This window comes from Haliotis asinina, chromosome 6 (genome assembly GCF_037392515.1).
Source record: "Haliotis asinina isolate JCU_RB_2024 chromosome 6, JCU_Hal_asi_v2, whole genome shotgun sequence".
NCBI lineage: Eukaryota > Metazoa > Mollusca > Gastropoda > Lepetellida > Haliotidae > Haliotis > Haliotis asinina.
In genome coordinates this window covers 28,617,999-28,690,087 of record NC_090285.1, presented here as the reverse complement: position 1 = coordinate 28,690,087, position 72,089 = coordinate 28,617,999, and the positions used below count along the sequence as shown (strand labels likewise).

General features: G+C 38.8%; 1 protein-coding gene across 1 annotated transcript; it reads left to right on the top strand.

Annotated features, from left to right (window-relative positions):
* Positions 1 to 20,032: 20,032 nt before the first annotated feature.
* Positions 20,033 to 63,428, top strand: LOC137287784 (nuclear receptor subfamily 2 group E member 1-like). Its single transcript, XM_067820172.1, has 4 exons — positions 20,033 to 20,105; positions 62,339 to 62,419; positions 62,649 to 62,810; positions 63,004 to 63,428. The coding sequence occupies exons 1-4, from the start codon at positions 20,078 to 20,080 to the stop codon at positions 63,426 to 63,428; spliced, it is 696 nt and encodes a 231-aa protein (XP_067676273.1). The 5' UTR covers positions 20,033 to 20,077.
* The last annotated feature ends 8,661 nt before the right edge of the window (positions 63,429 to 72,089 follow it).

Genomic DNA, 72,089 nt, shown 5'->3' with positions numbered 1-72,089 from the left:
AGTCAAGAGCGGTATAGAGCTCACGAATAGAAAATAGTTCATTATAGTCTTCCCCATTATCAGAACTCAAGTTAATAGTTTTCTTTTCTTGTTCTTGATATTGCTGGAATTTAGGCACATAACTAGAGTGTTTAGAGAGGGTTTCACCCAGTTTATTCGCAATATCTGATTTATCTGTAAGCAATTGATCTCCATGTTTCAGATGATGGACACCAGATTTAGTACCTTTACTTTTAGTTTTCTGGACCATGTTCCATACCTTGGACATGGGTGTTCGAGAATGTATTTTGGATACATAATTGGCGTTTGTTACCAGAAATGCCTACGTGGCTTGGTAACCACCAAAAGACGATGTCGTATTGGCCAGTAGCAAGATCATTATGCAATTCAATTATTTCTATTAAAAGTGGATGTTTACAAGAAATATTTTTATCGTCTGAAGGCAGGAAAGAGAGTATGAATAGATTATATATTGTTTACGTATAGGGTGTCTTTGAATGTATTTGAGAGATGTTAATATGGCGTTTGCTTCTGCAGTAAAAATAGAGCTGTTATCTGGAATTCTAGAAGATATTGTTCTGGATCCAATGACAGTGGCACAAGCTAATGCACCACCGTCCTTGGATCCATCTGTAAATATGGGTTTGTAATTGCTATATTTATGTTTTAATTGGTGATATTCTTGTTTATATTCTAAGTCATTTGTTTCTGATTTTTTAAATGATGTTAATGTTAGATCAACTTGTGGCCTTGTGCCAAGGAGGAGAAGAAAGATGACGGAAAGGGGCTATATTGTCCAGCTTAATGCTGGCAGCAGAAATAAGTGGTTTTACTCTTAACCCAAGAGGCATAACAAGACAAGATTTCTAATTGTATAAATACTGACACAGTTATATGCAGGGTGCGACTCATTGGAATATAGTATTGTTACATGCTGTAAAGCTAATTTTATATGTCGCTGCTCAAGAGATGGTTCATCAGCCTCGACATACAGGCTGTCAACAGGTGAAGTTCTAAAGGACCCAAGACAAAGTCTTAACCCTTGATGATGGACAGAATCTAATAATTATAAGTTACTTTTGCAGGCTCCACCATAAACGATGGAGCCATAATCAAGTTTAGAACGCACGAGTGATCGATATAGATGGAGAAGGGTAGCTTGATCCCCTCCCCATTTAGAATCTGAAACCACTTTCAACAAGTCAAGTGCTTTCAGGCATTTAGTTTTAACGGATTTAATATGCGGTAAAAATGTTAAGTGTGAATCAAAGATTAAACCAAGGAGCTAAGCTTCCTTCACAACTTTAATTGGCGTGCCATCTAGAGATAGTTCATGGTCTTTATGTGGTTTGTATTTACGACAAAAATGTGTGCAGTTAGTTTTCGATTTAGAAAATTTAAACCCGTTATCAAGACACCATTTCTTTATTCTATTTAAACACAACTATTGAACGGCAATTACAGTTGCATATCCTGCTTGACTGTGTTGAATTCTCCATCACAAGGGATAAATATATCAATGTCAAAACTGTCAAGGATCTTTTTAACACTGTTAATTCTCATTTAATCATTGTTTTTTTTAAAAGGAAATTGATTTCTTGCTTTGAATTATGAGTAGTATGTGCTGTAAATAGATGTATTTTAATGATTGCTAATTTATATTAGTAACTAGAATTGTTAGTGGCTGTTCCCTCGAAGGGGGTTGAAGTACAATTATTGTCCTCCTGAGAGGGTACGTAAGTCCAAAAACATTCACAGTAAATTTAAGTCTATCAGATTTTTAATCGTAGTATTCTTGCTGTTTTAATTTTGGCTAGCATTTTGTACATTCGCCAGCGGCAAAATTGCTAACAGCTGAAGGGATGATGTAAATCCAACTAAGGTCCATGCAGGTAGCAAAGGTACTGTAAGTCCCCATGGTCCCTAGTATGGTGATCTATCTTCAGTTGCTGGTGATCTATAGCCTGTTTTTAAAGGTCACATATACTCTAATAGGGTACAAATACAAAATCACTTGCTGACATCGTTATAAATGAAACCCCGTCAATAAAACTGCTCATTTACATCTTTAATTACCTTAAATCGACCTTTTTGTCAACAGTGCACAATTCTCAGCCGCAAACGAAATTTCAAACAATCAGAGCGGCGCGTCTCCGTGACGTAATAGTCTGTGCAGTATTCATCTACATTTCAGGGGTTAAACTATTTCGTTTACAGGTTTGTACAAACCTGAAATCGCGAAACCTGTTGAGAAAAATGAAAGCTATATGTTCTCACTATCTACTATCATTTAGTTTTGTCACCTGCTTTGCCTAGTTTTCGAGTTACAACCCTTGTTTTCATAGACGATTCTGTCAAAATCACTTGGTGTCGCTAGGTTGTAATCCGTGTTAGGTGGTATAAACCTACACGTTATTTGTCATCATTCACTTGATGCTCAGTTAATGAATTTAGAACAGGTATAATTATTGGTAACGCCACTTAGATTACCCGACAAAGGCCCCCATTTGGCATTTCTTTTGTCTGGATCGATCAAAGGATTAACCGATAACACGCTGATTGATTAATTAGTTTTATGGGGATTTAAATGGGGGATTTTGTCAAAAGGTAGTGTTTATGTATGTACATTTCCTAATCTATACTGAATACACTCTGTCATGTCTGTGTCTGTGTAAAACAAGACCCTTCTTTCAAAGGATTAACCGCCAATACATTGATTGATTGCTCATTATTGGCTACCTAAATAACCTTTTAAAAAGAATGACGCACATTATCCAATTAGTTGCCAGGTGTGCTATCTTGGGTAACCAATGAAACTATACAGCAATGTGAAAAACCTGAAACGATACATCGCGTTTTCTTATATTAGACTATTAAAAGACACATCACTTGGGATATCTGCAGATGGATTATATATCACTCGTTTTTGTGGATATTGGTGGATACATTCATCGAAGAAGGTAATAGCATGAAATTGCTCCTATAACTTTAATTTTATTATTTGCATTTTTGTTTCTAATAAGTCGTCGTAGCTTTCAACAGAATCATTATTTTCGTCGTTAAGTGTAATGATGCAGACGACATACACTAGGGCGTGCGTGCGAATTATGATTCATACAGGAAAACTATGAAATATCTACATATTACATTCCTGTTATACATTCGCAGATCGCTTCTTTATATTAAGTTTCAAAATGCATACAAGTATGATTATAAAGTAATTAGGATTATGAGACAAAGTATAAAGACGTATATTGGCAAGTGTCTACATACTGGTGAGTGAAGTAACAAACCAAATAAATATAGCAAGTGAAGAAATTTATCGCGCAGTATATTCATTTCGACCCCGACCTCGCTTCGTTTATGTTACAGGTTGTGTCATGCAAACTCCTTTTGGTAATGATTCAAATAAATATTTATGTAGTTTTTGATTTTCTAACGTGATGAGAACAAACCATACATAATCTCATTAATTCAAATGGATTTGACACGAGTTTCAAAAATGGCGGCGCCCCGTCTTGGGATGAATGCTATTTGAGTTTGTCTTCACCGACTTACAAAAGGATGATTACTTTCTACTGGTAGTAGAATATGTATTTTATTGATGGACAATAGGAATTTGCATGACATTGCTTATAACATAACAATTTCACTCTTGGAAGTGAGGTGGAGGTCAATATAACATTGCTTGCATTATAAATATCACTTCGACCCCCACCTTGCTTCCTTGGAAGAAGTTCTTATGTTAAAAGTTGTGTCATGCAAAATCCTTTTGGCCATGATTCAAATGCATATTTAACTACCAGTAAAAAGTAGTTTTGATTTTCTAACTTGATGAGAACAAATCATAATCTCAATAATTCTAACGGACTTTAGCCCGTGACTTCATGATTTTCAAAAATGGCGGCGCCCTGTCTGAGGATGAATGCTATTTAAGTTTGTTTTCACCGACTTACAAAATCAAAATTACTTTCTACTGGTAGTAAAATATGTATTTTATTGATGGACGTTAGGATTTTACATGACATTGCTTATAACATAACAATTTCACTCTTGGAATCGGTCAATATAAGGGGTCAATATAAGATTACTTACGATAATATTGTCACTTCGGCCACAACCTCGTTTCCGAGGAAGAAAGTGTTATATCCATGCAAAATCTTTTTGGTCAGCAATGTGTAGTAAGCAGTCTTAATTTTATAAACTCGATGAAACTTAAATTCCATTTTCTATCCTGGAAGCGTGGTAGGGGGCGAACCATCCGAATTAATATACACCACAGGCTTCCACAAAGCTCACTTCGCGCACACTAACAATCAATTTAAGCACAAACTACGGAGTATGGTGGGAATCTGTGCATAGTGACACCATCACCCGACCCCAAGGAACAATTGACGGGAAGACAACAATTCGGCATGTCTTTGGTGACGTCGAGAAATCAGCAAAATGACGAGCTTCCTACACACTCTCTATACATTTAACTGGAAAAAGTTCCTTCTATGACGTTACTGCAGGGCTCTGGCGACAGAGTTACATAACCTGTCTGCAGTTTCGTTTGCGGGCGAGAGAGGAGCAAACGGCTTTTTAGCAACTTTTAAGCGCTTGGTATTAATTAACCACAAGTTTTTTTTATAAAAAAATGGTGTTTCATTTATGACTAACCAAAAGTCTTTCATATGCAGTGATAAAAAGAGTACCAAAATTTGAGTTTCACGAACGATACCCTTGCTGGTATTTAATGTCCACACACACACAAGGGACACCTTCACAGCAACATTTGCTAACGACTTTGTTTTCAGCAGAATTTTGGGCCATATTGCTTTCCTGCATTCAATTAGCAGGGAACCAGATCTAAACTTTTTAATGCCTTTCACCTCTCCAACCAAACCTTCATTGCCTTTTGACACAGCAAAGGGATTTAACTTGTGAGGGCCCCTTTCAGGGGCACACATCACGATGAAACGAGGCCAATTATCACGGTTATTGGAAGTCGAATGCGACTCATCATCTGAAGACAACGAATCATCAGATTCGTGTGATCGATTTTAAAGTAGGGGTGCCATGGTAGAAAAATATATGATTCACCCTCCTAGCTCCCCACCCACCGTTGAGTGTCCACAAGGACGATGCCTCATGCCTGTGGATCTCCAGCAGACGGCACCAATCATACTAGGAGGGTATACTCAAGCAGAAAATATCTTGAAAAGATATATACCGCCAGATTGGCCCATGGGCTACCGCCTTCTGGGCATAAGTCTCCAGGCAAAGTTCACAGCTTCACATTTCAAAATCAATAAACGTTTAAGATGAGCAATTATGCCAAAGCCGACAGTAAAACAATTTCAAATCAAATTTATGCAATGACACATATATAAAATCCATGAACAGTGCTTGGCATGACCATCCGATTAGTTGAACCGGGCCCATTCAACCACCCGTCTAGGTGAAGTCAGGGCCGAAGTGGTGTATTATTCAACAGGAACACGGCTGCAAGCCCCTATTGCCCTCAACCACCAGGATCCCTTCCTCCACACAGGGCCGCAACCCACAGCAAACGGGTTGGTGGACCAAATATCCCCCCGGGTCCACAACAGGGGTGAACGACTCTTAGCGTTACCCAGCACCAACCACGAGGAGGTGGCCGTTCAAGGGTGCCAGGGATGTTAAGAACATTAGACGCTTACGTTCGGGTGCGGAAAAAAACAGCAAGCAAACTATCTGATGAATATTGAATCTTTCGTGGGCATTCCGGCCACGGTCTCTGCTCACAAAACCCTGAACAAGTAAAGATATCGTCAGAGATCGTGATCGACTGTTTGCTGATATGTCAGAACTTGACATAGCATCCGAAATGAAAAATGAAGGTGTGCTTTATGTAAAGCGTTTTTCAACCCGGAAAAATAATGAAATTATCCAAACAAATACCTATCTGTTTTCCTTCTCTTCTCCACATGCTCGTAAGTCAGTGAAGGCAGGTTACTGTAACATCCTAGTTGAGACATATATCCCCGACCCGCTCAGTTCTTTTAAATGCCAGAAATATGGACACGGTGTATTTACATGTACATCACTGTGCTGAGAACACACAACAGAAGATTGTGAAAACGATTTTTTAAAATATACCAACTGATCAGGCGACCATTCATCTTCTCCGTAACAGTGTCCAATTTGGAAAGAGCAAATGGCAAAAAAATGGTAAAGAGATCTGACCTTACAGAAAGTTATGCTACAGTAGCAAACGCATCATCTGTGTACACCTCTAAAATAAAAAAAATCATCCACAAGCTACCAAACAACCTTGACTTGAGTCAATTGCGACTCTCCACAGACGTTATACCCTGCTATATCATCTTAGACTGAGGAATGACTTCCTAGTACATCCAAGTCTTCTTCTGATCATAAATCATCTTCTCAGTCACGCTCAGAATGTCAACTGACAGCCGATAGACCACAAAGTGCTAAAACTAAATCCAAACCTAAGCCTGATGCTTCAAAACAACAAAGTGGCAGAGCCCGAAAAGGGTCATAAAATAGAATTCAGTTATTCAACAAATATGGATCTCTTGAATATGTGGACGTATCTGAAAACATCCATACTAGGGCACATAGTTTGTTACCCTCCAAAAAAGTGCGGGGTAGATCCCCAATAAATCACCCCAAAAGATAGTTTATTCCAATAATATTGTACAGTGGACCTGCAGAGGATTGAGGACTAATTTACATGAATTACAGCTATTAGTCCGAGATTTTACACCTTCAGCGTTATGTCTCCAAGAGACACAAGAGACACCTCCAGGTGATAGGGCCACTGGGGGATCATCCATTCTAGTCAGACAAAACGTTACCCATTGCCCTGTTTCACTTATTGCTAAAATGCAGGCTGTTGCAGTCAGAGTTACTTTACATGTAGCGTTTACACTATGCTCTCTTTCTAGCTTTCTGTCTTCGACGTTTGCCAAAACTGATCTTCAAGCTCAATATGACCAACTCCCGCAGGACTGTATTATAATGGGAGATTTAAATGGGCACAACCCACTCTGGGGTAGTGTAACTACAAACACTAAAGGTAAATTGTTGGAGGACTTTTGTTCTGACAATGATTTATGCATTTATAATGACGGTTCCAACACATATTTACACCCTGGTACAAGGACCTATTCTGCTCTCGACTTGTCACTCACAAATTCAGAACTACTAAATGAATTCGAATGGTCAGTACATGATAACCTCTGTGGAAGTGACCATTTTCCTACTATACTAAAACCTGGGACTCCATCAGATGCCCCTCCACCATCAAGGCGGTATTTTAAAATGGCTAACTGGGCTTTGTTTACAACATTGTGTGCTGCAAAACTTAAACCTGAATGTTTTATTGACGCTCATGATGCTATTTTAAATGTTTTTTCGGATGAACTGAATTCCATAGCTGATGAGTGTATACCAAATTCCTCTGTAGTTCCACATATTCGAAAACCATGGTTCAACGATGACTGCAAACAAGCTAGGAAGACAAGGGAAAAAGCAGAACATTATTTCCGTCGCCATCCTTTGGGGCATAATTTAAATAAATTCAAAATTTTAAATACTAAAGCACGGCGTACTTTTAAACAGAATAAACGCCAACCTTGGCAAAATTATGTACCCAAAATACATTCTCGAACACCCATGTCCAAGGTATGGAACATGGTCCAGAAAATTAAAGGTAAAGGTACTAAATCTGATATCCATCATCTGAAACATGAAGATCAATTGCTTACAGATAAATCAGATATTGCAAATAAACTGGGCGAAATTCTTGCCAAACACTCTTCCTCTTCTAATTATGTGCCTAAATTATGTGCCTAAGTTCTCACTGATTGGTGGAACTTTTGAACAGAACTCTGAGTGAAAACTTTTGCACTCATGAAGACGCCATTTATTCTCGTGCATCACGTGTATCTCACCTGTCAGTGTCACGACTCATGGTATGTCGCAAGTTTGGTCTACAGTCTACACCATCTGAACAGTATGTCAATGCGAATATTTGTCATCATGAACTGGGTTTCTTACATTGCCTGGTCAAAAGGACACTTATGATACTGCTAAAACTGTTTTAAGTGCTTACTTCAATCCAAAAAGAAATGTAGAGGCAGAACGTTATATATTTCGTTCTTGAGCACAAGGGTCAGATGAGAGTATTGATAATTATGTTACTGACTTGAAAGAACTTGCCAAAACTTGTAATTTTGGTGTGTTGTATGATGAAATGATGAGAGATCAGATTGTTGAGAAATGTGCATCGAAACACCTTCGAGAGAAACTTTTGCTGAAGGATGATTTAACTTTGGATTCTGCTATTAGGTTGCGAGACTTTATGAGATGGCTATGGAGAATTCTAAAGCTGTTTCTGTTCACAAAGTTGATTTTAGCTTTACTCAGTCTGGTAATCAGTCTTATAGCCGGTGTTACAGATGTGGTTTTTCAGATCACAGGGCTTCTGAATGTGGTGCTATTAATGCCAACTGACTGTTCTGTAAAAAGAAGGGTCATCTGGCTAGGGTATGTAAAGTTAGATAGTCAGCCGTTAGTTCAACCCCAGGTAGTAAGTCTAGTAATACATCAAGGTTTCAGTAAGGTAAGTCAGATATTGATAAGCAAGCTCATTCAAAGCAGAAGGCTGGTAAAAAGAAAAAAGGTGGTAAGGTTAATGTCAGCAACAGAATGGTACGCAGAAACTGAATGCAGTATTGACTGATGAGACATAATCTGAGTCACATTCTTTTTCAGAAGATGCTGAGTATGTGTATTATTTTGATTCAGATCTGTGTACTTCTGTGAATGTCAATGGTAGAGATTTGGAGATGTTCTTAGATTCAGGTTCATATAGGAACATAATATCAGAGGTGACTTATGATAGATATTTCAAACATTCCCCACTTTCTCCTACAGCTAAACATTTTAAAGCTTATGGTCAGAAACAGCCAATGGAATGTCTTGGTTATTTTGTTCTTCTGAAAGTTGGTGATAATAAAGTTAAAGATAAGATTATGTCATGACTGGTGATGAAGTATCTTTGCTTCGGAGGAAGTCTAGTTTTGAGTTGTCTTCGCTTCAGATCAACATAAATAAGGTCAGTATTTCAAAAAATCTAGATCATCTTTTTGATGAATTTTCAGATGCATTTGATGGCTTGGGTCAGATCAAAGATTTTACTCATACGATCAAGGTTAATGAGTTAGTCCCACCGGTTACACAACCGCGTCGTAGGTTACCCTATTCTGTGGTGGAAGCAGTCAGTTCTGAGTTAGATAGAATGATTGATGATGATATCATAGAAGAAGTACATCATGCTACACCTTGGGTTTGAAATATGCATTGTGTTGCGATACCAAATACTTTTGAGATTAGAGTTTGTTGTGATTTACGTGAGGTCAACAAGGCTGTTGTTCGTTAGAGATTTCCTATTCCTACTGTAGATGATACACTCTATGCTATGAGGTCAGCACGCTATTTTGCCAAGCTTGAGTGTAAACGGGGATTTTGGCAGATTTTATTGGCAGAAGAATCTAGAGATCTGACAAGTTTTGTTACACACAGAGGCATCAAAAGACTCCCTTTTGGTTTGAATACAGCTTCTGAAGCATATCCAAAGGCTATGAACTACGTTTTCCGTGATATTTCAGGTTTGGAGAAATCTATTGATGACTTGATTTTGTTATGCAGATGCCCTTGAAGAACTTGAAATTTTGCTCAGAAACGTTTTCAAAAGATGTAGAGAGTACAATTTAAAGCTCAACAAGGACAAGTATAAACTTGGTATGACACAGATAGAGGTTTTAGCACATGTGGTTTCTTCTGAAGGTGTTAGACCTAATCCATAGAAGGTATCAGCTGTTGAATTAGCTAATCCTCCAGAAAATGTTTCCGAGTTACTTTCATTTTTAGGAGTGTGCAATTACTTGATGAAGTTTATTCCTAGTTTTGCAAATCTATGTGAACCATTACGTCTTCTCACGAGAACTGGAGTGAAATGGAGATGGAATGATGCCTGTCAGTCAGCATTTGTATCTTTGAAGAAGGCTATTAGTAAAGCCACATGTTTAACTTTCTGTGATGTTGATGTTCCAACTATTCTGGTTTGTGATGCTAGTACAGTTGGTTTGGGTTCAGTTTTACTTCAAGAGCAAGATGATGGTAGTTTTCAACCTATTGCATTTGCTTGTCATTCTTTGACAGAAACAGAGCGTAGGTATTCACAAATAGAACGAGAAGCATTAGGATGTATCTGGTCTGTGGAACATTTCCACAAGTATCTTTGGGGAAGGAAGTTTATTTTACAAACAGATCACCGTCCGTTGATTCACATGTTAACTCAAGAGAAAACAGTTCAGTTACCCCCTAGAATTCAAAGATTTGCATGGAAGGTAAATGGATTTCCAAATTAGACATATTGCTGGCAAATCTAATATTGCAGACTTCTTCTCAAGAAAAATTTTTATCATCCAACAATTGTGATAATGTGTCTGACTATTATATCAGATCTGTGGTTGACACATGTGTACTAGACATTGATTCAATTGCAGCAGATGAAATTAGGAATTGGTGATCCAAAGATGGAGAAATTGTGAAAGTATTAAGTGCTATAAAGACTGATGATTGGAGTGATGTGTCGCTGGAATATCTGAAGTTCAAGAACGAACTCTCAAGATATAACTCAATTCTTTTGAGAGGGAATAGAATAGTGATTCCTCGATCACTGAGGTCGGGAGTTTTGAGCATAGCTCATGAGACACATCAAGGCATAGTACGTACTAAACAATTCCTTCGTGCAAGATTCTATGGGACAAAGATGGATTTTTATGTGGAACAACTTGTTAGCAAGTGTGCTACCTGTGTTCTGAATCAACCTTTAAGAAATAACACTCCATTACAACCTGTAGATCCAGCACCAAGACATCGTTGGACCTATTGACTCAGCCTACGCGTTAACGTTGATAGATTACTTTTCTTCGTATCAATTTGCAGTGGTGATTAAAGATGTTACATTAATGAAGACATTACATTGAAGTTTTGGAAAGAATATTTTCTGAAGACGGTTACTCAGAGAGCATAGTTTCAGATAATGGTCGCCAATTTGTGAGTGTATAGTTTGTTAAATACTTGAGAATGGCAGGGATTAAACACATCCGTTCCTCGTCATACTTTCCCCAGAGCAATGAAGAGATCGAACGCTTTCATAGATTCATGAAGAAAGCATTCCGTTCTGCATCAACTGATGGGAATGACTGGAGGCGACAGTTGCCCAGAATTCTACAAATGTACACTGGCCCAAAAAAGAAACGCATAGGTGAAAATCCAATGTTATGAGAGATGATTTATTAACTTAAATTGCACAAAAAGTAATGGAACTTGAGCAATGATAATTCACACGGGTATTAACAAATGTGTGTCAAGACATATACAATCATTCACAGTGGTATTAAGCGTCTCTATTTTCCATGGCATAGTGAGAAAGTCAGTATCTGGTGTGACCACCACGGGCATCAATCACTGCTCTGCATCGCCTGGGCATTGACTGTATAAGACGTCGTATCCGCCTTTGTGGGATTCTTCTCCACTCATCTCGCAACGCATTCACCAACTGTAGACGTGTCTGTGGCTGCGGCTGTCGACGTCGTAACCGTTGACCCAATTGGTCCCATAAATGTTCAATTGGGTTCAAATCCGGCGATTTTGAGGGCCATGGAAGAACTGTAATGTTGTTGTTGGCAAGGAAATCCGTGGTAATGCGTGCTGTGTGCGGTCTTGCATTGTCGTGCTGGAAAATTTCCCTTCTAGCGTCAATTGTAGGAACTACATGACGGTTCAGAATTTCATCCCGGTAGCGTACAGCATTGAGATTCCCTTGCACATGCACTAACTGTGTCCTGCCTTTCATAGATATGCCTCCCCACATCATTACACCTCCACCACCGTGTCTGTTGACCTCACGAACGCACTGTCGAGCATATCTCTCATTTCGGCGTCTGTAAACACGCATCCTTCCATCATGTCTGTACAGCAGAAAACGTGACTCATCGCTGAACCAGATCCTCCTCCAATTCAAGAGGTTCCATGCCCGAACGTTCCTGCACCACTGAAGACGTGCACGACGGTGATGGGGATGCAGAACAGGTCCTGCATGAGGTCGCATAGGTCGAATTCCATGCTCTCTTAGGCGATTCCTGATGGTTTGTGGAGAGACTCTACGCAGCCCAGGAACGTGATCAGCGGTATACGTAGCAGTGACGACCCGATTACGCAGATGAAGCACCCGGATGTAGCGGTCTTGTGCTGGAGTTGTCACCCTTGGTCTCCCACTCCTTGGACGGTCTCTGGTCGAGTTGTGTTGCGTGTATCGTTGCCAGAGACGGGAAATCGTGCTCTGCCTCACATTCAGACGTCTGGCAACTGATGACTGACTTTCCCCAGCTTCCAGACGTCCAATGGCTCTATTTCTGTTTTCTTCATTTAACCTTGGCATTTTTCGCGTCGCATAGAAAGAAATTCGAAGAATGAATCGCAACAGGACCTGTCCCCTTTTATAGCCATCATAATCAAGATTGAGATCCTGCATTTGCACGTGCATAATGCTTTCAGATTTCCCCACGTGCAGATTATACAAAGCGTTTTCAAGGTGCTGTGGTGTGGCGAATAATCACCAGAGGTTGTGTTTGTTTGTCTGTTTTGGTTGTATTGACTATAAAAACACTTAATATTTACATTAATTGTCATTCCATTCCATATTTTCCGAAAAAATCTACTTTAAAAATGAGATTTCAGCTATGCGTTTCTTTTTTGGGTCAGTGTATAAGCTACTCCACATCGAGCTACAGGTGAAGCTCCAGCTATGTTATTGCTTCATAGGAACTAAATATCCAATCTTGTACTCCTCAAAACCTGATACATTATTATCAAGAAAGCTCTGCTTTGCAGGGAAAATGAAGACGTATGCAGATGTGAAGAATAGTGTGAAGCATCATGTGTTTAGTGTTGGTGATCTGGTGTACATTGCTAATTTTGTGCGTGGTAAGTTAACTCCAACGTACAAACCTGTAAAATATGTGATCATTAACAGAAAACAACGTGATGCATTCCAGGTTGTGAACTGTGATGCAGGTGTTATCAGTGTAAGAAATGCTAAATTTCTTAGACATGCTCCATGTGAGAATCCAGTAAACTTTGATAATGAGATTCCTGAAGATATAATTCCGAGAAACTTGGTATCAGACAGAACTGAGTCACAAGTACAAGCAACTTCAGTGCCGACAGAGAACTTTACTGTTCAACGGGATAACTTGTGTACAGATCTAGCCGTAGATCTGAGCACTAATGTGACTGATACTGAAGAAGAAAATGAACTGAGTGGATCTGCTACACTATCAGCAGATACTGCTTGTTGAAGAAGATCTCAAAGGACACGTCGTGCTCCTGCATATTTGAAAGGTTATGTAAAGGAATGAATACTTGAAAGTTTTATATTATGTCATTATAAGATTTGTGTAACTATGAACGTGGGATATATTTGATGGTTTATTTATTTGTTGTAACACATTTATCAATTTGTTACATGTTTGACTGGTGGTAGATTGAAATATTTTCAAATATTATATTTGAAAATAATGGATGTTTTCAGTACTAACTGTGGGAGGATTGTAGTATTCTGAGATGTAGTTGTATGCCTTATAGCATCTGAGGGCACGTGGGAGGTCACGTGGTGAACTGTGCGTATTACGTCAGAATAAAGCGGGTGATGGAACTACACGCGTGTCGTTGTGTGTTTGTCCCTGTGCAGACATCGATCCCATGAAGATACTACACTCACCTTTCCAAAGATATTCATGAGTACATCTCGTATGACCAATACGACATCGTCGTAGGATGACTTCTTCAAATCTGGACTGACAACCCAAATGGGCATAACCAATATAAGGTTTTATTGCATGTAATTTATTTGCACTCACTTGGGTGTCCCACTTCTTTTGCATCAGGTCATCAATTACGTTTTAATGCTAGCTTTGTAATCGGTGTATGGAATAAGAAGTGGTGTCACAGATTTGTTGAGTGCTGCCTTGGCAGTAAACCAGCTATCGCATTCCCAGAAATGCCTACGTGGCTTGGTAACCACCAAAAGACGATGTTGCATTGGCCAGTAACAAGACCATTATATAATTTAATAATTTCAATTAAAAGCGGGTGTTTACAGGAAATGAAGAGGCAAGAAAGACAGTCTGAATAGATCACATATTGTTTGTGTTTAGGGCGCCTTTGAATACATCTAAGAGCTGTTAATATGGCGTTTGCTTCAGCTGTGAAAATGGATGTGTGATCAGGTAATCTAAAAGATATTGTTCTGGATCCAATGACAGTGGCAGAAGCTACTGCGCCACCATCCTTAGAGCCTCCTGTAAGTAGAGATTTGTTTGTAATATATTTGCTTTTTAATAGATAATATCCTTGTTTATCTTGTAATTCATTTGTTTCTGACTTGCTAAATGTGGTTAATGTTAGGTCCACTTGTGGCCGAGCCAATTGCCAAGGCGGCGAAGAAAGAAAAGGGGGAGGAGCTACATTTTCAGCTCAATACCGACAGCAAAAAGGAATGGTTTAATTCTGTGTCTAAGAGTCGGACCAGTAGAAGGCTTCTTGATATAAAGATTTTCATACAATGGATTAAAGATGCAGTTATATGCAGGATTTGACTCTTTGGAGTATAGTTTTGTTGTATACTGTAAAGTTAATTTTACACAGCGCTGTTTGAGAGATGACTCATCAGCCTCGACATAAAGGCTGTCGAGAGGCGAGGTTCGAAAGGAACCAATACAGAGTCGTAGTCCTTGGTGGCGAACACAATGTAACAGTTTTAGGTTGCTTTTGCAGGCTCCACCATATACGATGGAGCCGTAATCAAGTTTCGAAAGGGACCAATGATTGATACCGTAGTAGGAGGGTAGCTTGGTCCCCTCCCCACTTACAATTAGAAATGAGTTTCAACAAGTCAAGTGCCTTCAGGCATTCAGTTTTAAGGGATTTGATAGGGGGAAGAGACGTTAAATGTGAGTGATAAATTTATCCAAAGAAGTTGGCTCTTTTACAACTTTGATGTTAGTGCCATTTAGAAACAGTTTAGGGTGTTTATGTGGTTTATATCGTCTAGAGAAATGTATACAGTTAGTTTTCGTTTTGGAAAATTTGAAACAGTTCGCAAGACACCACTTAATAACATTGTTTAAACACAACTGCCGTTGCCTCTCAACAGTATGCATTTTTTACCACGCCAAGAAATATTCAAATCATCCAGAAAAAAGTGATCTGTCAACCGAATCATTTAAAACTTTGGATAAACTGTTGATTTTAATGCTAAATAAAGTGACAGACAAAATGCTGCTTTGTGGGACACCCTGATCCAGATTATAATGATCAGACAGGGTAGAACCCACTCGGACTTGAAATTGCCTGTCACTTAAAAAGTTGGATATAAATTGAGGCAGTTGGCCTCGCAATCCAAAGTCATGTAAATGTTTTAAAATGCCGTATTTCCATGTAGTGTCATATGCTTTTTCTAAATCAAAAAAGATAGACACAGCGTGCTGTTTATTAATTAGAGCGTTTTTTGACAAAAGATTCTAAACGCACTAAGTGATGGTACTTCTGTTTTTACCAAAGCCAATCTGAATATCTGTTATCAGGTTATTGGTTTCTACGTACCAAACTGGTCTATTGTTTATCATGCGTTCCATGGTTTTGCAAACGTAGCTTGTGAGAGAAATTGGGCAATAATTTGAAGGATCCGTATGGTCACGTCCAGGTTTAGGTATTGGGACTACTATAGCATCTCGCCATGATGACGGAAATTATATCAGATTTATTAGTTAATAACTAGTCTCCGTCTTTGAGATGGTGAATGCTAGATCTAGAGCGCTTACCTTTGATTTTCTGGATCATATTCCATACTTTAGAAACTGGAGTAGGTGAATTGATTTTAGATACAGAGTTTTGCCAAGATTGACGTTTATTCAGTTTAAAAGTACGCCGTGCTTTAGCGTTTAAAATTTTACATTTGTTATGGACCATAGGATGGCGACGGAAATAATGTTCAGCCTTTTCCCGTGCCTTGCGAGCCTGTTTGCATTCAACATTAAACCATGGTTTTCGTATGTGCGGAATTACTGAGGACTTTGGGATACAGCTATCAGCTATGTCGTTCAGTTTATCAGAAAAACTTTTCATAGCATCAGGAACATTAATGAAAAGTTCAGGTTTACGTTTGTCAATTCAGAGAATCTCATATAAACTCCAGCTGGCCTTTTTAAAATTCCATCTAGATGATGGAGAGACACAGGCTTTAAGATTGTTGGGAAGTAGTCACTTACACAAAGGTCGTCGTGGACTGACCATTCAAACTCACTCAATAGGCCAGAATCAGTAACTGACAAATCAAGAGCTGAATAAGTACTTGTGCCAGGGTGTAAATATGTATTTGAACAATCATTATATATTGCATAAATCATTGTTTGTAATAAACTCCTCCAGCACTCCTCCCTTTAGCATTAATAGTTGTACCACCCCAGAGTGGGTTGTGGCCATTAAAATCACTGATAATAATACAGGGTTTCGGAAGCTGATTGTAACTGGTTTGGATATCAGTCTGCTGAAGATGGTGGGATATATATAGAGCAGACAGTAAAAGTAACATTCAAAGTAAGTCGTAAGTCGTTAGTTTTAAGCACAACAGGGCTTTGGAGTACATTATGCCTCACAAGGACGGGATTATCCTCCCGTGGCCCTATCACCCGGACGAGAAAAAGAATGATACGCTTGAACTGACGCAACCTGAAATTATCTGTCTGCTTTACATATGTTTCTTGCAGACAGAATGCTGATTTACTAATGACCTGGACAAATAGTAGTAAGTCGTTAAAGTTGGTCTTCAGTCCTCGGCAATTCCACTTTATAATATTGTTTTGAGAAGCTATCTTTTGGGAGGTATGATTGGGGATCTACCCCGTACCTTTTTAGAGGGCGTTACGCCAGGCGCCCGTGGCGGGATGTTTTCAGCCACATCCATTCTTTCAAGAGATCCAAACATATTAAAGAGGTGGATCGGATTATCTGACCCCTTTGAAATCCTATCACTTCCTTTCGAAGATTCAGTTCTTGATTTGTTTTGTTCCACATTTCTTTGAGATATTTGTGTTTTTTGTGCGTGAGACCTCTTCTGAGTGAGAGATGATGATTGGCCTTAAGAAAATTCTGTATGTCAGAGCGTGAATCAGATGTTTGAGTTGATTGTTCATTTGAATAGATTTGAGCCGCTTCAGAGTTCAACCATGTCAAGTCTGTCTGGCAGTCAACAGATAATGCTGTGACTTTGGTGGCTATTTCAGGGGTTGTCTGGAGGACAGACGCATACGTTTCTGTGCCCTCCTCTTGCTGAACAAGTTTCTTTGCTTCAGAAAAAAAACTGATGTTTCTGCACAATTTTATTTTATTTATTTTCATATGGTGTTTCCAGATAGGAGAGTATGATGGGTGACTCCCTGAACAGTTGGTACATTTTTCAGCATCATTGTCACAGTCTTCCGTTGTATGGCTTTGCTCTCCGCAGTGAGCACATGTGACAGATCATGTGCACGTATTGACGCCATGGCCAAATCTTTGACATTTGAAACACCTTAATGGGTTTGGAATAAAGGTGTCAACTTTGATATTGCTGTTACCTGCTTTGATTGATGTCGGGGCAGTCGGCGTTGAAAATGAAAAAAGGTACGTATAAGTTGGTTGTGTTTGTGAGTTCTTTCGTGTTGAGAACCGTTTAATAAACATAACGCCTTGATTTCTCATCTCAAACACTATGTCAGCCTCAGTCATCTCAGCAAACAACTGATCCCTGTCTCGTACAATTCCTTTACTAGTATTAAGCGTTCTATGTGCTGTAACTGAAACAGGAATGCCGACAAACGAAACTGTTGACATAAGGTTGGTAGACAGCTGTTTCTTGTTGCATTCTATCAGTAAAGAACCTGATCGTAATCGTCTGACGTTTTAAACCTCACCGGCTATGCCTTGAATACCCTTAGATACTGCAAAAAGATTAAGTTTAAGAGGTTTTTTGTCAACTGTCTCAAGCACAAAAAAATCGTGGCCAATGTTCTACAGATTTTAAAGGTCTTTGTTCATCTTCATTATCCAGTGGACGTTTTGGTTTTTTTTGGAAAGGGGTTTGATATTCCATGTTTGTAGGTTATATGATTCATCATCCGAGCTCCCCACCCACAACGGAGTATCACAAGGACAACGCTAAATACAAGTGGGTCTCCAGTAGCACCAAGGATACCCGGATGATATACTCCAGCAGAAGCATTAAAAGGATTAACAATGCCACCAGACTGGCCCATGAGCCACCGCTTTCTGGGCATAATACTCTAGGTAAAGTTCATGTAAACGAAATTCAAGTCAAACCATATGCCATGAACCATGGGCGCCAAAACCAAAATTTAAACATTTTCCAATCAAATTCTGTGCAATTATATGCACTCCATGCACAGGGCTTGGCTTGACCAGCCGATTGGTTGAAGCAGGCCCATTCAACCACCCGTTTAGGTGAAGTCTAGGCCAAAGTGGTGTGTTGAGCAAAAGGAACACCGGTCCTGCTCCTATGCACTCAACCACCAGGATCCCTTCCTCCACCGACACAGGCAGGGCCGGAACCCACGGCAAACAGGCTGGTGGACCATTCCCTCCCCCTCCCCCTCCCCCTGCCCACCCATCCCACCCCATCCCCGGGTCCACAACGGGGATGAACGGCCCTTAGCGTTACCCAGCACCTACCACGAGAAGATGCCCGTTCACGGGTGCCGAGCAGTAAAGTGGCTGTCGGGCTTAATGAGGAGTTGGAGCTGTCCAAATCAATATGTCTTCGTTTTGAACCGGATTGTTGGGTAGCAATGTCGTTAGGATTGTGGTTCAGCACCCCCTCTCCCCACCCATCATGGATTGTTAACAGGGACGATCTTGTACTGCAGCGGATCTCCAAGCTGCAAAGACCGATGATACGGGGGTGTTATACTCCAGCGAATTTGACATGAAATGCTGCAGCTGTCTACCAGATTAGGGGTCAGAATGGTTCGGCCCGTGACAATCAATCTGATGGTTTTATATCACAATAATGTAATGAATAGACTGTTTCTTTATTTTAAAGTGAAAGTACTTGTGGGTAACACTAAATAAAGCAATCGATATCTTAAGGTTAACATAGGACAAGCGTAACTGTTCAATGCCGTTATGCCTTCTCCCTTTTTCCAGAAACAATCCCAGGTCTATACATTTTACTGAATTTTGGTGTACTCAAGCACCTCCGTTGGCATGATCAAAGCCCTGAGAGGCCCAGTTACCCTCCACAACTCCCACTTCGACATGTGATCAATAATCAACATAATGACATTCATACACGAGAGGACATCGTCAAGAATCGATACGTTGTGTTTTCTTGCATGTTCAGATTTTTATTCTGTTTTAGCAGTTTGGGACCTCAACATTATGAACAGTTTAATAAGTGAGAAGTTAGTGTTTTTGCTGATCCTGTTGTAGTGATAGGGCTCATCGCGCTAACCTTTCTGCCAATAATTAAAAAGAGAGCAATTTGGCTAACAAGACAAAGAAACGACTCAAAACATCAATACATTAAATGCCATTTTTCGTTTTTCGGGGAGTCTTGTCCCCGATGGCAAACTGCCATCCCATTGTGCAAAAAGATGAAAATTGATAATCCGGCGACACTTGAATAACTAGGCAAAGCATTTAATGGCGTGACCTTTCTTAAAAGTTATATTTGCCTGTGCATAACACGGTATTGATCTGCGATAATCAATATATCTAGACGCACATTTCATCGGTGTTCATGGGATGCTCCCACACCTGGCTCGTTCTCAACAATTTAATGCTAGGAGGATTGAAATAAGCGATGTCTCTGTTGTCCTTTCACATTTTCCCCGTCATCACGCACGCGCAGTATCCCTGGATAGTCACGCCTCGATCTTGACTGGCATAACTTTCTAACATGTCCTCCACACGGACACCAACTAAAAGTGAGTAAAACGCTTTTGATTTATAAGTATTTTTAACTGTAAATATATTTGATCTCTTGAAGTTGTTTTGTATAAAGAAAGAAAATATACAGGAACACTTTCGGAAAGGTTAACGTCATGTGAAATATATTGTGTTTTTAATCTTTAGTTACGTTCAAATTTAGAAATGTCAGGGCCCAACCAGTATTTCCCAGTCTGTTGGGACATGTGCGGTTTGGATTCAAAAGGAATGTCCTTTTGTGGACGGGCTCGATATGCAGTCAGTCCTTAAGTCCTTGTGTTGCTCCTATTCATTGAAAAGGGTGTATATCTTGAAATGAAGACGAAACAACTTCTTTATAAAATAAACACTATGTTGATTTTTCTTTTACGTAAGTGATAAGAAATTTTGAAACGCCGACTATACCTTCAGTGTTTTATAATTATTGCTGATCTGATTTTTACAAGAAATGAGATAAAGTGAAAGGATTTTAAATTGTTTACACAATATATACAGTTTGGTAGAGTTTTCATTTTTTTACAATTTGATGACAATAACCTAAAAGCAGATGGGCCAGCATAAAAATATCTGTTATCCTCAAACGAAGAGTGATGTTTGTTTAGTTATTATATGTTCGTGGTACTTTGGCATTAAAACTCGGTGACAATCGCGAAAAGCAAAGGACAACCTAAGTATCAGGTCTAAGAGATTCCGTAGGCCCCCAGTGTGATGATCTACAACTTCTCTTGCTGGTGATTTATGACACGGTCACATATTGTATTGTTATATATAGTCATATCATTTAATGGACACAAAATACAAATCTGTGACAGTTTTAATTTATTATCACATGATTTTAAATTCCAAATGTGTTATAATTAAGCGTAAAAAATAAATATATGAATAAAATTCCACATTCACAGTTTAACTCGCTCACTCTGTATTACTTGATAGTGTACATATATGGATATATTTCATGTACGTCCGAGTTCGAGATGAATATATATAAATACACCATAAAGCGGAGAGCGCGAAAATATGAAATTGTCGGAACAATATTTAGTCACACGTGAACCCTTATTGTTTAATAATCGTAGCATATCTGTTCTATGTTGATATCCAAGCATTATTATTAGTGGTAAAAATATTCATCAAGCGAAAATCCCTTCTATTTGTAATGATGAAAACATTAATGCTTTCCTTAACGGAAATGTGACAATGACCTACCATCAAGACTTTGATTTACTGTCTTGAGAACGACAAAAGCAACAATCAACACATCAAGCATTTAAAACGATTGATGATTTCCCCGCGAGTTTCCTGAAGAATTTATGCGGTTAATAAAGGTAAATGCGTGCGTGTTTGGGGTGTTTCTCTCATGTGCCTTTAATTACTTGGTTCGTTAGACAATCGACTGTCCAGGTCAGAAAGGCAGACTTCGGTACATGCCCCACACTGCAATGAGGGCCCTACAAAGATCAGAAGACACTGTTAAGAATGCCATTACAACATCACTTTGACAATCCAAACCTAAATGCCACTAAAGGAGAAAGCTTCTGTGTATTTTGATGGACAAAGGGGACACTAACTTCTATTGTTTCGCTCGTTCAATAAGTCCTCATACTGTAGTTAAGTTGGTTTTAAAACATCCTTGCCTCTCACGGGTATTGTTCCCTCCCATTCTGGTCGATGGAACATGTTTAAACATAAAAGCGCTTTTAGAAAGATGAATACACGATGATGAAACGTCATTGGAATAATGTCTTCTGACGTAGACGCGTGATGTGTATCCCAAACCCTGTCTGAGTTGTTTTATCAAAGATGACAGGTAGTCGATTAGATGAAACGATACATAGCTGTTGATATGCGTCCAAATTACAAAACCAACCTCGCTAACTATGGATTAGGAACTGAAACTATAACTATTTCACAAAACAGTGCCTGCTGTTACAGGTGGATAACCTCATTTTCTCGTCCTTTCGACATGAACCCATCGATCCAGCCAGCCAGCCAGCCATTCTTTGATACACCTACTCTCATCTAATAAATATCTAGATTATTCTATAATTCCTATTTGTTCCTACAGATAGCTAATTGTTCACATCACATATTTTAAAGATTTTATAAACATAATAGCAGCGAAAAAATAGGTTCAGATTGTTTAATAGTTGTTGATAGGTGTAACTTAACTTTGAAAACACAATTTGCAAGGCTGTGGGACGCCGAACATCCCAAGTTCGAATCCCCGCATGACAGCAATGTATTTGACTCATTTCTGATGTTCCCCTCCCAGGTATGGCTGAAAACGGCCTAAATCCAATTTACTCACTCACTCAAAGCTAAATCAGTATACTGTTTACCTCTGGAATTATCCACATGTGCATCGCGTCTTTTACTACAATCCCTTCTCCATTTCATAGTTTCTGATTTCAAGCTGGGATAAAATATCGGCGGGCAGTCTCACTTCACACTTAGTGCGAATTCACTTATATATGTCACAAGGTTTCCATTCGCAAACAAAACAATGACCTTGTAATACTGACGTTATGTAGACTTTGCATCCACAAACATCCACACACGGTGTACCTGTGTAATTTAGACTTGGGAGAGTGATTGATTTATATTTGGTCTATTGAATTAGATACTGAGGATTCCTTGTGGTATACAATTTTTTCACGCCCTGCTACGTTTAAAAAGGCAGGTGTTGTCAAAAGAACTGTCTTCATGTGTTGGCGTTCATACTTTGCGTGTGTTTTTATACGTTTTTCTGAGAAGTCATACGTACACGTAGCTGTACGTTTGTTATACTTGTGTATTTTGACTGTTTCAGTTGTCTACACATACATGCCTGCCCTAACACAAAGCAAGTGCATTTATTCACAAAATGGATTGGAAGAGACATATTTCGATTTGTTACAGCCTCGCCATAGTCACAATTAAATAGTCGCATTTTAATAAGATACTACATAATATAGTGATCAACGAGATTTAAATTTATGCATTAATCATGGATTGGTTCTTTAAGAAAAAAACAACTAGGGCGCATGCAGGTAGCAGGTATTGTCAATCACCGTGGCCCGTAGTCTGGTGATATACCTTAAGTTGTTGGTGATCTAAATAAATTTTAACTCATTCTCTCCCTTGAAGAAATACTATTTCTCTGCTCTTTCCATAGATCGCATTTCGAAGCCTGGATGTCTTGCGAAGTAAAATTGGCTGCATTAGCACCAAAAGCATGGCAGTGAAATCACAGAACTTACAGACAAATGGCACTCTGTAAGCAAAGGAAAATCATTCATAAACTATTTCATGTACATTGTTTAGCTATCATGTCAAAACAATGAACTTTCTGTAGGGACTTCAGACCACGATTGTAGACTCAATGCCATCTGACTCAGTGCGAGTACTGTGTCGCAGTGGTGTAGTTGTGTTGCCACTCTGTTGCATTGCATGCAGTCATACAAGCTCATATATAATGGTGGAGGATCCACCTATCTACAGCCAGTTGGGCTAGTTTTTCGTGAATCCCTATATCCCATAAATATCGGAGGTGACTGAGAGAGTTTATCATCACTTTTATTGGTGTTGGGGCTTTTTCCCATACAGTGAGTGAGTGAGTGAGTTTAGTTTTACGCCGCTTTTTAGCAATATTCCAGCAATATCAAGGCGGGGGACACTAGAAAATGGGCTTCACACATTGTACCCATGTGGGGAATCGAACCCGGGTCTTCGGCGTGACGAGCGAACGCTTTAACCTTTAGGCTACCCCACCGCCCCTCCCATACAGTAAGACATTTACTCCGCGCGAGTGGGAAAAGGATGTAGTATGTCGTGAATTATCAAAGTCTGATCGTAACTGGTATATTTTGACTTGAGGTACTTTGAATGTTTACGAAATGCTACCGTGACACAATTGTATAGGCTCAAAATTATTTCCGTTGTGAGTGCGTTCATTAATATACCCATGCATGTAAATGGGCAGTGTTCAGTTACCAATTGACGAGGAATTTGTCCTGGTCAGCTGAGGTGCGCTGTCAACCCCTATCACACGGCACATTTGGCTAATTACCATACTGGAATGAAACGTGCACGTTAATTGAGAACTGGTAGACAATCTCATCCATCAAACACATATGATCATGAGTCACTATCTAATCATTAGGTTGTGAGAAACCAGGTATGGCGAGTCCCATCTTTTGTAAGTGTTTTCATAGAAGCCCGTACAAACACTAATCAATGAATGTGACTTATTAGTCGCATAGTAATTAACATCGACATCGACGCGCAAGAGGAAAGTTAACAATCCTAAAACGATCGACATTTCCTCAGGTGTGTGTATCCCAGACAAGATGCCAGCCATTAAACTACCCTCTGCAGCAGTCCAAGAGAACGCATCAATAAACAGATATTTGCTCTCAAACACCAGCATGTCTTTCGTATGCGGATTTGTGAAACAGTATATAAGGGATCTATTTCGACCTTTCTCATAATGCAGTATCCAACTTCATGGTATCTTACAGGTTTCAATGACATTAAAAATGTTGCAATGTATACGGATGACAAATCTGTTTTTCTGTGGTTTTCTATGGTCAAATTGTCTAAGGAGAACTGACACTACATTTCTGAATTGTTGTTAACTAGACACCGGTAGCAATCGCACGTGATATAATTTAGTAACGGTGACACAACAGACACACTCGTGCCCAAATGATTCAAATCGTGCAAGATCTAATGCAGAAGTGGGACACCCATGTAGTTATTGATAAATAATAAATAAAACGTTAACTCACTCACTGGCTTTCATAGTTGAGATATTTTAAATTTTCATACTGGTTTTACAATTGTATCTTTGATATTCCAGTTAATTTTACTGTCCTTCGCTGACAGGTTCCTATAAATTACCTTTACTTATTGTAAGTGAGTGACTTACAATTTTACATTGCATCGGCAATATTACAGCCGTATAGCGATGAAAACAAGTTTATCAAATTTTAATGATCTGTCTACAAAGGGCAGTAACACTAGCTAGATTATCACGGAGATATATTTAAAACTAGTAACGAAATCTGAAATAGTTTAACAAGAGTATATTTACAATATAAAAAGAGGCTTTAGATATAGCCAACAATCGTAATATTAGTTTTAAATTTCGATACAAGTTGTAGTAATTGTGAAATCCTAGTTGTTTTACTGTCTTTTGGTGACAGGTTTTTAAATTATATGTAATTCATATTATATTACACATCTTCCATTTCAATATCACATATGTTCTCGTCACGATATGGTTGAAATATTGCCAAAGTGACGTTAAATGTTAACTCACTCACTTTAAAAATGAGAACTAATATTATTAAAAAGAGTCTTCATAGTGCGTCATTTAAAACACTTATCCCTTGTGATGGAATGTTCTAAGATGCTTCGGTGAAAGATCAAAGGCGCCGACAATACTTTATCAGACGATATGTGCACTTTTTGCATTACGTCACAATGTAACCGACGTCAGTTGCCATCGCTTCGTACAGCCTCCCACAGTAAACTGCTTCGTCGCATCCCGTTTCTTGGTTTGCAGTTGCATCACACAGCTCACTGGTGGAAACATTACGTTTATGTTTTCCGAAGGATAAAATGTCTCAAAGTTCGACTCAAAATTTGACAGAGACACGGTAATGTATGCAATGTTTACATTCCCACAATGCAATCGTGGAATGTCGCATGACTAGTCAGCTTCAGCTAAATGTACCGATCTAAACTTTCATTGGTAGTAGAAATGAGACGGTCATATTACCTTGTATGGTTTAAGAGAAATAATAAAACTGATCTAGAGAAGATATTTAAACATAAACCGTCACCAAACTTCATCATTTGTTTTCCTAGTAACGTTTGTCTTAACGTAGGGGGCTGACACATCAAAAGAACGGCGCGTCAGTTAGCCCTGTGCGAGGATTCTTAATTTAGGTCACATACACCGTCGTTTGTTTTCTGCCATAGATTAATCGAAATTGAGCTTAGAAATGATCAAATGCGGCATCTTAGAAAAGAAATACAGTTCGTTCTACCACCATGTATAGTGTACTAAAGCACACTTTCGCCCTGAACTATTATATCGTTAAAGCACTCGGACGCAAGTACATTTTACTTTTCGTGAATTTAAAACTTGTTTTTGTCACGTTATGGCTGAAAAACTGTTAATGTGACTTAAAATTTTCACTCATTCGCTCAAATTGTGTAACGTTAATTTCTTTCACCCTCGCCTTCGCCTGCTTAGTCGCAAGTTTTCTTAAATGTCTCAGGTTCGTATATGTGATATTGTTCCAGTATTCTTAAAATCTACTATCTGAATTATAAAAGAATATTAACATACGGCATTTTCGCACAGTGCCAAGAACGACATCGATTGACATGCGATTGTCTTACGGATTCCTCTCACAAAGAAGGTTCCTCGCTAATCCGTACCATGTGAAGGTGTATGCCTTGTATGTGGAAACAGAAGGCGCCGTGGTATATATATCTATATATGGGTTATTATTGAGTGGTAATTTATAAGAACTGCAGGACAGGTGGCGTGGGAAAACAAGGTATAGTTGATCCCAAGGAGTTGGAACAAAGTTAGACATGATCGAATCTTTCTCTGGGGAGTGAGGCTGTTTCTGCTGCGTGTAGACTCCAGCATCGACCAACATCCCAGTATCACTCTTCAGGCAACGAGAAGTCTCACAAGAAGTCATCAGTTTTCCTTCAATAGTCCTTCAAACGAAGACAGGTTCGTTTCTCGACCTTAATTTGTGCCTTCGGACAATAGCATTCCACAACAGGGGATCCGTGATGGTCCCCACTCCCCATCTCTTTTTTCTCTCCCCCAGGCCCCCTTCCCGACCCCTAGCCGGACGATCGTTCTGTCAGTTGTGATCATCACAGTGCCATACTTGTCACTCACAGATCGATTCTCTTATAGGACGATAATGAAATGAATCTTCTCCCGAAAAAAGCTTACGAAGATGCTTTTAATTCTTCGTCTCTCGGCCTTTGAAGTCTTGGGAAACTTTGCCCGCCTCGCCGGCTGTTGTAGCCAACGAAAAATGGAAACGTATGAAAAATTGATATTTGAGTATTTGTAATAAAAGGACCATCCATTGACTTCAGTGTGCGGCCTTCTCATCGCGAAAGCGATGCATTTATCCAACCGTGCGCTCGATGATTCCATACAGTATTGGCTGCTGCTCAATATGAGAGTACGACAAGCCATAACGCTCAAGTGCTTCCCCAATAGAACGTGTTTAGCTTCCAATTAGCCAGTGCAGTTCTTTGCCGGCAGGACCAAACTTACTGATGCGAACAACTATGCAAAATGATTGACGCAACAGAAACAACCAAATCATTTCTGTAGCATGTATTACTCAGCATATTTGATTACCACAACCGTGGTAATAAAATGTTGGTTCACTCACTCTAAATGGTTAGAGCATTAATTTTTCCTCAATTAGATACGAAGACCAAATAATATAATGTAAAAACACGATAACATAGGTAGGTTTCTGATTATATTAACGAAGCTGATGCTAAAAGCTAATTTCTTTTTTCATCTGATATGTTGTGACCAAACCGTCGGTAGTAGCTGGGAATTTGACGCTAGTGTAAAGTGACGCTATTACCGGTATATACTTTAACTCATTCGATAAGGATGTTCAACCCCTTCGCGAATAAACGGACAGATATACAGACTTGATTCTTTAATCAGGTCTCTGACCGATGAAGTGCGTGCATTGTTAGATTTATGCATGCAGCCAGAATACATATCATATTAATAGGTAGAGTAATTCGCAGTTTCAAAGGAGTGGTCCCATAAAGTCTTTGAACACTCTGTTGACATAGACGATATCTATTTCTCAATGGTAGTATGAAGACAGCAAATGTCTTGATTACCCTTTTCTGTTTTATACTCACGGAAATTGAAATAATGATTTGGGGCTTATATTTCGTAGTTTTGAACAAAATGACTAACGTTTGATAGTTAAATATTCTATGACCCGTTTTTCCAAATTTTATTTGTAACACTTTTTGTTAATCATCCGAAATCATCCCCTCTAAGATCAAAATCAAAGTCAAAAGTTTCGTTTCTTATATGCAGTCTTTACTATGCAAATGAGATGAATCGCGTGCATAATATATTTTATAAAAAGCGTCATATATCACTCATCCTTTAGATTGTTTTATTCTGATTTTCTCAGTACATTGTTCATGCCTGTACTCTTGTCGAAAGTGTTCTATTTCCATTCATTCATAGCTTTGATTGTCAATTGCATGTGCAAATGCATCTTCCCATCTAAACAGTGCTGCAGGTAGTTGTTACCACCCATGTGACGCATGTTATAACATGCTTCTAAATTTGTTAATAATATGCATATTTTTTCTTATTTTCGGAATTTTAGATGGGGACCAAAAATGCCCTACTTTAGAAAAACAAAGCTATTTTAATATTTGTTTAAAATATCTATTTTAATGAAGTAATCAATAAATAAACGTCAAACAAACATTTATTTTCATATTCAGTGAGTACTTTAGCATTACTTTACAATGTGTACTTTAGCTGTTATACAGCACCACATAGCGCTCAACTGTGTCAACAGCATAAACAAGAGGATTATGTATGTCGTATTGTCTGCCCAATTCTGTCGCAAGACCAGAGCAAATGCATTTATAGTTTCATAGTAGTCGTTTGTAGTAGAAGGGAAAATTTTAATTAAGATATTGAACATAATACATACTAGCAACACTGTAAACTATGAAAAAACTGTTTGATATTACCAGTCTCTTGGATCAGACTAGCAACATTGAAAGAAACTGATATTACCAGTCTCTTCGCTCAGACACACGAAACCAAACCCACGATGGAAACATTCACTGGTGATATGTGATGTCTATGGTTTAGTACCTCTGCGGCACTTCCCTCTGTGGCCTGTGAGATTTTAATTGACCCTGCTGAAATTTCCCGCCGTGTCCTATGCTTGTTATATGTGCAACTCTGTGGCACATGTCCTCTATTCATTTTCCCTCAGTGATGTGTGACGGAGACAAGTACAACAGAGGGAAGTTACCGATGCCCATGATGTTTTAAGTCACCATCGGATATAAGCCAAATTATGCAATTGTACTTTTATACGGCTCCGAGGATTTGAAAACGTCAGCTACTAAGTAAGTATTCAACTTTACATACTCATTGCAAAAAAAAATATAAGCAACAAGCCCTATCAGTTTACTATCTTTATCACTCTCAATACTGATTTTTGCCGGCATTTTGCCGAAAGATCACATAACCCTTCGTGACTGTATAATTGATTTATCTGATAACATTGTTAACATCACCCGAAAACAAACACCCTCAGAAACAACATGTAAAATGTGTGGCATGATTGTGCTCCACGTTTCAAACATGCAGTCTGATTGGTTAAAACTACCTGTAATCTTTCCTCAGATACAACAAATAGGTCCGAACTTCATTTTCAAAGATGATAGTGTCCGTCCATGGATGATAATGAACGTGCTAGAGATGTCAATAATGTTGTTGGATTATGAAAACGTTTGCCTTAATTTATATCCGACGATTTCTACCTCGTCTGACAACTACAGTCAAGATCGGGCTGTCCCACAAAGCAGTATTTTTTTACCGAAACAAATAAGTGGTATCTGAATGTAAGACAAAAACAAATTGTATAGATTTCTGCCGTAAATACAAACCAAATAAAGACCCTCAACTATATTTAAATGGCACGCCCATCAAAATTGAAAAGGAGGCCAAGTTCTTGGGTCTAATTTTCGACTCCCGTTTAACCTTTTTACCGCATACTAAATCCCTCATAATCAAATGCCTGAAAGCACTGGTTATTGAGTGACTATGGTTACATCGTATATGGTGTAGGGTGCAAAATCAATCTACAACTACTTGATTCTGCCTACCACCCAGGCCTAAGACTTTGTCTTGAGTCTTTTAAACTTGTACAAAAATAAATCTGCTCTTGTACTGCCTATTGCACTAAGTGTCAAACGTTTCCTCTCTGTTACGGATATTGAGCTGGAAACTACAACTCCTTCCCGTCTTATTTGTTCTCCTCCTTCGTAATTGGTGAGGCCACATGTACACTTACTGTCACGAGTCTAATACTGCATGTAACTGCGTCTGTAACCTCTTTATGAGGATTTATACAACAAAAAGTCTCCTCTTGTTCCGCTTCTTGGGCTCAGACTTAAGACGTTTATTACTGCTGCCGGCATTGAGGTGGCAATGAAGTGACTTCTTTCTTCTCCTCCTTGGCAACTGATTAGGCCACATGTCGACCTAACATTAACTACATTTAGAAAAAACAGAAACTAGTGAATTACATCTAAAGGAGAATATAATCAATTAAAAAAGTAACGATACAAATCCTTATTTACTGATGGGTCCAAGGATGGTGGCGCAGTTGCTTGTGCCACTGTCATTGGATCCAGAACAATATCGCCCAGAGTACCAGATCACAGCTCAATTTTCACAGCCCATAAACACCCCAACTCTAAATAGTGTATAATTTACCCAGACTCTCTTTCTTTTTTGCAAGCATCCACTTTAAATGAAAATTAATGAATTATATAATGATCTTGCTATTGGTCAATACGTCATCGTCTTTCGTTGCTTGCCCAGCAACGTTGGCAGTTCCAGGAACACAATGGCCGATCTTGCTGCGAAGGCAGCACTCAGATCTGTAACGTCACTTCTGATTCCTTATTCTGATTATAAAGCTAGCATAACAAATTACATTCGATGCAGAAGACGTGGGACACTCAAGTAGGTATAAATAAATTGCATGAAATAAAACCCTATACTGGTTACACCTACTTGGATTGCGAGTCCAGATTTGAAGACGTCATTATGTGACGATGTCGTGTTGGTCATTCAAAATATACCCATGAATCCCTTTTGATGATTAAACCACGGTCAAGCATGTCCTGCTTGAATGTGTTGAATTCTCCGGTCCCGGAACTTTCCAAGTCAATTTCGCTCAACCATACTTTTTAATAGAAGTATTTTTGGCATCATAAATTTCGGCTAAATCTTCCTACCATCGCCAGCGACTGAAGGGTAGTTTACATTAGTAACTACAATTGTTAGTGGCTGTACCCTCAAAAGGGGTTGAAGTATTGTAAAATTATTGTCCTCCTGGGAAGGTACGTAAGTTCCAAAACTTTCAAGTCAATGCAAACGTACCAGACATTTTAAACGTAGTATTTTTGTTGTTTTAATTTCGGCTAGCATTTCTTACACTCGCCGGCGGCTGAAGGGATGGTGCAAATCCAACCGGGGCCCATGCAGGTAGCAAACGCAGTGTCAGTCTCCGTGGTTCCTAGTATGATGATCTACATTCAGTTGGTGGCGATCTATAACCTGTTTTATATGTTGTATTGTCTGCTTTAAGTAAACTGGTTTAGTTTTCCAGGCTAGTTTTATATTCATATCTGTGATACTCTAGTACTTTTACTGACCATCCTCGACAGGTTTTACTCTTCAAGATGTTTTTTATTCTTTGATGTATAAATTGTTTTCGTCGTGATATGGCTGAGATGTTGCCGATATGACGTTAAACGTTAACTCACTCACTCACTCATTTCGTCAATGCATAAGCTTGCATTCCTACTCACGATGGTCACCCGTGTTACTGAACACAGCTTCAGCTACTTTGACTTGAGTTTGAATGTTAACAATTTTCACCATCAATGCAGCACGTGTGGCACGACTGTTTCACGGGTACATGTTTTTGATGAGTCTATTATTGATCAGTTAATTTAATTTTGTTAATCGTGTGAGCATATGTTTCACCTTTCTGATGCATCATTCCATGATTTGCAATTTCAATAAATGAAAAGTAATGACACATAAAATTTGTGTTAACATTTTTTAGGACTATATATCTTGAATGTTAAACAATCCACTTTATATATAGGGTTTTGTAAATACATACTCTCTACATTTCCGTTCGATCCAATTAACAATTACTGAGATGGTTAACTATCGTTCGTCCAAGTACAAAGCAGGAATTGAAAATGTGAGTTTGCAGCGGTTTCCGTCCTATCCAGTCATCTAGGAAAATGGATGCAGTTTGTTTGCACCCACAGATATGATAACATGTCATGTGTAGAAGCATCACAGCTGCCTGTCTCTGTAATAATGTAATGTGACAGAGACATGACCCAGGTGCACGAGTCAAAAGTCAATGTATTCTCTTTATGATATATAGCCTGATAGGTGTTAAGTTCAATTTGCATGTGGTCAATGATTGAAGTTGTATATTGCATATTGCGATTAGTAGACAGGCTTGCAGCCAGAAAGGTGTCAATAAAACAGACATTTAGTTTTGTTAATGACAGGGACAGCTTGTCACAATTAACATATTTTTCTCTGTTTCCACAGACATGTATTAACACACATCAGTGTTCAAGCTGAGTAATACTTCGGAATGAAATTAGTATTTTTAATGCTACACTTTCTTGAAAACTTTGTTTGCAAATCTGCATGTAAGGGGCTGGTGTATATTTATTACTGCAGACATAACAGGCTTGTAATCACAAGAAACATCTTTTGTTTTACAACTTCGACCGTAGCAATAATCCTTGCACGCATGACTTGCTTTGTTCTTACCGAGACGCCTTCCCGGTTGAAGCCGCACGAAAGTTATCACTGGGCACGCGCTAGCACAGTTGTTGAAACTATTTTTTCCCCAGCGCTAGAGTAATGAAATAGTGAATCGTTTGATCTGCGATTTCGCGGGCTTTGTTTCATCGCGTTATTAACATTGATAGCTGAATTTGTATTATTGAGAATTTGTTACTGAATACTGACAGTTATCAGAATCTGAAAGGTTGTGTTATACGTTGCATGTGACCATTAGAGATTGTATGTATCTTCTAAATTTTCACTGTGCGTGCTCTTTAACACTTTGTGTGATTTTTCTTACATGAAGCTTTTCTTTTGATCTATCATCAGTGCATTTGTTTAACTGTAAGAGTCTCTTGCTACGGTTGTACCCGTTCATCACTCTAAGTAGTTCATCAGATTTCGGATGTATTATACACATTAGAGAAGTGATCACAGTGTTAACTACAGTGTAGTTTAAACATGTTAACACAAGTCCCTATATCCAAATCGCTGTGGATATATGTTGATTGACGACATGTCATATTTCGGATTACACCTTCTCAGTAAAGTACAGATCCTAGTATGGTGATCTACCTTCAATTGTTGGCGGTCTATAGCCCGTGTTTTATATAGTATTGTCCAGTGTTTAGCTTTCAATGCTAGTTTCATATTTTTAATGTGTTTTTACTGTCCTTCGATTACAGTTTTTACGTTTTCAATTTATTGATTTTAATATTGATATAAATTAAATTGTTCTCGTCACGATATGGCTGCCATGTTGCCGATATGACGATAAATTCTAACTCACTCACACTTAGTAACATACAGATTCTAACATACAGATGCCAGATTCTTTTTTCGGTTGAATACCATCCGGGAGTCGAACCCACAACTTCTGTGTCTGGCACCTAATAAGTCCACCTCATCAACAGTACAAAGTCAGCCGTCTAGCCCGCTCAGCCACCACGGCTTCCACAAGAATGGAAGTCGGACGAGTGGTAGTCTAGATTGCTGACTTTGCCTACCCTTCTGATAAGTTGAAAAGTGTAAAATGGCACGGATCCCACGACCAAAAGATATGGATACACAGTTCAAGGTCCCTAGTATAGTGAACTACCTTCATTTGTTGGCGATCTATAGCCCCTGTTTTATATTGTGTTGTCTTCTTTGATTACAGTGGTTTAGTTTTACATGCTAGTTTTATATTTATTCTGTGATAATCTAGTATTTTACTGCCCTTCGATGACAGGTGTCTCTAATACTTTCTTGGGTTGAGTTCTTGACACCCTCAGAGTCAAGCACCTAATCACCAGCACACAAAGCCAGCCGCCTAACCCGCCTAACAATTTACACTCATCAGAGGTGTACAAGTTCGCAGTCTAGACTACCACTCGTCAGACTTCCTTCCTTGTGAGAGACACGGTGCCTGAGCGGGTTAGGCGGCTGACTTTTTCTTCCATGTTGCTACTGGTATAACATTCCCTAGCGAAAGCACTAAGTGCTACCTTTTACTAGATTTATATAACTTAGTTGACCTGGTATGGCATTCCTGTTACTGGTGTTCGCAGTTCATCAATAAGAGGTTCGAGTGTATGTAGCTTTTCCTAGAGAATTCTTGTCCTTAAAAAATCTCACTCCATTTAGTTCAATATATCATTGTTAGACTGTTTACAGATTTGGGTAATCACTTCTTTGTTTGCAGGAGGAAAGGTGCAATGCTCATTTTGCTATAAATATTTTGATTTTGTCAAGAATGATCAAAATTAATTCATTTTGAACTCTGAAGATCCTGAAAGCTCTGCAACGGCCTGAAGATTAGTAGTAAGTGAAACTATTGGTGTGGATAAGGTTCTGTTTGACTAGAACGGAAGACCCTGTCGTGGCCTTATCACCTGGAGGTGAAAAGCAATGATCTGCCTTGTCGCGACGTATGTCAAAAGTATCCGTCTGTTTTAAATAGTAATTGAATAAATTTCTGAAAATGCCCCAATTAAAAACAGGCACATAAATTGTTTGATATGCATTCTAATTAGCACCATCCAGCTGAAAAAACCCCCAAATAAATGGATTTATACATGAAATAAGTACAGCTTCACATCTGTTCACTTCGTTATTAAATGATACAGAATGTTTTGAGAATTCTGTGCAATAAACCTTTAAATGCAGGGACTTGCGCAACCTCTCAAGAGGACAATAATTTTGCAATACTTCAACCCCCCTGGAGGGTACATTAACAATCTAAGTTACTAATCTGAACTACCAAGACCAGTGAATGTCCCGGGGTAGAATAGGCCTTCAGCTACCCATGCTTGCCATAAAAGTCGAGTATGCTTGTCGTAAGAGACGACAAAGTCGGGTGGTCAGGCTCGCTGACTTGGTTGACACATGTCATCGGTTCCCAATTGCGCAGATCGATGCTCGTGTTGTTGATCACTGGATTGTCTGGTCCAGACTGGTTACAGACCGCCGACATATAGCTGGAATATTGCTGAGTGCGGCCTAAAACTAAACTCACTCACTCACTCTGAACTACCACTCATAAAAATACATCTACCTACAGGACATTTTTATCATAATTCATCAATGAAATCCATTTCTTTTAAAAACCAATAATTAAATGAAAACTAACTGTGTGGAGAATTCAACACAGTCAAGCAGGATCTGCTTGACCGTGACTCATTACAAGGGATACAAAACGGAGGATCCTCACCTTTCAACAGGCATGCATGGGCATATATGGTATGGCCAATATGGCATTGCCGCATAATGACCTTTTCAGATCTGGACTGACAAGTAAGTATAACCAATGTAGGGTTTTATGGCATGTGATTTATTTATGCCTACTTGAGTGTCCCACTTCTTCTGCATCAGATCACGAATAAAATATCTAATTGTAGCTTTATAATCTGAGTATGGAATGAGAAGTGGTGTCATAGATTTGTTGAGTTCTGCCTTTGCAGCAAAATCGGCCATTGTGTTACCAGAAATACCTGCATGGCTGCGTAACCAACAAAAGACGATGTCGAATTGGTCAATAGCAAGACAATTATATACTTTCAAAAACCTCCTTTGAAAGTGGATGTTTGTAATAGGCTGAATACAAGAAAGAGATTAAATATTGTTTATGTTTAGGATGGTTTTGAGTATAGTCAAGTGTTGTGAATATAGCATTTGCTTCAGCTTTACAAATAGAGGTGCTATCCGGTATACTAGAAGATATTGTTCTCGACCCAATGACAGTGGCACAAGCTACTGCGCCACCGTCCTTGACCCATCTGTAAATAAGGGTTTGTAATTGCTATATTTACTTTTACTTAATCTTGTTTATAATGCAATTCATTAGATTTTCAAATGTAGTTAATGTTAGGTCAACCTGTGGCTTAACCAATTGCCAAGGAGGAGAAGAAAGAAGTCGGGAAGGTGCGATATTTTCCAGCTCAATGACGGAAGCAGCAATAACTGGCTTAATTCTGAGCCCAAGAGGCGGAACAAAACACTCTTTGTTAATATACAAATCCTCATAAGGAAGATTAAAGACACAGTTAAATGCAGGATTGGATTTGTTAGAAGACAAGTTTTAATATGTTGTAAAGATAATTTTATACGGCGTTGGTTAAGAGAAGGCTCATCGGCCTCGACGTTAAAATTGCCAGGAGAGGACAAACTCTTATGCCTTGGTGGTGGACAGAAACAAATAGTTTAAAGTTTCTTTGACAGGTTCCACCATATACGATGGAACCATAATCAGGTTTGGATCGCACCATTGATCTATATAAGTGAAGGAGGGAGCATAAGTATTTAAATAAATGACTGATCTCAGATTGCTGAAAGAAATGTTTCTGAAATTTGCAGTGCCAACTTCGTCAGCATCAGTTGCAATTTCTGGCAGAGAGGTACACACTAAAAACATATGAATTCCTGAATTGCAACATGCACCATCTGAGCAGTCTAAGGTGTGTATAGTTTTCGTAGCTAATATATTGAGTATTGTTCCTCAAGATACCCTTACATACGTGTTAATGAAGTCCATTACTTTGATAACCAAACTCTATTGTATAATACTTATAATACTCATAACAACGAAGGGGCCCAGGTCAGTGCTTCAGTAATATCGAATGCCTTAAAAGTTAAGTAATGTTGCCTATTCTATTTGTTTCTGAATAGTTTCAAAGGAAAGGTTGCATAATTGACGTTGACTTATCGTCCAGTCGTCATTTCCACATTAGTGTGCTAACGTTAAAAAGTTCTGAATTTCAAATGATACTTTCAAACCTTGCCTTAATCTGATAATTTCGGGATTCGGTTATTTCAAACAACACAAAAAAATATTATGAAAAGCAAAGTGTAAAATAAGCAATAAAATAAAACATTTGAGGCATCCATTCACTGAGTGAAAACGCTTTCTGTAACTAACAAAATATAACAGAGTGAAACATATTAAATTGTTCGACCGTAGGTCCATATGTATTACACAGAAAGAAATTAAAAGAATTGTCCTGACCATCAACAGTACAAACATGAAAAGTAGAATACACTGTATTTGTTATCAGTTCACAATTTTATCAACCTTTTCATCTCTAAGGTGCCGATATCCCCCGGATAATATCGATTTCTGCATACTAAAGATGGCTAAATTACTACGGATGGCGAATTCGCAATGAGGACGACACTCTAATACAAGTATTTTCAGGTAGATCTGGTTACTCTGAGTTAGAATTGGTACCAAGGAGGTGAGAGGCCACGAATTGTACCTGCAGGTCAGCCTTCGTTTCCTTGCTTGATTGCGTTCCGTCGTATCATGACGGCGCGAGTGGGTGCTTACAAATTCAATCATTTCATTGTCTTGTTCACACTGTCATTTACAGGCAGACGACAAGCAGCTGGAATACTGGTAACAGTTAAGTGTTATTTTACGCGACTTTTGTCTGCACGTTCCCGTTTCAAAACAATACCATAATAGTACGTATTTTGTCCGGATATAAATTCCAGCGTGCGAAAATGGATTCACTGTCAGCCTTGGAATTATAGTCCTGATAGCAATATATTTTGAATCAGAGAGTAGGACTTTGCTAGGTATAAGCCACTGCCCAACGACATCAGTATCATACGAATATTTAGTGTGCCTCAGTTGGTGTGTCCAATGTTGAAGTTATGTCCCGTAATGTGACATTACCGTGATCACATGATGTAAATTGAAAATAGGATTTTGTTACGAAATGCTTAAATACACAGATGCTTAGGACGATAGGATGTGCCTTTCCTACTTCAAGTAGTCGGTGATAACTACATTTAATACGATAGATGTGATATTTATGCTTGCAGCTAAATAAAATAAATATTTATTGTTCATTTTGGTTTGCACAGTTTTATGGTACATGACAATTAGATCTAAGCAATGACACTGAGATGCAACATTTTCAACGCTATTAACGGCGAGAATGTTTTCTGAAATTAAGAATTTTTTAGTTTTATAATGGTTGATAATGCTAATTTTTGTGTAGCGTAAAGAGTCAAATTAATTTTACCATTCCTTTATTCGAAGAGGATTAATGAGGAAATTACAAGTGAAGGAGATGTCTCCGAAAAGTATCACAAACACAGGAGAGAGGAGAGCGTTGGATTTTACATAGTTTGACTATGCAGCCTGGAACTATTACAGGGATAGGGTCGTTGCATTTATTCGGGTGTAGGGGAGCTTGAAACAAGTGACATAAAATTGGTTGGAGCCCTCCTTTACTAATACAAGTCTTTTTAGACATTGTTTACTACTGATATACCCATCACAGCAAACTCGTTCTCATAAAGTTCGTGAAAAATGTTCGGAGAGGGCTCGAACTATGTGCGGACGCACTGGACATAGTGACGCCTGATTATAATCTGTTTCGGAACTTTATGCAGGGTTCCAACGTTCTACCCGTACTTAAAACGAGACTGCAATACTGGGAACGGAATTGTCGTGCTTCAATCGTACTGGGTACGAGTGCCGACGTTGTGCAGTCAGGCATCAGTTGCAGTAAGAGATGGTCCCAAGTCGACCGCATTACGCCCTTAGTTAATTGTTATTCGTTGCACATATTTGTTCAAAACGAAATGAATTGTACGGAATAAATTCGTATCACGTTTCTACACGGTTCTAAAATTTGCAGTGGTTATCATTACGTTCTACTCGGTGTTAGTACGTTTATACTGTTCTCACGCCTCTCTTACTATGTCAACAAGTATGCTAAGATGTGGTATAAATACATGTGGCTATAACACGTTCGTCTTTTGGGACAGAGGTTTCTGCCTGTGAAACATAACAAGTCTGCACCTGTCAGCTAAATGATGATTTCCTGTTGGTTTCCTGCATTTTTCTTGGAAGCAAAGCAAGAGTACAATGAGTTGGTAGAGCCAGAGAAGGAGAAAAGCACGAGAACTTGTTACGTGAAGAACAGGCTTCAACCTTAGAAGCGAATAGTCCAGTAGAAATTGACGTCATATTACAACCAGGACATTTAAATGTGATAACAACCCAGTTATTACACAGAATCATCCTCTAGTGTCTCCAGGTTATGTGTACCAAACCCAAGAATGGAAAAATCAGTTTTTGATGGTGTCCAAAAGAGGGACCGAAGTTTTGTTTTCAGCTTACTTCACAAAAGCAGTTGTAAGAAGATAGTACCCTTGCTATGTAAACAAACAGCTATCAACTGTCAAGCTCCTGTCAAAGTGAAGCAAATCTGGGTATGTATGAACAAAATTGATTTACCAAATGCATATAAATATCCTTCAGATGCAATATCCACATGTTAAGCATGGAAATATATTTAATATATATTTAGATGAAGGTGACATAGTAATAACTAAGCAGAGGCATGATGACAGTGTCAAATTATCAACGTGTATGTTCGCCAAACAGAATTTCATCTTATAGTTACATTGTTACATTCAAAACAAATGATAACATTAAAGTGGCAAGTACGTTCTGAGCTATTTGTGCACACATTTTTGCCATACCAAAGAGTCCTAGATCGTTTTTCATGATGTTACTATAAATAGGCTGCAGTCATCTATGTCTACTTTTCATTACTATTTATTTGCATGCAATTATGACACCCCCCCACCCCCCACCCCCAAGATGCATAGCACTTATTAACATTCTGCAACAATTATGGTTGCATCAAATTATACATTTTTTAAGGGGAAAAAGGCCTGCATTGGATGCGAGGTCAAGGTCTTTAAAAAACCTGTAAAGGTTTATGGTTAAATTTACGATTAAATTTATTTTATTTCCTCTGTAAGGACGTGAATTAACTTGTCATGATATGCATAATAGGAATTTATCTTCCACTCCATGCAGATGTTTTGGGGAAAATATCAAATATTACACTATATTACTATTTCTAATCTAATGTAAATTGTTTTTTTCCTAAATAATTATTTGTCACAAAATAGGTTTTGCCATGTCCAATTATGCCTATTATTATTCATCATATTAATTTATTTTTCATTTTACTTACAGAAATGTTTCGATCACAACTGTTCAGAAGTGAGATCAGGAGAAAAGGGTGTAAGCACCCTACTCAAGCTATCGATTGTTTATAATGATTCATTGCAATCAACTCTTCGGGCAAATAAACTTAACTTTGTCCATAAAAAATGCAGAAAGACACAGCTCCATCAAATATATTGAAGGCTCCGAAAGTAGAAAATAATGAAAATACCCAGCCATGTGTACTGAGATAAGAGAACAGTTTTAACTACAGGATTCACTGCCTAATTGTGCAAATGAGATCGATTTTGAAGACCTTAAACAAATTCATAAAGTAGCAAAGTCGAAATTGTCAGCAGAAATTGTCATGCAGTATTTTGGATAAAGGATCACTATTGTAGAAGTAGAGGGAAGACCAAGTACTGTGACCTTGACTGGTGAGGCATGCTCTGTACTGAATGAATGGTATCATGAATCATATTTTGATGACACAGCCAATGAAAATCAGTTGGGCATATTCTCAAAAGGAAATTAAAGGAGATAGCACCCAACACAGATGTGTATCTCCCAACCAGATGAAATTGATATTGATCATCTCGAAAAACAGGTTCCACCTCTATATCTCACATTGATGCAGAATATGTTTGATAAAACCAGAAGTCCATCTGCCCGCCTAAGACAAAGGATCTTGACTGTTTCTGTGTGCCACATACTCATGCAAGCTCAGCAGTCATTTGTCTGCCCACTGCTCTTATCTGCTGGACTATTTGTCCATCAAACAACACGGTCCCGCGTTGCCTTAGATCTCCTGGCTACCCGTGGACTGAGTGTTTCTTATAACCAAGCGTTAGATTTTGAAAAAAAGCAGCAGTAATAGCGCAAACCAATGCACCCCAAGCATCAGAAGGAGAGGTCTGAGCAGGCTTTTGTCAGTGGGTCGCTGACACTTTTGACTATAATGAGGACACATTAATTGGGCGCCAATCAACACACGTTATCAAAGTCATCAAAGTCCTATACAGATGCATAGAAGAAAGGTGTCTTCATCTGATTTCCTTTCAGGTGGAAACTTTGGAAATTTGGTGCATTCATTACAAGCAACCATCACAGAATCTTATGGCTGATAAACATATCAGTTGGTAAATTCCTTCACCTGGATTCAATGTCGCTCCTATCACGTCCTTACAACAAGCTTTAGGTCTGAGATTGCAAGATGTCATTGCATCTGCACATCAGTCACCTACATTCGATGATACCCTTGAATCCACAAAAAATGAGGCAGTGTACAGCACCATGAAGTTTGTCGATGCTCAGAGAATAAAACTTAGAAAATGTTTCTGCTCAACTGACAGTTGATCAGTCTCTCTATTCCAAAGGCTACATAATCAAGACAACCTTGGTGAGGTTTCTCATGTTCAGTTAAGGCAAGGAGGACTCCCATCAACTAATGTCTTTTCTAGGTGTTGTGTGCAAATGTTTGGAGGACAGTGGTTTGGATGAACTTTGGGCTACCGTGAATGATAGGAAACGTCTCCAAAAGATTTTGGAAGGAAAGTCCTATTCCAAAACCCCGAGAGCATGCCTTTTGACTGATGCAGCACCCCACGTTACACTACTGGAATCAGACAATCTGACAAATGCTAATGAGGTTGATGATGGAGAAGTATCCATGCCTGAAGAACATTCAATCATTTCTAAGGATACTGCAGATCACCTGAGGAACCTTCAACAAGAAGTGTTCAAGGAAGATCAAGGCGCCCTAGATACAGATAAAACATTGAATCAACTTCATGTGCAACTGCTTGAACTGAAGGAACAGAGACAATTGCTCTCAAGGACAAGTAAGCTGTGGCTAATGGTCATGAACTTCGTTTTCATTGTAAGGATGTTCAGAATGGCTGTGGGACAGTATCATCAATAATGGAGGGGTGTCCGCCTGGGGAAACCATATCTGAAAAATACTAATTGCCGCTAACGTCACATTTCAAGTACCACGGTGCCGCGAAAGTCTGAATAAGAATGGAAATCAATACCTTGGGTTTTTTTCAATCAAGAATCACTTATTGATCACAATAGATCATAATTGTTTTAGTGACTTGTCCTTTGTTTCTTTAGTTAACTTATGATTCTTTATTCTCGCTGAAGTTTTTACTTAAAGAGTGTCAGCATTAATCGTTTGATGTTTACTTTGTTCTTGAAATCTTTGCCTTTACTGTCTATAGTATTATCGTAAATCCCATATATAGAATCTGTAAGCATCTTTAAGTGAGTGAGTGTGTTTAGTTTTATGCCGCACTCAGCTATATTCTAGCTATATGGAGGCGGTCTGTAAATAATAGATTCTGGGCCATACGATCCAGTCATCAATAGCATGAGCATCGGTCTGCGGAAATGGGAACGCTTACGACAAGCATAGTCGCCATTTGTGGCAAGCATGGGTTGCTGAAGGCCTATTTCACTCCGGATCTTCACGGGTGAGGTACATAGGAGAATGTACAAGGTAATGGAATATGCTGCTATTTTGAATATGTCAGGTGTTCTTATACTACTCTAATTTGAGGAAGTTTTCTACTCCGTGGAATAGAAAGTCATTGATTTTGTAGATCTAGTCCGGTCAATAAACCTCATAAGTCACTGACTGGCTCGACTGGCTAGTAAATGTAGATGGTCGTCATTTTGAAATACATCACTGTCTTGTTAAGTTCTAACACTTTACAATTATGCAAGATTATGCCTCATAAAAGTGTTCATAATATTAGCAGGGGTAGGAGGGCACCTTAATTCTAATGGGGATTATTCACGTTATACATTCTTCTCCATTAAAATCATCATAATAGAATGATGGAATGCATTAAAAATAATTCTTTAACAATCCACAAGCAATTCAATGTGCATTTTCTGCCTGACAATCTGCAAATATTACTCCGGACTACCAACAGGATGTAAAGAATACTACATACTAGCAAATCATGCCAGTAGTGAAAGAAAATGGGGAACAGATGTTGGGTCAAATACAAGTGAATACAAGTGTGGATAATCTGTAACCATATTCCGTTTCTAAGTACGGTTAGTTGTAAATTAAAATTGTTTTAATATCACACAATTCTTAGAATGTTTACAGCAAACTAAAGTGCTTTTATCTACAAACTTCAAGATTCTCCTTTATGCACATTAACGGTACAAATAAAAGTATTAAACATCCAATATTTGACTGAAGGCATTTAAAACGCTTGTGGCAAAACTTGATGTAATGGATCAAATATAAAATTAGAATCAATTTAGAAACAAGTGTAATACAAGTATCATCATATTTGCTTACAAAGAAAAATGTAAAAGCTGTGATGTACAACTGGACACATTACAGTATCATGGCATATTATTTTTAGTAGTTACCATTCACTTTCAAGAATGCAAGAAATTTTATTTTTGATCACTTGTATAGCCTTTTAAACTTTGAATGTTAAGTAACATTTGCTTCTGTATGTCCCTCTGTGACCTTCCATCTCATAATGATAAGTATTCTCACAAAACGCACCGTAAAGGCAGAGGACGGATTTTTTTCACATTCATGCTATCTACATTGTAGTTTGTTAATCGTTGTGAATATGTTATATGAAAAGTCATTGAATGAGTTGCAAACTCGGTCTAGTCATCTGTTTATTCACATGATATGGGGATAGTATCATTATAGGATGTATGGCATGTACATATGAAGAGATCTGTCAGATAGATGTATACATTAATTTGATATTGGATAAGTTATTCTGTATACATGTACAGATTAATAATACTTCAACAATATACGCTGTGTTTATTATACATACTAAACTTAGAAAACCATAGTTATCATTGCAATCAATCGCTCTCAAACTGTACGCGCATTGTAAGTCTTGTTTAACCCTTGAATATCCATTACTGAGAAAGGTTTGCATGGCAATTCATATGTAATTCAGCTGATCCATGTTGTAGTGTTGCTGGTACAATAAACTAACCAAACTTATCAAAATCAGTAAAAGATTTCACATGACCTTGAACAAGTTACGCTCGAACCTTCCTACCGGTTTGGAGCCAAAATATTGCAGTCTAACCGAAAAAAGTGCTTGTTACATTCATTGTTTTCCATTTTGTCCAATTCCGCAACACATTCCCTAGTTGTCAGTAGTGTACGCCGGGAAAGTTATTCTTCCTTCTCTTTTATTGACAAGATGACATTCTAAGGCTATGGCCGCGTACCATAACCATTTCCATAAGCAAATACTGCGGAAATACGCATTATCCTGACTAGAATTGTATAATTCACCAGTTTTCAGGAATGACATATCTACGTTTCTTATATTATCAGTGTTTGGCCAGGCTGGCATCATGTACGGAGACTTGATTCGTTATTCATGAGAACTAGGATCCTAATTCTTTTCAACAAACATTTCCTTGCAACGCTGTCAAATATTTCTAATAGAAACCGTCTGAAGCACTTAATTTAATCCCAGACTGACACAAAAGGAACTGGAATCACATTTCAAAAACAAATTCTTCGGGACTGGTCATTTCATTTATAGGGTTGGGTTTGCTGGTCGAATCTGTATCACATTTTCCCGACAATATTCCTAATAAATTATATGGCTTTAATTTAAAAATTATTTTACATCATGGGGTGCCTCTGTTTCGCTTGATTCATCATCTTCATGTTCACTGGAAGCTGCAAGATAAAAAAATCCGATTATACTGATACGGTCTAACATCCGTTTACGCGTTTGTGAAATGGCACTAGGAACACCTTTTGTTGCTGCAGAATCCGTGGACACTCTTAAGATGGGAGGTAAAATGAACGAGGAAGCCATCAGCAATGGGCACGTATGACTGCATATCACGTGATACCCCCACTGCTCATTAACTCACGTTGTTGATTTGTGATAGGTGGCATATAAGATCTTTTATCGTAATGCGTCTTCCTGTCGAGCTGTGTCTTCATTCAAGTGCATGTGCGATGGTGTGATAAAGTGACTGTTGTGCTTCACTCTTTGTGACCAGCTTCATGACCTTGCCATGTCAACACAAGAAACAAAAAAGAAAAGATGTCAAGTTTCTAATTTTGTGGTGGAAATGAGGAAGTCCACGATATAAGCACACGATTTCAAGTTACAAATTATATTATGACTTAACTTGAAGATGACGATGAAATTTGCCATGACGTCACATACGCGGCTAAAGATAACGGTAAAATTTTCAATTGCAAATATGAAAGTTCATTGCTTTACATTCGTAAGAATTGACATAACTTCTAATTGTAAACTATGGATTTCCAGATATAAGTTAGACACATATTCTCACGAAATGTGCTCTATTTGTAATTTTACGTGTCTCCGCATTTGAGTGAGTATTTCAAAGTGAACATTCAACTTGCGTGAACAAATCAAATCAGGTTTTCGACATAAGGTCTAGCATACCAAGAATATATCTTCATATGGTGTAATGTTTTTAGAATTAATGTTTGATATGATATCTCCATAAAAGTGTAATCCACGTTAACCATGAAAATGACCATTCAGTTGTATTTAAAACCACATGTATGCCTTATTTGTATTCTAGCAATACAATATGAATCTCATAGCCACTATATTTCACCCGATTTATCACCATGATGCCTCACTGGTTTTAAGTTATAGAGTTTTTGATGGATGTAATCTACGTGACCACCAATGATAAATACTGTACACCCAGTGTCACCAAAAGGTTTTTTTAAATGAATGGGTCTATTCCATAGTAATAACTAATGGAAGGGGGGTGCTCTTCCTTGACAATTTTAACATTTGGTTGGTGCTTAGGGACGTCTGTGTGATCTACATGACTTCATTTCCAAAGGAGCCTCGTCTTTTTCGCACAAGCAACATTACCAAAAGCACATGGCATGACGGACATTACTCAATGGCATCAGTGAAATGTGAACGATTGTCCAATGACACTACAGTCAATTAACCGGCAATTATTGATATTCTACACCAAACTAAACGGGCAACATGATTACAGTTTGGATGAATATACTTCTGTACTGTCTCTGCTTTAAATAATGAATGAAACGACACAACAGCTAATCACTTTTGTGCCTTTTCATGTAACCCCGTATAATAGTATGGGAACATACCTCAGTAATTTTCTGAATTGTTATATAGATATGTTAGATTATACGCAGATTACAAGTTTTGTATTCGGGTTATAGAATAGCCACTTTCTGTTGTTTGTTAGACTATGATACAGATAAATCTTATGGAAATTATTTGTCCAGTAACACTAGAGTCAGTGGGTTTAGTGTTTACACCGCACTCAGCAATATCCCAGCTATATGGCAGTGATCTGTTCGAGTCTGGACCAGACAATCCAGTGATCAACATCATGGGCATCGATCTGCGCAACAGGGAACCGATGACGTGTCAACGAAGTCAGCGACCCTGACCACCCGATCCCGTTAGTCGCCTCTTACGACAAGCAGACTCACATTTTATGGCAAGCATGGGTAACTGAAGGCTTATTCTACCAGGGACCTTCACGGGTCTGCAGTAACACTAAGTGAAAAAACGTATGCATAGTAAGTTCGAGGATCAGTTTATGCAAATTAGATTTTCGTTTTCTCCTTAATATGTATCATTTAAAACAATAATGTTTTATCAGTTCGAGTTATCAACTGATACTCATTTCGTGAGAATACGTGTGGAGTGTATCATAACTTTTTCTCTTTAATAGAAAAAGTATAATTATTTCCGTTTCACTTGTTGAATGTAACAATTCATATATGAGATATCACTGACAGCTTGCAGATTGTTTGTATCTCCCAAATCCTTTAAAAGCATTTGATGCCCAACCTTGATATGTGTCATTCACATAAAGTCGAGTTAGACATTCAAGACGATTTACAATGTATTTAAAGTTTACATGAAACGCATAACACAACTTTGCAGATTCTGATTCCTTTCAGTGTGAACTTACAGTAACAAATTATCAAAAATGCAAATTCATCTTAAATTTGAAAACAACGCCATGAGAAAAATGTCGCTATATCGGAGCTCAAACGATTCACTAAAAAAGCTGGGATGAAGAGTGGTTTCAACAGATATGCTGAAGTCTAACACATTGCTCATGAATGATTATCGTTAACTAGTTGCGTTTATAAACCATGGAACGAATGGTAAACAATAGCTTAGTGTGGTATTTGGAAACGAATAATCTTGTCACAGATATTCAATATGGTTTCAGGGAAAACCGAATTACTATTGATCATTTAGTACGATTAGAATCCCATGTTAAGAATGCTATTATTGTAAATAAACAACACGTTGTATCAATTTTCTTCGATCTGGCGATATGATACTACTTGGAAGTATGGCATTTGAGGCTTTACATGATTTCGGTTGGAGAGGTCGTTTACCTCATTTTATCTCACAATTCAAAAGACTAAGAATTATTTTTAAATGGCACACCCATCAATGTTGTAAAGGAGGCCAAGCTCTTGGGACTTATTTTTGATTCTCATCTGACTTTCTTGCCACACATTAAATGCTTAAAAAATAGATGTCTGAAGGCACTTGACTTACTGAAAGAAGTTTCGAATTCAAAGTGGGGAGGAGACCAAGCTACCCTCCTACACATTTATACAGATCTCTCGTCCCGTCCGCTCGAAACTTGATTATGGCTCCTACGGTGGAGGATGTAACAGCAATCTCAAACTATTAGATTCTGTCCACTACCAAGGTCTATGACTTGGAACCTTTAGAACTTCCCCTATTGGCAGTCTCTACGTCGAGACCGATGAGCCATCTCTTAACCAAATTGTGTTTGCAGTATCTCACTAAACTATATTCCAGTAAGTCCAACCCTGCATTTAACTGCATTTTAATTAATCCTTTCTATGAGTCTTCTCTCGTTCCGCCTCTGGACTGTGAAACCTTTCCTCTCTGCTGCTGGCATTCAGCTAGAAAATGTGTCTCCTTCAAATCTGCGCCAATACGGCATCGTCGTAAAATCTCCTCAAATCTGGATTGACAGCCCAAGTAGATGCAACCAATACACGGTTTTATTTCATGTAATTTATTTATACCCACTTGGGTGTCCCACATCTTCTGCATCAGATCACGGATATAAGATCTAATGGTAGCTTTATAATCGGTGTATGGGATAAGAAGTGGTGTCTTAGCAGCAAGATCGGCCATTGCGTTACCAGAAATGGCTACATGACTGGGTAACCAACAGAAGACGATGTCGCAAGTAGCAAGATTATTATACAATTCAATAATGTCAATTAAAATTGGATGTTTACAAGAAATATTTTTAATACCCTGAAGGCAAGAGAGGGAGTCGGAATAGATTATATACTGATTATGTTTAGGGTGTCTTTGAATATATTTAACAACCGTTAATATGGCATTAGCTTCAGCTGTAAAAATAGAACTGTTGTCTGGTAATGTAGAAGATATTGTTGTGTATCCAGTGGTGCGCCAACGTCCGTGGACAAATCTGTAAAGAAGGATTTATAATTGCGATATTTATGTTTTAATTGATTATATTCTTGTTTATATTGTAACTGATTAGTTTCTGATTTTTTAAATGTAGTTAATGTTAGGTGTACTTGTGGCCTAACCAATTGCCAAGGAGGAGAAGAAAAAAGACGGGAAGGAGCTATATATTCCAGCTCAATGCCGGCTGAAGGAGGAACAACAGAGGATTTCTTACTGTATAAATCCTCATACAGACAACTGAAAACACAGTTATATGCAGGGTTTGACTGACTGGAATATAGTTTTGTCACATACTGTAAAGCTAATTTTATACGTCGATGCTCAAGAGATGGTTCATCAGCCTCGACATACAGTCTGTCAACAGGTGAAGTTCTAAAGGACCCAAGAGAAAGTCTTAATCCTTGGTGATGGACAGAATCAAGAAGTTTAAGGTTGCTTTTACAAGCTCTACCATTAACGATGGAGCCATAATCAAGTTTTGAACGGACCAGTGATCGATACAGGTGTAAGAGGGTCGCTTAATCCCCTCCCTACTTTGAGTTAGAAACAACTGTCAACAAGTCTAGAGCCTTCAGGCATTTAGTTTTAAGGGACGTAATATAAGGCAGAAATGTTAAGTGGGAGTCAAAGATTAGGCCCAAGAACTTGGCTTCCTTTACAACTTTGATGGGAATACCATCTAGAGATACTTTTGGGTCCTTAAGTGGCTTATATTTTGTACAAAAACGTATACAATTACTTTTGGATTTAGAAAATTTAAAACCGCTTTCAAGACACCATTTATTTATTTATTTTGTTTAAACACAGCTACAGGTGCCGTTCAATAGTATGCATGTTTTGCCCACGACAGGAAATATTAAAATCATCCACAAATAACGATCCATCAATTGAATCGTTTAAAACTTTTGATAAACTATTTATCTTTATGGATCCGTATCATCACGTCCAGGTTTAGGTATTGGTACTACTATAGCGTCACGCCATGAAGAAGGAAATTTCCCGAAAGTCCAAATATCATCAAGTATATATAAGAGCGTCGCTAAACAGGATTCTGGTAAGTGCTTCAGGAGTTGTTAATGTATGTCATCAGCCCCTGTAGCCGTGTCATGAGCTTGATCAAGAGCAGTATGGAGTTCATGAATAGAAAATATTTCATTATAATCTTCCCCATTATCTGAATTGAAATTAGTAGTTTCCTTTTCTAGTTGTTTTTGATATTGCAGGAATTTAGGTACATAATTAGAAGAGGAAGAGTGTTTAGTGAGGGTTTCACCTAGTTTATTTGCTATATCTGATTTATCTGTAAGTAATTGATCTCCATGTTTAAGATTTTGGACACTAGATTTAGTACCTTTACCTTTAATTTTCTGAACCATGTTCCATACCTTGGACATGGGTGTCCGAGAATTTATTTTGGATACATAATTTTGCCAAGATTGGCGTTTGTTCTTGTTATAAAGTATGCCGCGCTTTAGCATTTAAAATTTTAAATTTGTTTAAATCATGCACCATAGGATGGCGACGAAAATAATGTTCTGCTTTTTTCCTTGCCTTCCTAGCTTTTTTGCACGCATCACTGAACCAAGGTTTTCGAAGGTGTGGAATTGCAGAAGATCTGGGGATACACTCATCAGCAATGATAATTAGTTCACCGGAGAAATCCTTTATAGCATCAGGACTTTCTAGAAAAATGGCAGGTTTAATTCTGCTACAACACATATTTTGATACAAAGGCCAGTTAGTGTTATTAAAGGGGTATTATCAGATGGGTTCACAGGTGTTAGAACTGTAGGAAAGTGGTCACTTCCACAGAGGTCACTGTGAACTGACCATTCAAATTCATTCAATAGGTTGGAGTCTGTGATTGACAAATGAAGTGCAGAATAAGTCCCTGTACCAGGATGTAAATAGGTGTTAGAACCGTCATTATATATGCATAAATCATTATCTGAACAGAACCCTTCCAATAATTTACCTTTGCCATCTGTAGTTGTACCACCCCAGAGTGATTTGTGGCCATTTAAGTCTCTCATAATAATACAAGGTTTTGGTAGTTGGTCATATAAAGTTTAAAGATCAGTCCTCTGAATGGTTGAAGACGGTGAGATATACAAAAAGCATAATGTAAATGCAACGTGTAATGTGAGGCGCACTGCAACTGCTTGAAGATTAAAAGTAAGTATAATAGGGCTATGGATAACATTCTGTTTGACTAGGATTGAAGATCCTCCAGTGGCTGTGTCAACTGGCGGTGAGAAATAATGATAAGCACTGAAACGACGTAGATAGAAAGGATCTGTCTGCTTTAAATAAGTCACTTGTAGACAGATTGCTGACGTCGAACACTCCTGGATTAATAACTGAAATTCATCATAATTAGGCCGAAGTCCTCTACAGTTCCACTGTATGACATTATTGGAATAAACTATCTTTTCGGGGGATTTGTTAGGGATCTTCCCCGCACTTTTTTGGAGGGCGACAAGCTTTGTGCCCTAGAATGGACATTTTCAGACACGTCCATGGCCTCAAGTGATCCATACTTTTTATAAAGTTTGATTTTATTGTCGGACCCTTTTGGGGCTCTACCACTTTGTTTTTTGAAGAATCATGTTTAGGTTTACTTTGACCTTTATTAATTTGTTGTGCAGTAGACAACGATTGAGATCTTGTGATAGACTGAGATGATGTATCATCATCACAATTTGTCGCTGGTTGACTTACCAGGAAGAGTTTCATCAGTCTGACAGGATGCTGCTGGTGCGAAAGCCTGTGGAGAATCGTTTTTCACCCAGGTCAAATTTGTTTGACAGCCTGATGATGATTTAGGTGCTTTATTAATCATCTCAGATGGTATTTTGGTTTTTGAAGCATGTGTTTCTTCTTCATTCGGTTCTGTGGACAAGATGTTTGGTCTCGGCATAACTGATATTTTGAGTAAATTTAATTTTATTTATTTTCATCTGTAGCTTCCAAACCGAGTATTCTTTAGAGAAAGAGGAATGGTCTCCCAAACAATTGGTGCATTTCCTGTAAGTACTTCCACAATCTTCTGTTGTGTGTGTCTTCTCACCACCGTGAGCACACACAACAGACAATGTGCAAGTACTGACACCATGACCAAACTTCTGACATTTAAAACACCTTAAAGGATTGGGTATGTAGGTGTCTACATTGATGTGACAATAGCCTGCCTTTACTGATCTGGGAGCTGTTGGAGAAGAAATAAAAGCAGATACGTGTTAGTCTGAATGGTCTCCTGGTTTTTACGTGTGGTAAAACGCTTAACATATGTGACCCCGTGATCTTTCATTTCTGAAACAATATCAGATTCAGACATGTCGGCGAATAATCGATTTCTATCCCTGATGATTCCTTTGGTTGTGTTAAGTGTCCTATGAGGAGATACCGACATTTGAATGCCGACGAATGTGGTGGTAGACATCAGGTTAGTTGTCTCTTGTCTTCTGTTGCACTCAACGAACAATGCACCTGAACGTAAACGTCTGACATTTTTAACGTCACTGGCAATTCCTTGTATGCCTTTCTGTATCGCAAAAGGGTTCAACTTTAGTCTGCTGTTATCTTGAGTCTCAATCATGACAAAACGTGGACAGTAAGCAATGGAAGTGGACTGTCCTTGGTCGTTATCATCTGGATCATTGTCAGGTGGACGCTTTTTCTTTGTAATGGGGATTTGAGAAGCCATGGTTATGGTTGAATAGTTCATCATCCGAGCTCCCCACCCACCACAGAGTATCACAAAGACAATGCTAAAAACAAGCGGATCTCCGACTTGTAGCACCAAGGATACTCAGATGATATTGATATACTCCAGTAGAAAACTTAAAAGATTAATGATTCCACCAGATTGGCCCATGAGCCACTGCCTTCTGGCATACGACTCTAGGCAATAATAGACAGTAACTTTTTCCAAATTCCGTTTCGCCAAGGGTAAAAAATATCAACCTATAATTCTCAAATTTTTGTGCAACACTACAGAGTTGTAGCACAGGGCTTGGCGTTACAGAGTTGTAGCACAGGGTTTGGCGTGACCAGCCGATTGATAGAATCGGGCCGATTCTACCACCCGTCTAGGTGAAGTAAGGGTGTGTGGAGCAGAAAGGAACACGATTCATGCTGCCAGTGCCCTCAACCACCAGACTACCGTCCTCCACCGACACGGGACGCAACCCACGGCAAACAGGTTGTCCAATTCGGTCGCCTCTTAGGACCAGCAATGGGCTGTTGTGGATACATTCTGTCCCGGATCCACACGGGACAACAGCACTGAGCATTACCCAGCACCAAACACGAGGAGGTGGCTCTTCACAGGTGCCAGTAACGTTCAAGATTAAACTCACAATACATATGTTATTGAAAGAGGGATTAGAACCGCAAGTTTCAGATTCCTAAGCAGACGGTGGTGGGGTTGAATTATCTACTTATAGTTACTGCCATTAAATTCATTTTACGCATGCTTCAGTTATTGTTGCGTAGCTTCCTCTCATTAAATGATCATCTACATAGTAATTACCCATCATTGACGGTATATATGTTAGAGAAAACACTTCTCCTCGGTTTTGGTAGACAATGTAAAAGCATCGGGGTCGGGAAATCCGCCCCTCGTGTTTTCTCCTATACAAATATACCTATTAATCCCTTTTGATGATAAAACCACGGTCAGTCATGTCCTGCTTGACTGTGTTGATTTCTCCGGTCCCAGAACTTTCCAAGTCAGATTTGCTCAACCATACTTTTTAATAGAAGTATTTTGGGTGTGATAAATGTCAGCTAAATCTACCTACCCTAAGATGAGGATCCTCCGTTCTGTATCCCTTGTGATGGAAAAATCACAGTCAAGCATGTTGAATATTCCATCACAAGGGATAAAAACCAGGATCAATAAAGGACCTTTTTAATAATACAAGCTCTTTTTTAATTATTGCATTTTTAAAAGAATTACATTAGTTAAATGATATGTAAATAGAAACATATTTTATTATTGGTAATTTAGATTAGTAACTGAAATTTTCCATCTAAATGTAGCATTTTTGTCATTTGAAGTTTGGCTGATGGGATGATATAAGTCCAGCTAGGGTCTATGCAGGTACCAAAAGTAATGTAAGTCCCCATGGACCCTAGTATGGTGATCTACCTTCAGTTGTTGGCGATCTATAGCCTGTTTTTTATATTGTATCGTCTTCTCTAGCTAAATATTTTAGATTTCATGACCAGTTTTTACTGTTGCATTTACTATTTGCATATATGATAGTCTGGTTAGTTTTACTGTTTCACACAGATTGATGTTTTGAAAATTCGGTGGTTCCCATGCAGCTAAATTTGTTGTGGCAGTAAAACACAATCTGTAAGAAATTTTAGAGGTGACGAACGTGTTTCATGTCAACAACCAGAGCAGTCTCCTAGAAATAAACAGTCTGCTTGTGAATACTCCTCGGTTATACATGGGTATCATCCTAGTGTGAAGCAGATATAAGCACCTGACTGCCCAAAACAATGTCAACATACAGGCCTCGCGCCTGCTGGTGCAGGCTTCCCAATCATGTGTACCATATTTATGATAGGTTAGAGAAAATGTGTTGTACATTTGAGTTACATGATTTATATCTACCTCATTCAACATTAGTTTTGCTCTCTCTCTCTCTCTCTCTCTCTCTCTCTCTGTGTGTGTGTGTGTGTGTGTGTGTGTGTGTGTGTGTGTGTGTGTGTGTGTGTGTAGTTATTGTAACCGGTATTTAATACAATTGAATGATGTAGGAATGTATGTGCGTGTTTGTATGACACTTTTCAATAGATCAATGACGGCTCTAACCACTTCGTGAAACATTACTATGAGGGTGGTTACCAGTTTCTATTTCTAAACACGTCGTAAATAACAGATTTTTGAGGAATGAAATCGCACTTGTCTACGGTTGACATAAAATATTTTCAGATTGTAAACAGCTACACATTGATAACAGGAGGGCGTAGCGTTTGTGCGGAATGCATTCATCCCTGTAAAGTAAATCCATGTAAAAATGCGCGATTGAACTTTACTTGATTGCATTTCTTTTTAGATGTATTGGTATGAATTGGACGTTCGTAGATCTATTAAATGTACGTCGATGTCTTTCTAGGGACGACACATGTTATCATCGAGGTATATGAAGGTTATATACTATGCAAAAACTGACAAAACAAGCAATTCATTTACATCCTGTATTGATTCAAGTCATCGGTTCAATACAAAGCTGTGATATGCGAATGGACAGTAGGGTTCACTCTGGAACATGAAAGTCAAGAGCACAGTCACTCTATATACACTGCTGCTGCTTCAAGGCATGAGTGTTTAAACAGTAAGTACATGTTTGTAACATATTTCGCACTGTTGAATATCCAGTTCGCCTTCCCTAATCTGTTATAAGGTTAAATGATTGTCTATAGTCTATGTTTTATCCACTGCCTTTAACGATTTCCCTCCAGGAGGTCCCAGTTTCACAACTCCCCTCACATAGAGGGAAGTCCGGCGTTTCTCATCGTTCAAACGCCTCAGTTCATGGGATCTAGAATCAATCTAGACGTGCAGTCTAGTTATGTCCTTCAACATTCTTCCCCATCCCACACCACCACGACCCCCACCTCAACATCACCGTCGTTATCCTCTGCGACGCTACGATGCCACTTTCGATTTCCGGTATATCTACGAAAGGCAGGATTGCTTTCATCTTGAGTTTCAGGAGAGTTTTATTATATTTTTGAGAACGGATTGCTCCGTGGAAAGATTCATATCTCCTAGGCTGTATAACATGTTTTGAAACAGAGGTGGGCACCCGTGGCGAGCCATCTCCTCGTGGTGGGTGCTGGATAAGTGCTCGCCGACTCCCCGTTGTGGACCCGGGGGCATATTTGGTCCACCAACCCGTTTGCCGTGGGTAGCGGCCCTGTGTCGGTGGAGGAGGGGATCCTCATGGTTGAGGGCAAAAGGGGTCTGCAACCGTGCTCCTATTGCCTAGCACACCGCTTTGGCCCTGAATTCACCTAAAGGGGTGTTTGAATCGGCCCGGTTCAACCTATCGGCTGGTCATGTCGAGCCCTCTGCATTACTTGTATTTGCACAACTTATATTCTGAGCTCTGTTGTTAATTTTAGGACACGGCTCTTTTGGTCTCTCAAACATTACTTGATTTGAAATTTGCCGTAATTAATTTGCCTAGAGTCTAAATAGATCTGATGGGATCTATCTTTTAAAGATATTTTCCTGCTCGAGCATACCCTCCTAGCATCCTTGATGTCGTGTACTGGAGACCCGCAGACATGAAGCATCGTCCCTGTTGGCACTCCGTGGTGGGTCGGGAACTAGGAGGGTGAATCATATATATTTCATGGCACCCCGACTTAAAAAACGTATACACGAATCTGATGATTCGTTGTCTTCTGAGGATGAAGATCAAATAACTTTCACCAACCCCAATAACTGGCCTCGATTCCTTGTAATGTGTGCACCTGATGGTGGTCCTCTCAAGTTGAATCCCTTTGCTGTATCAAAGGGCATAGAAGGTTAGGCTGGAGAAGTGAAAGAAATCAAAATGTTGCGATTTGGTTCCCTGCTTATCGATATCGTTTGCAGGAAAGAAATCCAGTCAAAGATTCTAAGAGCAACCAAGTCTTTAGCTAATGTTCCTGTAGAAGTGACCCCTCACAGGACATTAAATCACAGCAAAAGCATCGATCATGATAATGGACGTTGTCTTTCAGACATGAGTGAGGGTGACATTGTCACAGAATTACATTCTCAAGGCGTTACTCATGTCAAACTATTCACTGCTAAAAGAAATAATGACATTTTCCAAACAAACACATACCTCTTTACATTTTGTCTGCCAGAGCACCCGCAATCGCTGAAAGCAGGTTATTGTAGACTAAGGGTTGACACTTTTATCCTCAATCCATTAAGATGCTATGCTTGCCAGAAATATGATTACGGATGTAAGTCTTGCGACAATCCAGTTGCATGCCAAAGATGTGCTGAACCATGCGAAGACAGTAGCCTGTGCAGTAAAACACCTGTTTGTGTAATCTGTTCGGGTTGTCATCCATCTTCATCCACGGAATGTCCTCACTGGAAGTTGCAGTCGAAAATTTCTCGCGTGAAACATAAGCGAAACGTGTCATTCGCTACCACTGTTTCTGCTTCGGCTCAGGTCTCTCAATCCAAACCTGTTTCATGTACTTCCGTAGGTTGTCAAACGGACTATACGCGGGCTAGAACATCGGCTCCTACACGGCTATCTGCAGAAGTGCAAGCGTTACCTTCTAATGAATTTGAATGGTCAGTCCATGACGACCTCTGTGGAAGTGACCATTTCCCAAAAATACTAAAACCTGTGAATCCATCTGACGTTCCGCCATCATCAAGATGGAATTTTTAAAAGGCTAACTGGCCTCTGTATGAAATTCTCTGCGCTGAACAACTTAAACCTGAACTTTTCAATGATATTCCTGATGCCATCAAATGTTTTTCAGATAAGCTAAATACCATAGATGACGAATGTATCCCAAAGTCCTCTTCAATTCCTCACATACAAAATGGTTTACAGATAAAATGGTTTACAGATAAATGCAAACAGGCTAGGAAGGCACGGAAGAAAGCCGAAGATTACATTCGTCGCCATCCTATGGTCCACAATTTAGATAAATTTAACATTTTGAACGCCAAGGCTCGGCGTTCTTTCAAACAAAGGAAACGCCACTCTTTGCAAAACTATGTCTTAAAAATTAATTCGCGCACGCCGATATCAAATGTGTGGAATACGATCCAGAAAATCAAGGGTAAGGGATCGAAAGCTAGCATCAGTCATCTGAAAGATGGGAACCAATTATTGACTAGTAAATCAGATGCAAATTAACTTGGTGAAACGTTGGCCAAACACTCTTCCTCGTCTAATTATGTACCTGAATTCCAAAAATATCAAAAACAGCAGGAAAAGACACCTATTAATTTCAATTCAGATAATGGAGAAGACTACAATGACACATTTTCGATACATGAACTTCACACTGCGTTTGATCAGACTCACGATACTGCTTCTGGAGCTGATATTATACATTATCAACTCCTGAAACGCTTGCCGGAGACACTGGCTATATATTTTTTATAACATTTGGACAAGTGGAAAATTCCCTTCGTCGTGGCGTGATGCCATTATTGTTCCCATCCCTAAACGTGATCCCTGGACGTGATCATACTAATCCTTCTAATTTTAGGCCCATTTCACTAACTAGCTGTGTTTGCAAGACCATGGAACGCATGATAAATAATCGACTTGTTTGGTACTTGGAAACCAATAACCGATATACAATGCGGTTTCCGTAAAAACAGAAGTACTATCGATAATTTAGTGCGTGTAAAATCTTTTATTAAAAATGCCATAAATAATAAACATTGCAGTGTCAATCATTTTCGATTTAGAAAAAGCGTATGACACAACCTGGAAACATGGAATTTCAAAAGATTTACATCACTTTAGATTACGAGGTCGTTTGCCTCAATTTATATCCAACTTTTTAAATGACAGACAATTTCAGGTCCGAGTGGGTTCAACCCTATCTGATCATTATAATCAGGATCTGCCTTGTTCTACAAGGCAGTATTTTTTCTGTCACACTCTTTAGCATTAAGATTAACTGTTACAGTATATCAAAGGTTTTTAATGATTCAATTGATGGATCGCTTTTCGTGGATGATTTTAATATTTCTTGTCGCAGTAAAAATATGCATACTATTGAACGGCAACGACAGTTGTGTTTAAAAACAAAATAAATAAATGGTGTCTCGAAAATGAATTTAAATTTTCTCAGTCAAAACCTGTCTACACTTTTGTAGAAAATATGAGCCACATAAGGACCCAGAACTCTTTCTAAATGGCACTTCCATCAAAGTGGTCAAGGAAGCCAAGTTCTTGGGTATAATTTTCGATTCTCATTTAACATTTCTTCCACACATTAATTATCTAAAACCTAATTGCTTGAAGGCACTGAAGGCGCTTGAAGTTGTTTCCAATTCAAAATTGGGAGGTGATCAAGCTACCCTCCTTCACCTATATAGATCATTGGTCCGCTCAAAGCTTGATTATGGGTCCATCGTATATGGGGGAAACCTGTAAAAGCAACTTAAGACTATTGGATTCTGTCCACCGCCTAGGTTTTCGACTTTGTCTCGGATCCTTTAGAACTTCTCCCGTGGACAGTCTTTACGTCGAGGCAGATGAACCAGCTCTTTCACAACGCCGTACAAAATTATCCGTACAATATATTACAAAACGTTTTTTCTAACAAGTCTAACCCTGCTTTTAACTGTGTCTTTAATCCCATCTATGAGGATTTATATACTAAGAAATCTTATCGAGTTAAACCATTCCTTTCTGGTGCTGGCATTGACCTGGAGACTATATCTCCTTCGCGTTTGCTTTCTTCTCCTCCTTGGCAACTAGAGCGGCCATAAGTTGATTTTACTCTCACACACTTTAAGTCAGAAACTAATCAATTACAATATTAACAAGAATATAATCAATTCAAAATTAAATATAGCAATTACAAACCTATACTTACAGATGGGTCCAAGGGCGGAGGCGAAGTAGCTTGTGCCACTGTCATTGGATCCAGAACAATATCTTCTAGATTACCAGATTGCAGCTCTATTTTCACAGCTGAAGCAAACGACATATTAACGGCTCTTAAATATGTTCAATGACACCCTAAACATAAACAGTATATAATCTATTCGAACTCTCTTTCTTGCCTTCATACTATTAAATACATTTCTTGTAAACATCCACTTTTAATAGAAATAATTGAATTGCATAATGATCTTGCTACTGGCCAATACGACATCGTCTTTTGGTGGTTACCAAGCCACGTAGGCATTTCTGAGAACACAATGGCCGATCTTGCAGCCAAGGCAGCACTCAACAAATCTGTGACACCACTTCTTATTCCATACTCTGATTATAAAGCTACTATTAAATCTTATATCTGTGATCTGATGCAGAAGAAGTGGGACACCCAAGTGAGTTTTAATAAATTACATACAATAAAACCTTGTATTGGTTATACCTACTTGGGTTGTCAGTTCAGATTTGAAGAGTTCATCATGCAGCGATGTTGTATTGGCCATACGAGATATACTCATGAACATCTATTGAAAGGTGAGGATTCTCCATTCTGCATCCCTTGTGATGAAATAATCACGGTCAAGCATGTCTTGCTTGACTGTGTCGAATATCCCATAACAAAGGATAAATATGTCAAATCCCGAACTATGAAGGATCTTCTTAGTAACATAAGTTCTCATGTAATTCTTGCTTTTTGAAAAGAATTAGATTTGATATCAGACTTGTAAATAGATAAGTATTTTATGATTGGAGGTTTAAATTGATAACTAAGGTTGTTAGTGGCTGTATCCTCGAGGGGGGGTTAAAGTACTGTAAAATTATTGTCCTCCTGAGAGGGTACGTACGTCCACAAACATTCAAAGTCAATTCAAACTCTTCGCCTTTTTAATCGTAGTATATGTGTCCTTTTAACTACCTGGCTAGATGGGCCTAAATTGCTAGCGACTGAGGGGATTGTGTACATCCAGCTAGGGTCCATGCAGGTAGCAAAAGTAATGTAAGTCCCCATGGTCCCAAGTGTGGTGATGTACCTTCAGTTCTGGCAATCTATAGCCCATTTTCATATTGTATTGTCATCTATAGTTAAACTGTTTTAGATTTAGTTACCAATCTTAAATGGATATCTGTGATATTTACTAGTGGTTTTAGTGTTCTTCGTCAACAGGGTTTTAGTTTCTTACATTCATTCATTTTGCAATGTCATTATTACTTGTTCTCTTCACGATATGGCTGTAATATTGCCGATATGACGATAAATATGAACTCACTCACTCACTCACTTGAAACAGAGGTGCCTCTTTAAAGTACTTGGTATATTCCACCGCAAAGATGAGAGTATTAAGCAGAAGATGTCCCCATCTCAGTTTCAGTCTTCTATCAAATCATTCCTGCGTTCGATTCTTTATCTCTCGAAAACAGATTTTATACCAAGAGAAAGATCAATACATTTTTGTGATGGGAGGTTTGAGTAAACACCCGCGATATACGCTGGTCGTGCTCTGCTTCGGGAAGGAAATCGTCCAACACGATACGTTCCTTTGGCCAGCATCAAAGTAATCCTCATCCAAGATATCATAAAGAATTCCCTGTACAAAGGTCACACGCGGCAGATGCTCGCTGATGTTCTGATATAGTTGCTGCCATTGAGTATAACATTAAACAGTGAGGGTAGGCTGATTTTGGATCACGTGAGAGGTAAACACAGAATTTCCACAGCCACTGGCTCCGACCACGAGAACATTGGAGGGAATCTAGAACCTGAACTATTCTTGCTGCTCCTGAGAAGGAGATAGGTGTCTCTTAAGGTAGATGCAGGTGTCTCTCTTGAGGAGGGGTGTCGGTACGTTTGGAGTTGATGTTAATGTGATATTTCATGACAGCTTTTCCTTTTACTATGCTACCATGAAATATCACATAAACATCAACTTTCCGAGTCAGGACAGAGTTGAATAGTTATTTACAAAGGTTTAACAAAAGACGCACTCAATTCAAACTGGGTTGACAGGTACTGTCTGTCTATTCAGGACAGCACGTCATACATTCATTAATTCATCAAACTTCACTTTTGTGGGTTTTTTTAAAGGTTTTCTACATAAGAAAACACCCACCTTTCATTTCCCTCGACTGTGACGTCCTGTCAGTGCGCGTCCTGATCACGTGACTTGGCTCAGTCAATTAATGTCCTTTAACCTTCCCTCAACCAAAACTGGTGTGTGGCGAGAATATACAGATGGCCATAGCCGATGGTGAATACGCATTCAGGAATGCGGAAATAGTTGAAGGGAGAATACCCAGTGGAGGTTTATTGAACAACTCAACTTTGATTTCTGTGTAAGAAAACTAATTTCTTATTATCTCGCGAGCAGACGTAGTTTTCCTTGCACATATATTGCCGTTGCTGATGATGTGTCTCCTTTGAAAACCACAAACCCTTCGATTTAGGATCCTACTTATCACTGTCGACATTGACGGAATGTGGTTGTTTATTTTCCAGAAAATTCAAAGCAACCAGGCTTTTATTTGTTTGATACAACATTCGTATATGCAAGTGATTCAGTATATATCGTGTGCTAGAGTACTCGATGTAACCAAATTCGGTTTCGGTGTAACACACAATGGCAGAGAGATTATAGTTTCATGATTATCTTCAATCAAATAGTGGAATTAACATTACAAGATTGAGTGATTGAGTTAATATTTAGCCTCAGATCGGCAACATTAACATGAAAGAGTCGACGGAGAAGAAGGAAAACACCTTTACCTCATATCTACAGATCTGTTATATTCTTATCTGTAACAGAGGTAATGTCTCATACTGTGATGAGTAGGATATAACAGTTGTTTATCCACATGGTGCATAATGCAGCGACCAGCAATATTCCACTTATATGACAACACAAGCTTCTTCCATGTTTTGTGTCATTTGATAAAGTGGGTTCCCTTTTTCAAGGTGACCGATTGCTTGACATCCCATGTCGTGTGTGCGGCGACCGCAGTTCCGGTAAACACTATGGAATCTACAGCTGTGACGGTACGAATGTTGGCATCTTACACCAGCTGATCAAAACTGGTATATCCGCAAAACATTTGCAAATGTTTGACAAGAAACAAAATATCCTATACCTGTATGGTAATGTGTTTCCAACACTATCAATAATAATATTGATCCTTACTTTTGTAGAAATTCGTTAAACACCTGACGTCTCAACTTTCAAATCTGACATCACATGACTTTCATTTTCAGTTTTGAACTTTTGCAGGCTGCTCCGGTTTCTTCAAGCGCAGTATACACAAGAACCGTGTGTACACTTGCAAGGCCCAGGGAGAGATGAAGGGCATGTGTCCCATAGACAAGACACACCGCAACCAATGTAGAGCATGCAGGCTAAACAAGTGTTTTGACTCAGAAATGAACAAAGACGGTAGGATGCCATTAACCATTAGAGACAGTATGCTTCTGGTATTTTTAAGAAAAAATGCAACCCAATGACTATATCTATGCATGTATGATGCAAGCTGTGACGTAATACACGACTATACTTGAAGGTATTGTATTTCTTACTACTTAGTACTATCAGATATGATAAAGTATATATGTGTTTTGTGCCATGACAGCGGTCCAGCACGAGCGTGGCCCCAGAAAACCCAAGATGAAGTCCCCAGAAATGTGTGTATCCCTCCACAGTCACTCTCAAGACCGACCTATTGATCTAAGTCTGTCAAACCCCACTCCGTCTGCGGCAGTCAAGTTTGAAGTGGACTCGTTCCACAAGTTCAGTCTCAGACCTGACCACCCCATGGTTGTAATGGGATACGCTGGTGAACTTCCGCCTGAGATGATGCGTTTACATGCCCCTTCAGCGTTCACATCACCTCCACTGATGACATCAATAATGTCTTTACAACTGGACGTGTGGCAGGAGGTCATGGCACGACTTCTTTTCACCATTATCAGCTGGGTGAAACAGATTCCTGCTTTCCTGGTACTCTCCGACAATGATCAGGTTTGCTATATTCTTAATTCTCCCCAACTATATTAGACCACTACTTTGAAACTCTACATTTCGTCACCAATAGGACAATGCCGTTTTGTATCAGTGGTTTAGGGCTACATTTCTGAAAATTGCTGTAGTTTTAGTTCTGCTTGTCTCTCTCACTTTCTCGTCATCTCCCTGGTTAATAACCATATAATTACTCTTTCCTAAATAATAATCTCCGTGGTGGGCCTAGGCAAGGAGGATTTGATCCTCCTAAATGTGCTACATGTACATGACCCGTCAGTCGGTTGCTGCTCTGCCTTAAAAATCCAGTTCATATTTGGTTTCACTGTTTATGATGGAGTACATGATTTACCTTTAGAAATATGGAGGATAATGCATTGCTAAACCTGAAAGTGGCTTATTAAATGAAGCTGTTTCTTTCAAAACATAAAATATGTGGATTAGTCACTCGCAGGCAAACTGTAGCGCAAATGGGGTTGCGCAACGTAGAGAACATGACCAGTCTTCTTATAAGCCAGCGAAGCGAGCAAAGGTTGGCAACGCACTTTCCTCTCTTCGGTTCAAAAAATATTTTTCACGTCAAAATAAAATATCGATACCATCAAAGGTACACTCCCATTTCCTTACGAGGCTGTGCTCTCAGATTTCCAACATTTTGAAATGTGTTTTATTCAACATTTTAAACGCAACTCGTGGTATTCACATGGTTCTTCGCCTCCATTACCCCTGACAGCTTCTAGTTCAACGGAGTGAAGGTATGAGTGAGTGAGTTAATATTTAACGTCACATCTGCAATATTGCAGCCATATCGTGACGAGAACGAGTAATTACAAAAAAATACATATAAATCAATAGCACATACAATGTAAAAACCTGTTAAGAAAGGACAGTAGAAATAAGTAGAATATCACAGAGTAAAGTGTAAAACTAGTGATTAGACCTAAGACAATGTATCCAGAGAGGACAATACAATATAAAAATGAGCTATGGGTTGCCAACAACCGAAGGTAGATCACCATATCAAGGCCCATGGGGACTTACAGTACATTTGCTTCCTGCATGGGCCCTAGTTGGATTTACATCATCCCTTCAGCTGTTACCAGTTTAGACAAATCTAGCCATACAGTAAAAGGACATTTATTCTACGATTAAAAACTTGAAAAAAACTGAAAAACTTAAATTTATATAAAATGTTTTGGGACTTATGTACCCTCTCAGGAGGACGATTATTTTACAGAACTTCAACCCCCTTTGAGGGAACAGCCACTAACGATTTGAGTTACTAAAATAATCTTCCAATCATAAAATATTTATCTATTTACAATTCATTCAGCAAATCTGATTCTTTTAAAAATGCAACAATTAAACGAGGAGTAACATTACTAAAAAGATCATTCATAGTTTCTGAATTAAAATACTGATCCCTTGTGATGGAATACTCAACACAGTCAAGCAGGATATGCTTGATTCTTTCATCACAAGGGATGCAGAATGGAGGATCCTCACCTTTCCATAGATATTCGTGAGTGTATCTCGTATGGCCAATACGACATCGCTGTAAAATGACCTCTTCAAATCTGGACTGACAACCCAAGTGGGTATACCCAATATAGGGTTTTATTGCATGTAATGTATTAATGCCCACTTGGGTGTCCCACTTCCTTAGCATCAGTTCACAGATATACAATCTAATTGTAGCTTTACAATCAGAGTACGGAATAAGAAGTAGTGTCACAGACTTGTTGAGAGCTGCCTTGGCTGCAAGATCGACCATTGTGTTCCCAGAAATGCCTACGTGGCTTGGTAACCACCAAAACACGATGCCATATTGACCAGTATACATTTCGATAATTTCTATTAAAAGTGGATGTTTACCAGACATATTTTTAATAGCCTGAAGGCAAAAGAGGGAATCTGAAAATATGATATACTGTTTATGTTTAGGGTGTCTTTGAATGTATTTAAGAGCTGTTAGTATGGCTTTAGCTTCTGCTGTGAAAATAGAACTATTATCTGGTAATCTAGAAGATATTGTTCTGGATCCAATGACAGTGGCACAAGCCACTGCACCATCCTCCTTGGACGCATCTGTAAATAAGGATTTCTAATTGCTATATTTATGTTTCAATTGATTATATTCTTGTTTATATTGTAATTCATTCGTTTCTGATTTTTTAAATGTAGTTATTGTTAGGTCAACTTGTGACCTAACCAATTGCCAAGGAGGAGAAGAAAGAAGACGCGAGGGAGCTATATTTTCCAGCTGAATGCCGACCGAAGAAAGAAAGGGTTTAATTCTGTGCCCTAGAGGTGGATCAAGAGAAGACTTCTTGTCGTACAAATCCTCATGAAGTGGATTGAACACACAGTTATATGCAGGGTTAGATTCATTAGAGTGTAATTTAGTAATGTATTGTAAGGATAATTTTATACGACGTTGTGTAAGAGATGGTTCATCGGCCTCAATGTAAAGACTGTCAATAGGTGAAATTCTGAAAGACCCAAGACAAAGTCTTAAGCCCTGATGGTGGACAGAATCAAGAAGTTTAAGGTTGCTTTTGCAGGCTCCACCATATACGATGGAGCCCCACTTTGAGTTGGAAACAACTTTCAACAGATCTAATGCCTTCAGGCATTTTGTTTTAAGGTATTTGATGTGCGGTAAGAAGGTGAAATGAGAATAGAAAACTAAACCCAAGAACTTAGCCTCCCCTACAACTTTGATGGGAGTGCCATTTAAAGATAGTTCAGGGTCCTTATATGGCTTATATTTTCTACAAAAGTGTATACAATTAGTTTTGGATTTAGAAAATTTAAAGCCGTTTTCAAGACACCATTAATTTATTTTGTTCAAACACAGCTGCAACTGCCGTTCAATAGTATGCATATTTTTACCACGACAGGGGATATTAAAATCATCCACAAAAAGTGATCCATCAATTGAATCCTTTAAACTGTTGATTTTAATACTAAATAAAGTGACAGACAAAATACTGCCTCGAAGGACACCCTGATCCTGATTGTAATGATCAGACAGAGTTGAACCCACTCGGACTTGAAATTGCCTGTCTTATAAAAAGAGGCAGACGGCCTTTCTACCCAAAATCATGTAAATCCTTCAAAATGCCATGCTTCCACGTCGTATCACAAGCTTTCTCGAGATGAAAGAAAATCGATACAGCATGCTGTTTATTTACTATAGCATTTTTAACGAAGGATTCTAAACGTACCAAATGATCAATGGTACTGCGATTTTTCCTGAAACAACACTGAATATTAGTGATCAGGTTATTGGTTTCAAGATACCAAGTTCATCTGTTGTTCACCATACGTTCCATGGTTTGAAAGACACAGCTAGTGAGAGATATCGGCCGTAATTCGACGGATCTGTGTGATCCAGGTTTTGGTATTGGGACTACAATGGCATTACGCCAAGAATGGAGGAAATTCCCCAGACGTCCATATTTGGTCACATATATCTAAAAGTGCCATAAGACATGGTTCAGGCAAGTGTTTCAATAGCTGATAATGTATGTTGTCATCACCCGCTGCAGTGTCATGAGCTTGCTCAAGAGCTGTATATAACTCATGTAATGAAAACACTTCATTATAATCTTCACCGTCATTGGAATCAAAATTAAGTTTTGCTTTTATAATTTGATGATGATGAATTTTTGGCAAGAGTTTCACCAATTTTATTTGCAATTTTAGATGTGTCAGTTCTTAAATTATCACCGTCTTTAAGATGGTGATCGGCTGATTTTGAACCTTTGCCTTTTATTCTCTGAATCATGTTCCACACCTTAGACATAGGCGTGCGTGAATTTATTTTGGAAATATAGTTTCTCCAAGATTGCCGTTTGTTTTGCTTGAAGGTATGACGTGCCTTCGCATTTATTATTTTAAATTTATTTAAATTGTGGACAGTTGGGTGATGACGGAAATATTTCTCTGCCTTTTCCCTCGCTTTTCTAGTATTTTTGCAGTCTGCATTAAACCATGGCTTCTGTACATGTGCAGCTGTAGAGGACCTTGGTATGCACTCATCAGCAATTTCAGTTAAAACGTCGGAAAACGCGTGAATAGGATCAGCCATATCCAAAAAACATTCGGGTCGTAGTTTAAATGTGCATAAAATTTGAAATAAGGACCAATCTGCTTTGGAAAAAATCCATCTTATGTAAGATGGCGAATCAGTTAGAAATATTTCTGACAGTAACGTTGGAAAGTGATCACTTCCACAGAGGTGATTGTGGACTGACCATTCAAACTCATTGAGTGCAGTAGAGTCTGTAAGAGATAAATCCAGAGAAGAGTAGGTACCGGTTGCAGGATGCAGATAAGTGCTCGAACCATCATTGCATAAACACAAATCATTATTGGAAATAAAATCTTCCAGTGTTTTACCCTTAGTGTGTGTTAGTATTTGTACCACCCCTGAGTAGATTATGGCCATTGAGATCACCCATTATAATGTAGGGTTTTCGGAAGTTGATCATAGAGAGCTTAAAGATCAGACAGGTTAAGAGAGTGAGCATATTGTAAATGCAATATGAAGAGTGAGTCTCATTGCAACGGCTTGAAGATCAGTTTTAAGTGTTAGCTATGAATAACATTTTGCTGAACGAGGATTGAAGATCCGCCAGTCACCTGGAGGAGAGAAAGAGTGATATGCATCGAACTGACGGAGATTAAAATTATCAATCTGTTTCAAATGAGTTCCCTGCAGACAAAATACTGATGGTGCCAGGTCTTGAACTAAAAGATGTAACTCATTAAAATTTGTCTTTAATCCTCTACAGTTCCACTGTACTATAGTTCTGGAAGACATTATCGTTTGGGTGGGTTGATTGGGGATCTACCCCGCGCTTTCTTTGGGAGCGACTAGCTATGTGCCCTGGGATGGATGTGATCCGATACGGCCATTTCCTCAAGTGATCCAAACTTGTTAGACGATTTGATTTTATTACCTGACCCCTTTGGTGCTCGATTTGATTTCGAAGTGTCTGGCCTTGTCTTGAATTTCGCTTTTACAGTTTGTTTATCGTTTCTATCAAACTGTGAAGGAGTTGTAGTCGAAGGAGATACGATCTTTTGCGTAGACTGAGCTGTCTCTGTCTGAGTAGACTGTTCTGAGATAGACTGTGGAAGATCAGGAGAGATAGACTGAGGAATATCTGAATTTACCCATGTCAGGTCAGTCGGACATGAGCTTCACGAAGTTAGTGCTGGCGTAGTTGTTCCTTTTGATAAGGTTTCAGATGTTTTTTGTGACAGAGGCGTACGTTTCAGTGTGCTCAGTAGATTGTACAATCTTTCTTGCTTCAGCAAAACTGACGTTCCTGGAAAATTTGATTTTGTTAATTTACATTTGCCTTTTCCAAATGGGACATTCTTTCGAACAGGATGAATGATTTCCTCAACAGTTTGCACATTTTTTTGTGAACACTGTCACAATCTTCAGTTACATGTGTATTCTCAGCACAGTGAGCACATGTAACAGACAAAGTATTAACACCATGTCCATACTTTTGACACTTAAAGCAGCGCAGAGATTTGGAATATATAAGTCAACATTCAGATTGCAGTAACCTGCTTTGATTGACTTTGGGGGCAGTTGGAGCTGAAAATGGAAACAGATCTGTGTTGGTTTGGACAGTCTCATTATTTTTCCGTGTTATGAAACGTTTCATCTCGGACATTATATCGAGCTCAGTCATGTCTGCTAGAAGACGCTCACGGTCTCGAACTATACCTTTGCTTGTATTCTGTGTTCTGTGGGCAGAAACTAATACAGGGACTCCGACAAATATATCAGTTGATAACAGATTGGTAGCTTGTTGTTTTCTGCTACATTCAATCAGCAGTGAACCTGATCGCAAGCGTTTGATATCTTTCACCTCAACTGTAATGCCAGAGATGTCTTTTGAAATTGCAAAGGGATTTGATTTCAAAGGAGTCTTGTCAAGGGTCTCAAAACACGTGCCCAGTGATCAGTTTGTATAAAGGGTCGACGCTGATCATCATTTTCCAGCTGACGTTTGGGTTTTTTGTTAGGGGTTTGGTAATCCATGATTACTGGTATATTGGTTCGTCATCCGAGCTCCCCCCCCCCCCCCCCCCCACCCTCCACCACGGAGTATCACAAGGACAATACTAAAGCAAGCGGGCCTCCAGCTTACAGCACCAAGGATACCCGGATGGTATACTCCAGCAGAAGAATCAAAAGATTAATAATTCCACCAGATTGGCCCATGAGCCACCGCCTTCTGAGCATACGACTCTAGGCAAAGTTCAGAACGACATAATTCAAAATAAAAAATGTTTTACACAATAACGCCAAGACCAAAGTACACCAATTTCAAATGATATTTGTGCAATGATAAATATAAGTATAATCCATGCACAGGGCTTGGCATGACCAGCCGATTGGTTGAACCGGGCCCATTCAACCTCCCGTCTAGGTGAAGTCAGGGCCAAAGTGGTGTATAAGGCAACAGGAACATAGTTGCAGGCCCCTATTGCCCTCAACCACCAGGATCTCTTCCTACACTGACACAGGGCCGCAACCCACGGCCAACAGGTTAGGGGATCAAATATGCCCCCGGGTCCACAACGGGGGTGTTGGCGACCTCTTGGCGTTACCCAGCACCCACCACGAGGAGGTGGTTCGCCACGGGTGCCACGGAGTGAAGGAACAAGAATAAGCACAAATTATAAAGAAATACCATATTGTGTAATTTCATCATGAACCTGTTGGGGTTTATTTGTCGTCATTATTGTTAGATCTTTTGTAGCATTTATTCTACAATAAAAACACTTCTGGCGTAGCTGTCGTGTGAAGCAGGGTAGGTAACTCTTTACGTATTCCAGATAATGATAACCTGTTCCTTCACTGCCTTGAACCGGAAACTGGCAGAGATAATGGAGGCGAAGAGCGGTTTGAAAAACATTCACCCTCTGCACCACAATCGTTTGAGTAGACCCCACTAGGACTTGAGAGTGTCTTTCATTTGAAAAATTAGCTATAAATTGAGACAAAAAAATAACTAAAAGAGTTTCTAGGTAGGATTCTGGGAAGTGCATCAGGAGTTATCAGTCCTGTTGTATCGTGAGCTTGAGCAGTATGAAGGTCATGAATGAAAAATTCATTAATTTTTAAGTTAATTATAATATTCCCCATTATCCGACTGGAAATTAATAGGTCCCTTTTCTTGTTGTTTGTTCTTATATTGTTGGAACTTAGGCACATAATTAGAAGAGGAAGAGTTTTTTAGCGAAACATCAGATAGGTCACAGGTTTTAGAATTGTAGGGAAATGGTCGCTACCACACAGGTCATCGTGGACCAACCATTTAAATTCATCTAAACGTTTGGAGTCAGTAATCGATACATCAACAGCTGCATATGTCCCTGTACCAGGAGTTAAATATGTATGCGACCCGTTATTGTAAATACAGTGATCATTATTTGAAAGAAGGTCCTCCAGTAATTTACCTTTCGTGCTACATAGTAGTAGTACCATCCCCGAGTGGGTTGTGGCCATTTAGATCGCTCATGATCATAACGGGTTTAGGTAATTCATTGTAAAGAGCTTGTAGATCAGTTAACTGGACAGTGGATGAAGGTGGAATATGCAATGAACAAAGTATAAATGCAACTTGTAATGTAAGGTGTTACTGCTATGGCTTGGGGATTTGTTTTAAGCGCAATTGAGTTATGTATAACATTTTGCTGTGTTGGTGATCCTCCACTCCACGCCCTATCATCCCAAGGTGCAAAATAATTAAATGACGGAGGTCAATAGTATCTGTCTGTTTTGAAAAGGTTCCTGTGGACAGGATTATAAATCCTGGCTTAAAAGCTGCAGTTCATTCAAATTTGCCCACAGTCCTCGGCAATTTCTGGCAATGGAAGCATAGCTTTGTGTTTGTTCTGAGCTTTGTACCAGTTTCTTTGCGTCTGCAAAACTAACATTCTGTGTAAATTTTAATGTATTGATTTGCTCTTTCCAAATAGGATAGTCCTTTGAGAATGATTGGTGTTCCCCTTTGCAGTTAGTACATTTTTGTTACATTATTGTCACAGTCTTCTGTTGTGTGAGTCGTTTCACTGCAGTGAGCACACACAACAATGTGCAAGTATTTACATCGTGCCCAAATTTTTGACATCTGAACCACCTAAGAGGTCTCAACATAGAGGTTACAATAACCTGCCTGCAATGATTTTGGTGCATTAGGTAGAGAAAAGAAGACAGGTATGTGTTTGTTTGAATGGTTGTGTCTTTTGTACGGGTTGAGAAACGTTTAACATAAAGTACATTGTGATCCTTCATCTCGGAGAATATATCTAGTTCCGACATGTCTGCCAGCTAACAGGTTTAGTGAACCAAATATGCTCACGGGTCCACAACGGGGGCTTTGCGAGGACTCAGCGTTACCCAGAACCCACCACGAGGACGTGGCTTTCCATGGGTGACCATCAATTAGGTAACGACGGATGTCAAATTTATCAGTTCTTTTTATGTTAGTTTCTTTCAGTCAAAAAGCAGGTGATTTAAGATCAGTAACTTCAAAATTATTCTTAAGTCGTCTGCAATTGCATCATGTGTTATGAATTCATGGTCTTCCACTGGTGATCGGTCACGTGACTGTGAGGAAGCCTTTGAAGTACTCCTATTGGTTTCAGGTGGATATGGAA

Bases quoted from the DNA above. Each gene is read 5' to 3' on its own strand.
- LOC137287784 (XM_067820172.1), top strand. From the start codon at position 20,078: ATGTCCTCCACACGGACACCAACTAAAA. The intron at 20,106-62,338 runs GTGAGTAAAACG...CCCTTTTTCAAG, and splicing joins CACACGGACACCAACTAAAA to GTGACCGATTGCTTGACATC. The intron at 62,420-62,648 runs GTACGAATGTTG...GAACTTTTGCAG, and splicing joins TGGAATCTACAGCTGTGACG to GCTGCTCCGGTTTCTTCAAG.